Source organism: Bidens hawaiensis, unplaced genomic scaffold, assembly GCF_021521415.1.
Source record: "Bidens hawaiensis isolate Kalapana, Puna unplaced genomic scaffold, B.hawaiensis_p1.1 tig00007412_1, whole genome shotgun sequence".
Classification (NCBI taxonomy): Eukaryota; Viridiplantae; Streptophyta; class Magnoliopsida; order Asterales; family Asteraceae; genus Bidens; species Bidens hawaiensis.
In genome coordinates this window covers 865,202-937,290 of record NW_027491516.1, presented here as the reverse complement: position 1 = coordinate 937,290, position 72,089 = coordinate 865,202, and the positions used below count along the sequence as shown (strand labels likewise).

Here is a 72,089-nt window from a genome sequence, read left to right as displayed (position 1 = left end):
GTCGGATATTTAATTATTTATCATGAAACAATTCAGGCTAATGCAAAATCATAACAACGAAATCGACATCACAACAATTATTATAACCAAGACTCCAAAGCTACTGATTTTGACATCAATTATGTTAATTAAGTGTTGCACAAATCACTCAAAAACATAAATTATTTGCAAACAAACAATAATGTTAACAAAAACTAGCTAAATCAAAACATAAATAAACATAACCCGATACCCTTCTTGGGTGATAGAAAATTTTTGAGGTTATGTATTGGGGTTGATATTTGACACATAAGATAGGTTATAAGAAATTACGTGTTTATTAACCGGTATGGAAAATGTGACACGTAGACAGTTGGGCTTTCATATTTTCAAATAAAAAAACATGTGTAATATGGTTGAAGGTGAGGCGGGGTGGACTGAAATGATTGGTTAACTGTTAATTATTATTATTTTTTAAAACATGCACCACACACTCGCAATTCGCCTCACACCAACGTCCTCGTGCCTCAATTGCTGAGGTGACGGAGCTTTTGCGCCCTTTCTCACAATATGTTACATGAAATTGATGGTTTCCCCTCCATTTATTTTATCTTATTATTCTATTTCCTTCTTTTCTTTTATTTATTAAACTCTGAAACAATGTTGGTGATCATCAAGGTTTGGTATAGTTTTCTCATCTGGGGAATGAAATTAAACGTATGTTTAATCTTTTAGATACACGGTTTAGTATAGTGAAGAAACAGTTATTGAACATAGAATCATTATGGCATTAGTACACTTTATTTTGTTTTAAGAGAGGGAAAAGGATACAACCTCCACTTTCCATTAAATAAATGTAATAAAATATCCAATGAAAAAACCATCATTGAAAATAATCATAACATAAAATGTCAACTACCTGCCCAAACCATGTCAAGTAATAAGAGGCGTATTTATATATTAGATAGATGCAGTAAAAACATTTTCTGTTGTAATTAGGAGTGCAATGGGATATTTATTTGTGAGATTGGTCTTAATTGTGAATTCTTGTTTTTCTAACAGCGGCGTGGAAATAAATATATACAAAGGGTAACAAGAAACTAGCTAAAAAACCTAATACAATTACGAAATAGACCGTCGAAGCACCAATCTGATAGATATTACAAGTTTTTATGCCCTATTAAATAGACAAGCACAATCTCATACGCCAATCTCATAGAAGCACGAACCTCCCCTCAAAGAACTGGAATTCCTAACTTTTCAAGTGTGCCAAATCTACAATCTACAATCTATAATAAAGACAAACTCAATGGGAGAGTTGTCCCCTTCACAATCACCCAAATAATTTTTTTCCCGCCCGTTACTTATTTAGGGTTTATCATTAAAAATATTACTTATCACCAAGACTTCATATCCTCTGAACTATCTACGGGTTTTTCACAAAATAGGGTTTTCGTACTTCATATACAACAAATCTATAATACCAATTCCATTCGATCAGTTAATATCATCGGCAACGATTCCGTCTAATGCAACGACCATAAACAATTCTGGTAACCATCCATCCAATCATGAGTTATCGATTTATACAGTACGTTCTATCTCTATAATATCAATTTGGGGGTTTGATGTCATTATTTTTAGTACTTCTGGGAGTGTTAAATTAAGTAATTTTTACAACTTTATCTGAACACAAGTTGCTAGATGAATTGCCTCAATGAGATTTTAATTTATGTTATGGTTTTCAATTCTAGATATTTTGTAACATCCTCAAAATTTCGATCCAAATTTGACAACTTAGAAAAGTTAAGGGATCAAAAATAATATAAAGACAAGTCATGAGAAAATATTAAATAAGAAAATATAAGAGAAATAAGGAAATAAAAATATTTCCTAAGTTAAATTTTTCCACATAAAGAATAAAATGAAAACTCCATCCCACATGGGAGGATGCAAGAAAGTGGAAGCATTCCACATGGGTATAAATAAGGAATATGGAATCCATCCGACATGAAAAGTGGTAAAGATATGGAAGCTCTTTATAAGAGATAGAATTTCCATAGTTATATTATTTTATGCTTAGCATGCACCAAGTGGTCCTAGCGGAGGATGCGAAGCACCCGACGCGCACGAGCGAGGGCGAGGGCGATGGCGACGGCGAAGGGCGTTGGGCGCAATGTGGCACTTTGATGGCGCACTTTGCACGCTCGCATCGCCGCGAGCCGCCTTTATTTTTGGACGGCGAGAGTTATACCTAGGCATGACAAGCTACTAAAGACAAGGGACCAAAACTGAAAAATAATATCCAGGGACCCATCGCGATACACGATGAGTCCAAGAACACGGCCTCACGAAGGTCCGTGATGACTTAGGGGCACGTGTCACACTCTGGTGACACGTGGCAGCAGGGCAGGACACGTGGCAGACGTGTCAGGCCACGTGGTGACACGTGGCATAATCTCATAAAGGTGGGCGTCGCGATACGCGACGCTGTTGAAGAAGGGATCCATCGCGTATCGCGAAGGGACCCGAAATCAGCTATAAAAGGGGAGGCTCACGGCTCATTCCCCTCACACCTCCCACACTCTCTCTAACTTACTTTCTCTCTACACCGTTTTGCGTGCCACAAACCCGACAATCATCACCTCGTAAACCGTGTCAATACTCGGCGTTTCCTCGAAGTGCGTGCCACCCAAAAGTAACCCAACATTCCGCCTCGAAATACGTGCACAACCCGGCGACACCTACACATCACCTCGATTTGTGTGCCAAGGAAAAGTGGATCAAGAATGCCTCGATAAACGTGCATATAGAGTAGAAGTGCTGTCCGTATAAACTTAGGAATATCTAACTCCGAATACCCGTGCGAGGTAGGGGTTGTGCCTAAGTTATTATATTATTATTATAAATGGCTTAGACCATAGTCGGAAATATAGCCGAACCTTGATTACCATTTAGTATTATATAACTTTTCTTAAGCAAAGGTTATAGACAAAATATTGTTTCTTCTTGATTAAGAAACATAAGCAAGTATATACAAAGGGTATAATTAAAATAATATTTCTTTATTATTAAGAAATATTAATATTCAAAGAATATAATTAAATTAATGTTTATTCTTGAAGAAGCAACTCGGTATAGACGTTTCTTCCTGAAGAAGAAACATAGTATATGATTGGTAAACAAACAAAAGGACTAAAGGTCCAAATGTTTTATATAAACAAATGATTTTGTAAAGGTTAAAGCTATACAAAACGGACTAAAGGTCTGAAGCTAGATCGATGATCTAGTTATTTATACAAAAGTTAGTCTCGTACTATAGGTCCGAGGCAACAAAACAAGAAGAAGAAATCAGAACACAGGAATCAGTATCAGAAACTGATTATAAAATAGAAAAGGTGAATACGCCTCAAACCTTTTACAAAATCTATTAGATTCAGAATGTTTACATAGGATTTACGAATCCTTAAAACTTTGTGTTACAATAATAAGAAACGGACACTCTGATTAAGAGTATACATGTGTCTGGATCCATTCATACATGGTGACTCGGCATTTTCCCGAGGCCATGCAAATCATCAACATGTCTCCGGAAGCTTGATGAGAAATGATTTGTGTATATAATTGATTGTTCAAGGTACTTAGGGTAATTTGATCCCAATGTAGTTGGGTGCCTAATGAGTACTCAGAAAGGTATTATTGTTGGTTTCACAAAGGTATTGAAAAGATTTTTACAAAGAGTTAGCGTCATTCACCAGTTGTATGCTGACGTATTTTCTAACCATTTTACAAGAAAACAAGAAAGGTTAGAATAGACAAGCAAGAAGAAATAGAAGATTAGAGTTATAGTCATTAGATGCTATCTGGTGGCTCAGATATTTTATTTCAAAATATTATAAAAAGTTATGTTCTCTAAAAGAAATGTATTTGAAAATATCAAATGAGTATTTAAACCCGAGTTTTAATTATAATAATATTTAAAGACTTCCGCTGAAAAGAACTTATTTTCTCAAACATTCTTTGAAAGGATATTTTAATCCAACATTTTATAAATGAATATTTTATATTAAAAGACTTCCGCTAAACAAACCCGCAACTCTGATGTATTTACAAAACAGGTACCAACTATTGGTCACACGCCTAGGCCCTAAGTCGGGATGTGACAGGTTGGTAAAGGTAAAGGATTTATGGGAACGTCTTTTCTCCCAATTCCTATATCTAGCGATGAAAGTACATGCCAAACAAAATGGAGGAAGATTCAGATTCATTCGATTCTAACATTCCGCTAGCTCAGATTATTCCAAATCGGAATACGTATGGAGACGTATCAAGTAGATCTAAGAAACCAATGATGTCAAGGGAAAAAGAAGTAATGACTTATCCGGAATAATATCCTCACGGACATGAATATTTTAATTTCCCGGCAACTCAAGATCCTTACTTTGCTCACACTCAAAATAAAGAAACAATGAAGGAAATGGAAGTGGAAGAAAAAGAAATGGAGGCTAGCAAAAACATCAGAGATAGCAAGATTAAGAAATTAGTCATTCGCTGGAAGAAATAAAACCTTAGTAATTGTAGAGAGTATAACTGTAACAAATAATATGCACTCATGTAACTATAATAAGATGAATAAAATATATGTTTTGAATTCTTCGAATATTGGGCTTATCTTTTAAAATTTTATTGTAGTATGTCAAGAGAAGAAAGTGCAAACTCTCACAACAGTCCTCCTAAGAAAACTGTGAATGAAGAAAACGTTAAAAATAAAGATAATGAAATTCCCGCCCAATATATGGAAGGAATTCAAAAGATGATTAAGGAAGCTATCAAAAATATTTCTATAAATCAAAGTCAACCAAAATTCAACAAGCAAAGTAAAAGTAAATATGTACATTCAAAAAAGGAATAGGCTCATGATAGCTCTACATCTGATAATAATTCAAGGAATAAGAAACAAAAGAAACGTAAGATCCAAAAAGGATACAACTTTAAGAACTTTAAAGTTTACAATCCTAAAGAATTTCATGGAGACTCGGATGGTATAGCTGCTATGAAATGGCTAGAATAACAAGAATCAATCATCATCATAAGCAAATGCACCGGTGAGGAAGCTATCCAGTATTCTTCACAAATGTTCAAGTGAGAAGCTCTTGAATGGTGGAACACCCTAATTCAAAACAAGGGTTGAGAAACAATGTATAATTTAGGTTGGGAAACATTCAAAGGTCTTATATTAAAGAAATTTTGCCCAACACATGAAATGGATCGAATTCAAACCAAGTTATGGAATCACAAGGTTATTGGCACAAATCTTAGGGAATATAATACTAAATTCCTAGTAACTCCGGAATATAATAAAGTAACTCGTTACATATATGGACTACCAAGAGATATAAGAGATATTGTACGATCCAATATGCCAGAAACAGTTGATTCGGCTATGGAATTGGCCGGATACTTAATCTACAATATGATAAGGAATCAAGAAGAAGAAAAGAAGAAAGACAAAGAATCCAAGAAACTAAAAGATTCTGAGAAATTAGAGAAAGAAGAAATTACTCCCAAGTTAGCATGTAAGACTTGTGGAAAGAAACATACTGGAAAGTGTCGACTAGAAATACAAACAATTGTGCATACTGCAAGAGAGCAGGATACACAATAGAAGAATGTCGTAAAAAGTTAGGAGTATGTTTTACATGTGGAGAAATGGGTCACTTTAAGACTGAATGCCCAAAAAGAAAAGTTAATCAAGATTAAGGAATGACAAGATCATAACAAAGAAATGTCAGATAGATTAGTTAATTTTTGTATATTAAATGTAACTCGTTTTCATACGAGAAGTTTTGTAATCAAAGAAGTGTATTTAATTCCCTAAGTTATAAAGGAAATATTATTATACAGATCGTGTTAATACACAAGAATGTTTATAGTCATTACCTCGAGAGGACAATAAGAGGAAAGTTTTATCCGAAACTTAGAATGAAAATGTTTGAATATATCATCTAGGAAGATGATCATCGAAAGTTAGAAAACATCTAAATATACAAGGACAGTATATTATCGAAAGGAAACATTCAAGAAATAGAATATTATACTACCTACCCATTGGGGTTGACCAAAAGGTCAAAAAAAAAGAACTCGAAGATATTCAAGAAAATACAATCGCTAAGTATAGCAAAAGTGATTAAGTTAAAGTACAAGGGTACTGTTGGAATATAGAAAATAATTGATCAAGATCAAGGATAGAATGGATTCGTTAGACTGAATCTAAACAACAAATTAGTGGAATAGATTCGATAGACTGAATCAAAACAGTAATTTAGTTAACATCGGTAAATGTTTAGAATACAAACGGTAAGGTAAATAGTTAAACACAACTGATCACTGTGTTTATCAATTTATATTTACTAATGATATTCTGAACTACTAACTAATTACATCATTTAAAGATGCAAGTTAGCAACAAAATAAATACTTTAGCTATTCTGCACACAAATTGTAACAGCAAGAATCAGATTAGATAGAAACTAATCAACAATTGAAAAGTAAGAACCATTCACACTTAAGACAACGAATCTCGAGGACAAGATTCATTTCAAGGTAGGGAGGATGTAACATCCCCAAAATTTTGATCCAAATTTGACAACTTAGGAAAGTTAAGGGATCAAAAATAATATATAGACAAGTCATGAGAAAATATTAAATAAGGAAATATAAGAGAAATAAGGAAATAAAAATATTTCCTAAGTTAAATTTTTCCACATAAAGAATAAAAGGAAAACTCCATCCCACATGGAAGGATGCAAGAAAGTGGAAGCATTCCACCCGAGTATAAATAAGGAATATGGAATCCATCCCACATGGAAAGTGGTAAAGATATGGAAGCTCTTTATAAGAGATAGAATTTCCATAGTTATATTCTTTTATGCTTAGCATGCACCAAGTGGTCCTAGCGGAGGGTGCGAAGCACCCGACGCGCACACGCACGGGCTCGGGCGAGGACGAGGATGAGGACGATGGCGATGGCGAAGGCGACGGTGACGGTGACGGCGAAGGGCGTTGGGCGCAATGTGGCGCTTTAATGACGCACTTTGCACTTCGCACGCTCGCATCGCCGCGAGCCGCATTAGTATTTTTGGACGACAAGAGTTATACCTAGGCATGACAAGCTACTAAAGACAAGGGACCAAAACTGAAAAATAATATCCAGGGACCCATCGCGATACACGATGAGTCCAAGAACACGGCCATCGCGTATCGCGAATGTCCGTGATGACTCAGGGACACGTGTCACACTCTAGTGACACGTGGCAGCAGGGCAGGACACATGGCATAATCTCAGAAAGGTGGGCGTCGCGATACGCGACGCTGTTGAAGAAGGGACCCATCGCGTATCGCGAAGGGACCCGGAATTAGCTATAAAAGGGAGGCTCACGGCCCATTCCCCTCACACCTCCCACACTCTCTCTAACTTACTTTCTCTCTCCACACCGTTTTGCGTGCCACCAACCCGACAATAATCACCTCGTAAACCGTGTCAATACACGATGATTGTGTGCCACCCAAAAGTAACCCAACATTCTACCTTGAAATACGTGCACAACCCGGCAACACCTACACATCACCTCGATTTGTGTGCCAAGGAAAAATGGATCAAGAACGCCTCGATAAACGTGCATATAGAGTAGAAGTGCTGCCCGTATAAACTTAGGAATATCTAACTCCGAATACCCGTGCGAGGTAGGGGTTCTGCCTAAGTTATTATTTTATTATTATAAATGGCTTAGACCATAGTCGGAGATATAGCCGAACCTTGATTACCTTTTAGTATTATATAACTTTTCTTAAGCAAAGGTTATAGACAAAATATTGTTTCTTCTTGATTAAGAAACGTAAGCAAGTATATACAAAGGGTATAATTAAAATAGTATTTCTTTATTATTAAGAAATATAAATATTCAAAGAATTTAATTAAATTAATGTTTCTTCTTGAAGAAGAAACTCGGTATAGACGTTTCTTCCTGAAGAAGAAACATAGTATATGATTGGTAAACAAACAAGAGGACTAGAGGTCCAAATGTTTTATATAATCAAATGATTTTATCAAGGTTAAAGCTATACAAAACGGACTAAAGGTCTGAAGCTAGATTGATGATCTAGTTATTTATACAAAAATTATTCTCGTACTATAGGTCCGAGGCAACAAAACAAGAAGAAGAAATCAGAAAACAAGAATCAGTATCAGAAACTGATTATAAAACAGAAAAGGTGAATACGCCCAAGCCTTTTACAAGCTCTTTTAGAGTCAGGATGTTTACATAGGATTTACGAATCCTTAAAACTTTGTGTTACAATAATAAGAAACGGACACTCTGATTAAGAGTATACATGTGTCTAGATCCATTCATACATGGTGACTCGGCATTTTCCCGAGGCCATGCAAATCATCAACATGTCTCTAAAAGAAATGTATTTGAAAATATCAAATGAGTATTTAAACCCGAGTTTTCATTATAATAATATTTAAAGACTTCCGCTGAAAAGAACTTATTTTCTCAAACATGATTTGAAAGGATATTTTAATCCAACATTTTATAAATTAATATTTTATATTAAAAGACTTCCGCTAAACAAACCCGCAACTCTGATGTATTTACAAAACATGTACCAACTATTGGTCACACGCCTAGGCCCTAAGTCGGGGTGTGACACATTCGACCTTCAATTGATTCGTGGGTTACAATTTTTTTGAGTAGATTTTAGGGTTGTCTTTATAATTGATGACATTAAGAACCTTAAATATGATTATATTGTTTCAAATTTTCGGTTTGATGTCATTATTTTTATTACTTTCTGGTATGTTAAATTTAGGGGGTGTTTGTTTTCTCTGAGAATCTTTTCCTAGCCTCTTTTGTCTGCATCACGCAGACCACACGCAGATGTTTGGGTCTACAGATTGTTTGTTTTTCTGAAGACATTTCATTAAAAAAACGTCTGTGCGCCCTCTTCTTCACGCAGACATGGACCAACCACTTTTCACATCGTCTTCCCCTTCTCATCTTTTATTTCATTATCCCCTTCTCAAACCCTAGAAACACAACCATTCTTCCTCAATCCCTAACCTCCATCAACACCTCCACCTCTAAATCCGTCGGCCACCACACAGCTCCATGCCGCCGCCGGGCACCTACAACGGTCACCGTTGCTCCTCCTCCTCCAAATAAAAGGCCAAAATCCTCCATTTTGTTCCATCCATTTAAGGACGAATTGGATTGGGGAGTGGGTTGAGAAGGGTTTTAGTGATGGTGACTGTGGTGGCATGGTTTGGTTATGGTGTTGAGTATGGGGTTTAGAGGGAAGAAGGTGGAAGAATATAGAGATGAGGAGTGTGTGAGTAATTGTGGAGATGCACTCTCCCGTGGTGGAAAATGGTAGTTCATTATTGTTAGTTTAATTATTATTGTTAGTTTAAAGGATATACTATTTTGTTGTACTTGTTTAATTATTTCTAGTTTTTTTGTTGAAGAAAGTTTATGTATAATTAAATTTTGCAGAAAGTTTATGTATAATGAAAGTTTGTAAAAAGTTTATATATAATGAATGCTGTTATTGCTTGTTTTTTGTTTTTTTGTTTGTTTTGCATTTGTTCAATTATTATTAGTTTTTTGTTGAATATAGTTTGTAGAAAGTTTAGATATAATGAAATTGGTTTGTTTAAATTTGAGTTTATTTTGGCAGTCTGCAGAAGTTAAAAAACAAACAGTCTTCTTCTTGCAGACTGCAGAGGTTTGGTCCAACTCTTCTACTACAGATGTCTGCAGATGTGGTCCGCAGACTGCAGACATTTTACCTCTTAAAAAAACAAACAACACCTTAGTAATTTTTACAACTTTTTCTGCACACAAGTTGCTCGATGAATTGCCTCAATGAGATTTTAATTTATGTTAGTCAATATATAATATGGAGCATCATGCCATGTCGCCAATTACAAAGATAACATATCTTTATTTGACGTAACCCATTGCCTCTTGAAAATGGGCTTGCAACAACATGATGAACCGTTTTAATTTTTGTAATTTGAAGATCTTGTCTCCCGACAACATGGACATGAAGGATGAACCTTTCATTTTCTTCCTTTATTTTTACTATGTACTAATTTATTTACATATCCATGTTTCTCTTTCTGGTGATGGCTAATGCAACCATATATTGTAGGCAATGGGAATTGATTTTGAATAAACATATGCATTTTCATTATTCGGGAGGATAGAAAATTTATACATAACGATAACTAGGTACTAATCTTTACAGTCTTTTATTTATGTTCACACATTCTTTCTTTCAATAGCTTTAGACAAATGATAATGTTGATTATTCAAGGCAAAAGGATTGGCGGCTATAAAATCTTATTTTAATTATATGGTTAAGAAGTAGTACTTTGAGCAATGTTTTTTTTCCCTTTTTTTATATATATATTGAAACCAGTATTGCATATGACTTAGTGATCGATCTTCTATTTTACTAGTTTCAAATTCTCATGTCGGGTAACGTGTCAATATTTTATAGTTTACGTAAGGTGTGTGACTAATAATTTTTTGTAGATAATTGACACTGTTGAGAAAAAGTTCAATCTAAAGCAGGTCACATTCATTCTCATATAACTAAGTTATATTAATATTTTTTGTTTTTTTTATTAAAATTAAGCATTACTGCTTTCTCAACAGAATGACTTGTCCGACTCTATGCATGTGACAACCGAAGACAATATTTCTCAAGATATCGTCAATATGAAGCTGCCCTTTCATTTTTTTTCACATTATATTTAGATATTTATTCCTTACAATATCCTTTACTTTTTTTTATTCAAGGATTCTATGTCGTTCACTGGTGATAATGCAACATCGTAACTCTGCTTTTGTGTCCTCAAGTACTCTAAAGCATAATTTGGTTGATGTGTACGCTGATGATGAGATAGAGCCAAGTAATTCTGCAACAAAAGCTGTGCCAAAACCTTTGAAATGCAATAAAGAACAAATAAAGAACATGAGAAGTTTGGAAACTTATTCCAAAAAAAGAAAAATAATCAGTGGGCTAAGTTTTAAGAAAATTGTCATTTTGATTTGGATGTTTTTTTTAATATGTTTTGAAAAATTTGTTTGTTTTTCGGGATTTGTCGTTAAGACTTTTGAATTTGATATGATGTTATTTTCAAGTTGGTGAATTAATTTCTATAATGTTTTAATTGTTACATTATTATAATAGTGTTGATGAGTAATTTCTAAATCCAGGTATTCCTTGTCACACCCGGCCTCAGGGGCCTAGCCATGTGACCCATAGTTGGTACCATTTCTGTTAATTTGTCAAAGTTTGGTTACGCAGTGGAAAATCTTTAGTAAAATATGTACTTTCATAAAATAAGGAATTAAATATCCTTTTTTTTCCTTTTACAAAATTACTTGCTTTAAATCAGGTTTTATAAATGCTTCGTTTACAAAATTTAGCTGAGCCATTAGCTGTATTCTATGCATCGTGATCTTCTATCTTTCACCAGGCATATCCACTTCTATACCTTACTCTTGTTTACCTGAAAACACTTTTAAAATTACGTCACCTACATGCTGGTGAATAACGCTGACTTGATAAAAGGATTTCATAATTTGTTATGACACAATCACCAATAATGTTCAACAACTCAGTGGGTCTCAATCCCATCTCATCAGAACTAAACATACGCACAGACCACTTAGTGGACGGTTACGCGCCCTAGAGACAGTTACTTGTCTCATGGGTCTCATGGCCAGTATGTCTGTAATGTGCCCACTATAGTTCATATATGTATGGATCCAGGTACATGTGCATTTTAGTCTTAGTGTCTAATACTACCTTGTATGAACACATTTTAGAGGATTTGAACCAACTCTCATGTAAATACTTTTCTTACTCTTTACATATGGATAACCCTCCATAATCTAAAAGAGTAGATATTTCATAAATATAGAGGATTCGTACCAACCCTCGTATAAAATCTTTTCTAACTCTTTACGTATGGATAAATATCGTTAACTTTAAAATATATATACTTTGTAAAAAGGTATAAGTACTGAGCGTATTCACGCCATTAAAAAGGTTGGGCGTATTCACCTTTTGATAAGTTGTTCACCTTACAGTTTCTCTGTGTTTGACGAATGATTACCTCGGACCTATAGTTCGAGAATAATAGTTTAATAATTTATTTAAAGCGAATGATCTAGCTTCAGACCTTTAGTCCAATTTATAGCTTTAAACCTTGATAAGACATTTCTTTTAATATGAAAGTCATTTTTATTCAAAATGATTACTTTAGTTCGTATGACGTTTGGTGTGGCATGATTTGGCCTAATAGGTTCGAACACTCTCATCAAGCTCTACAGGAAAGTAAACGGCTCCCGCGGTTGATTAGGATTTATACGAATTACTTTCCTTAGGCAAGAAACTCAACTACCGGTATTGTCACCCTTCCAGTTACTGAACGTAAATCGATCTTAGAAACGTAACTCGCTCCTTATAGTTGATCAAACAAATCATCGATCCTTGGAAGCAGATATCCATTCTTGATCGTTACCTTATTTAGTTCACGATAATTAATGCACGTCCTTATCGAACCGTCTTTCTTTTTAATAAGCCGGATCGGGTCTCCCCATGGTGAAAAACTTGGTCTTATGAATCCTTTTTCTAAAAGTTCGTCTAAATATTTCTTCAATTCTTCCATCTCTGTTGGAGCTAGTCTATATGGGTATCGAGCAACAGGCATTGTTCCCGGTACTAGATCTATTCTGAATTTAACTTCACATTCCGGTGGTATTCCAAGTAATTCTTCTATGAAAACGTCCGGAAATTCTGAGTCGATTGATACGTCTTATAGTTTCTTCTCTTTGGATTTCTTTTGTCACGTATGCCATGAATTCTAAGCATCCTTTACATAAACATTTATTAGCTTTAAACATCGCGATTATGCTAACGTGACCAGCGTCCTTGTCTCCAGTAATTTAGATGGTCTTTCCATTTTCTTTCTTATCACATAAGATACGAGCTTGGCTATCAGATAACCAGTTCATACCTAGGACGATGACAAAACCAGCCAATGTCATGGGTAACAATTGAATAGGTATGTCGTGTCCTACTAACAAGATTCTACCATTTTCTAAGATTTCGAATTTTGATCATTTTCTTATATTTTAATATGCGTTTGGTAGTTAAATAACCAAGTCTACACCGAAATCAAAGGCATGTAAGTGCTTTTAGTACCAACGGTATGATGCTATGTCGGGTAGTTATAATACCTATTGGTATATGAAGGATCTCGATGAATGATGATAGAAAATCTATATAAAAACAATGAATACCTAACTTAGATGTATGTCATGCCAAGTAGTAATTTAGAACATAGTGAATAACGTAATTAATTAATTACAGTGGCCAGTTGTAATAAATAAATTTACTTACTTTATGTGTTCTAAATATTTACCATCATGATAACCAATATGTTATAAAAATGTTTATCAAGATAATTAACCATTGATGCAGGTTAATTATCAAAACTTATTGGCGTATAGTCCCTGTGATAAAAAAATCGTTTTTTTTTTCAATAGATTCATTTCTTCTGACAGACTTGTTGCTTTCATCTAAGCGTAAGTAGCTATTTGATTTTCGTCAGTTGGTAACTCCATAAATTTCTATAGAACTCATACTTGTGTCCTCGACTTCCTAGATAGGCCAGGTCAAACCTTGGTAGCAACTCTATTGGGTTCAGTGTGGGTATGTGGTAGTGTGTAAAATTGTCAATTATCTAAATATGTGCATGTATTAGGTACATATGTATTTGTCTCTTATCCATTACAAAAAGGCTCTCTTCCTTGACCTCTTAAAAAGGATGATATTGGGTAGTACCATTGGATTCATTCACTTAACATTACTATCGAAAATTTTTTTTAATCTAAGCATATGCCACAATTGACTTTTTCTCTTTTTTACTGGATGATCTGAAGTTGGAGAAGTAACAAGTAGAGTCGGATATTTACATATGAACATTAGATACGAAACTTAGTACTATCCTATCTTATCCGTACATATCAAATCTTAGTCTGGTTAAAGCCTGGATACTTGGTAAAGTACCGAATTCGCTAAAACCGATGGCTTTGATACCAACCTGTCAAACCCGGCCTCAGGGGCCAAGCCGTATGACCCATAGTTGGTATCATTTCTGTTAATTTGTCAAAGTTTGATTACGCAGCGAAAAATCTGTAGTAAAAAATGTACTTTCATAAGATAAGGAATTAAATATCCTTTTTCCTTTTACAAAATTACTTGCTTTAAATCAGGTTTTATATATGCTTCGTTTACAAAATTTAGCTGAGCCATCAGCTGTATTCTATGCATAGTGATCTTCTATCTTCACCAGGCATATCCACTTCTATACCTTACTCTTGTTTACCTAAAAACACTTTTAAAAATACGTCAGCTACATGCCGGTGAATAACGCTGAATCGATAAAAGGTTTTCATAATTCGTTATGACACAATCACCAATAGTGTTCAATAACTCAGTGGCTCTCAATCCTATCTCATTAGAACTAAACATACGCACAGACCACTTTGTGGACGGTTACGCATCCTAGAGACAGTTACTTGTCTCTGGTCAGTATGTCTGTAGTGTGCCCACTACAGTTCATATATGTAAGGATCCAAGCACATGTGTATTTTAGCCTGAGTGTCTAATACTACCTTGTACCAATACGTTTTAGAGGATTTGAACCAACCCTCATGTAAATACTTTTCTAACTCTTTACTATGGATAACCCTCCATAATCTAAAAGAGTAGATATTTCATAAATATAGAGGATTCGTACCAACCCTCGTATAAATTCTTTTCTGACTCTTTACGTATGGATAAATATCCTTAACTTTAAAATATATATACTTTGTAAAAAGGTATAAGTATTGAGCGTATTCACGCTATTAAAAAGGCTGGGTGTATTCACCTTTTGATAAGTTGTTCAACTAACAGTTTCTCAGTGTTTGATGAATGATTACCTCGGACATATAGTTCGAGAATAATAGTTTAATAATTTATCTAAATCGAATGATCTAGCTTCAGACCTTTAGTCCAATTTATAGCTTTAAACCTTGATAAGACATTTCTTTTAATATGAAAGTCATTTTTATTCTAAATGATTACTTTAGTTCGTATGACGTTTGGTGTGGCATGCTTTGGCCTAATAGGTCCGAACACTCTCATCAAGCTCTCCAGGAATGTAAACGGCTTCGGCGGTTGATTGGGATTTATACGAATTACTTTCCTTAGGCAAGAAACTCGACTACCGGTATTGTCACACTTCCAGTTACTATATGTCCTTCACGCTCTTCTGATTTAATTATTAATAAATACCTTTATATAAATATTAATGTTTCTTCGTTTAGAAGAAAATCAATTAACAATAATCTTTTCATGTAAAACTTTATATTTCTTAATAATAAAGAAACGTTTATTTTTGTAAGCCTTTATATATATAAAAAGCTTAAATATATCTATAAACTTTTCAAGGTTTATGCTATACACTCGACTAGGATCTAAGCTATGAGTGAAATATCATAAGCGTAAGTCTTACCTTAAAATGGGCATAACGCTTAAGGACGAACAGGGAGTACTTCGACTATGCGTAGGGTGTCGGGGTATGAAACTTCGAAACTCTAGAGTGGCGTTGGGACTCCCACTTGGTGGCACAAACTTCGAGGAAGTGATAGTGGTTTGGTGTTCGGGATGCCACTAATGAGCAACCCATGACCGCTATTTATAGTTGTTTCTTATACCGTCGTTCGGACCATTTCTTTCCACTATTCATTCTTGTGATGACACATGTCATTTCATGTGACATGTGGTGACACATGTCAATCTATTTGATTAGTCATTGGACATGTGTCAATTTCACTAGATTAGTCGTCAGACATAGGGGTGAGCATTTGACAAAACCCGACCCGACCCGCCTATTACCCGACCCAAGACCGATGACCGAAAATACTAGATCTGAAAACCGATGACTGGCCCGCAAATAACATATAGGTTAACCGATGAAGTCGGTTCGGTTGCCGGGTATGAAGAGATGAACCGATTAACCGATACACATCATTGTTATTCAGCATCCAATCTTCATCTTCTCAACCCCTTGTGTTGTTCTTCACCATTTTTGCAGGTAATTTGCTTATTAATTTATAGGTTTGTGTATAAATGAATTGATCGGAGCTAATTAACTTTGACGGAACACATGACGAAATAGACGTACTGATTTGGTTGATTGTATTGTAGAACAAAAGCAACATGTATTGATCGATTTGATTTTTTCTTGTCGCCTGATATGATATTAGGTCGTGTGAATTATGGAACGGTTAAGGCCTTAGGCTTCATATATTCAATGGGCTGGGCTTAATATATATCTATTTCGTTATTATATATCGGGTTTCGGTTATCACTTGTTTTTCAAACAAGATAACCCGAGACCGACCCGATAACCGAATTTGGAAAAAATGCAGGACCGATCATATCTACTGTATGTTAGGGTCGGGTCGGTTTAGTCGTTTTTCGGTCCGGTTTTACGGGTAATTTTGGGTCGGACCGAAATCTGCACACCCCTAGTCAGACACATGTCGATGTCATTCTATTAGTCATCGGACATGTGTCGCTTCAAGAGAGTTTTATATTTTTATTTTAGCTAAATGACTAATCGGTCCCTCAACTACCTAAATTGTCAAAAACTGGTATGAAAATTTTTTGGGATGTTACATTCCTTTACTAGGTGTACCACCTAAAGGCTTAAGTTGATGGTTAATGATTTGGCTGTTTAATTTTATTAGTTTCAAGACAAATCCCGAAAAACAAACAAATTCTTTTACTAGGTGTACCACCTAAACGTTCATTATATCCTTTACAAATATTATCTCTAATCGATTCTACAAATTAATCAACCATACGATCGTTTTAAGGCAATTAACCAATCGATTATGTTCAATGTATCACACAGGATCTGAGTTGTCCATATCAACTTATTTTTGCTACATCTCGATCAGTGGTGACTAACATAGCAATTATCTAAATTAAAGTCACCTAATAGGCATGTTGGTCGATTATAAGTTTTGAGGTTTTTGATTCATCATTGTGCGGACTTAGTACTATTGATTTAAAACATTCTTATGTGTTTTTTATTTAGATATCAACATGACTAAACTATTGTAAAGAAAGAAGAAAATGAAGAAGACTAATTTTGAATTACAAAAGGAAGAGGGGCAATCTAACAGAAAGTTTCTCTCATGCAGCTATGCATAGAACACAACAAACAAGAATATGTAAGTTTTTTTTATAATACTTCATATTTTGTCAGTTTTTAGTCAATTGATTTAAATTTCAAACAAATGCCTTATAATATATAATGTTGTCTATTTGTGCTTATATTTCAGCTGATACAACACATTAGTCTAGTTTAATATCATCAAATTCAAATAGGCATGTTTCCTTTGATAAAGAAAATGTCAACTCACATGAATTTTTAACACATCCTCAAAAAAACAAGACTTCATCCTCTCCAATTATAAACATTTCAAGTCCACTAATTAACATCACCAATGGTAAGATTCAATAAATTCCTCTTCATATTTTAAATAATACACAAAATTTATCAGATTGATATACTATAATGTAATGATTAGCTTCCTAAATCAGCTAATATTATTACTTGTAGTTATTTACAATTATTCCAATACTCCAGCAACTGCAACACCAATAATCTCAACATTCTCATTGTTGCCTAATGTGGGGACATCATCAAATACATCAACACTCACTACAAAGGGCTCTTTTACGAAAATACCTTCAGGAAAACGAAAGCTAAAACGGAATAGACTATGCACAAGTGGCATACCTAGATTTGATTTGACATAAGAAAATTTGTTGATCAAGAATTTGTTACAGACATTTTCAGAGAAATCTCAAAAGGTTATATATGAATTGAAATATACTGTTTATTTATAAACTAGCTTACTCATTAATTGTTACTACCTATTTAAAATATTTTAAATAACTTATTATGATTTAAACAGATTACTCGGATCATGGTGACCAAACTGTTATTTGTGAGATATGAAATGCAAAATTATGGAAAGACGCCAAATGGGGACAAAGAACAAATGGTGACAATATCAGTTATTTCATGTGTTGTTGCTATGGTAAGGTCCAGCTTCCAAAATTAAAGGAACCGCCGGCAGATTATATCAGTCTTTTTTACTTCATCTGATGCTAAGAGTAAATTCTTCTTGAAGAATATCCGTCGTTGCAATTCAATGTTTAGTTTTACATCAATGGGTGGTAAGATTGATAAGTCAATTAATAAAGGTAATGCTCCGTTTACTTTCAGACTAAGCGGCCAAAATTATCAAAGCATTGGAAGTCTTCTACCAGCAACAGGTTCCATACCAAAGTTCGCTCAACTTTACATATATGATACTAATAATTAAGTCTCTAATCGACAAAGCAATTTTGAGTATGTATTCATACAAGACTTTTGATTTTTATAGAATTTTATAACATGTGATTTAACATATACTAATAATTATTTTTCTTAATTTTTCCAGCCACCTCGATAATGGCAACTCATCAACTTCAAATGTGATTGATCTTCAAATTATACAGCAATTAGAGCACATGTTAGATTCGCATAATCAGTTGGTTAAATGCTATCGAATTGCAAGAGATTGTTTTTCTGAAAATCCAGTTGTCGACTTAAAGCTACGACTTATTGGTAAAAGGCAAAACGATGCAAGGACTTATAACTTACCAATTGCCTCAGAAGTTCCCGTTTAATTGTTGAAGACATTGGTGATTGTAAATATAACCGTGACATAATTGTGAAAACTCAAGAAGGTGGTCTACAAACTGTAAATGAACATCAGCCTTCTTACCTTGCCCTTCAATATCCATTGATATATCCATATGGTGAAGATAATTACACAGTCGACATTCTTCATCGAGGTGTTCTCTGCCGTTTTCAAGACAATAAATATATTTTCTACTACTCTTAATTCAAGGAGGTTATTTCAATAAAAACTAGTTGAAGTTTATACGATGATCAAATGTGAGCGGCTCTATTTCATTCAAAGAGAGCAAAAGGTTCTTAGATGTGAGACTTTTGAGAATCTAAGAAATATTAAAAACAAAGGAAACAAAGATTCTTCAAAAGTTGGACAGCGTGTTATATTACCGTCGTCTTTTACTGGTGGTGCTCGATACATGATGCAGAACTATTTGGATGCCATGTCTCTATATAAGTGGTTTGGATATCCTGATTTTTTCATAACTTTTACATGTAATCCAAATTGGCCAGAAGTTAAAAGGTTTCTTAAAGATACGACGCTTAAAGCCGAAGACAGGCCTGATATATTATGCAGATTGTTTATAATCAAGTTAGATGCATTGATTAAAGACTTGAAAGAAAAGACATTACTTGTAAAAGTTCAAGCAGGTCTGATACAATTTTTTATTAAAATATTTTCACTGTTATTAATATATATATGTGTGTGTGTATGTATTTGTTATGTTATATTGTGTTTATTTAACAGTAAGCATAACTAATTTTTCCTAAATTATATGTAGTTGTTTTGTAAGGCCCCGTTCCCGGTGCCTCACTTTGGACGTTAGATTTACTCATAAACACAGTTCTAAATATCAGAGTTAATTAAAACTTTTCGCGGAATAATAAATTTCAAACATATATTACAAAATCATTGATATCTTGTCTTAACATCCTTCAAATTTGTTTTTCAAAATAAAACATAGTTAAATAACCTCATAACATTGCTCTTGAGATGCCAGTATATTCGTTCTGATGCCATGTGTCCATATTAAGCGCGCTGCCTCAACCTATTCACCTGCGTGCATACTAAAAGTCAGCTACGCTGAGTGAGTTCTAGTTAATCAGGCAACATACATTACATTCACATGCTGAGAGAAGCTTTGGGTTTTGTGAGAGAGATCGGAAAAGTTAATTGTTGTCGGAAGTCAGAGGTGTCACCGGAGAAGATGATCGGAGGTTAGGTAGTGAGACTATGAATTAATTGACTGATGAAGGTGAGGATAATGGTGATTTTATATATGTATATAATAATTTAAAGGAAAAATTACATTGAAAAAAAAAAACAGCCTGTCAACTTTTGAGTATATCACTTATTTTAAATTTCAAATATCAATTCACATCATCAATGAAAAAAATTAAAATATAAAAATTGACATGTCAGCATGTAACCTATTGAATAGGTAAAAAAAATATATGATTAGAACATTAAACTAGACTTAAATGACCTAATTGAGACGAAGAAAAGAATGAGTGACTTAATTAGAACAGTGAGGAAACTTGGTTACTATTGTATGAGATATTTCCCTTAAACAAAAATGATGTTTTGACATGTGTCATATGACTAAGTACTCATGTGTTAAAATTTTAGGGCATTTATAATAGAACGTTACATGTATCATTTATTTGCCATCATTAATTATAGCCTTACATGTGCACCTTTTATTTTGCAATAAGTTATATATTTCTTTATATTCATGATATATAAAAACATATATTTTTTACCCATCTAAAATGTTTAGATGATGACTTAATTTAATTGCTCTGTTATATATCCCATAACTCCGAACATTTAGTTTCCTTCTAAACGATTGTTTAAACAAAATATTTTATTTTTATATCCCGGAACGACCATATTTTATGTTTACACTTTGGCCCTCAACTTTTAGAAGTTGGCATTTCGGCAAGAAATTTTGACGGGTGTTACAACCAACTAAGAAAAACGATCACCAATGGGGATGGTATAAGGTGAGACAACCCCTATTGATATAGTGAATAGTCAGGCCCAAACTATGAGTCCACTCTATGGTTGATAAGTTAGGGTTTCAAAGAAGCATTTTTTTAATAACTTTACATGATTTGAGATTTTACTTGGTGCTTAGTTAGGACTTATGCATGACTTATTTGGATTTGATTTACATTTTAGTAATGCTAGGACTTCTATACATGATGTGACATTCGTCAATTTCGGATCTTAATTGTATTCGTTTTTGTATTTGTTTATTATGTAAACCGACCCGTTTTGTAAAACGAAACCTTTGATATAATTAAATAATGGATTTTATGCTACAATATTTTTTTACACTTGTTGAGTCTCAAAAACATCCTTTTTGATCCTTAAAATGCCTTAAAAACGCTTAAAACCAACTCCGGGGGCCAAATCTGCCATATTTGAAAAGTTGAAGAAGTTGGCACCCACCCCATAGCGTGGCGCGATAGGGGTGGCCAAACCCCATCGCGTGGCGTGATGTCCATCAGACCAGCAGTCTGTTTTTTTTGTTGTTTTGTGTCTTGTCTTGATCCCTTTTGCATGCAAACTCTTGTTATTATCACACATACTTGACCCTCATCATTTCCCTATATAAACACCATCAACACCTTCATTTTTCCCTGCTACAACTCCAAAATCTCTCTCAAATTCAAAGGTCTAAAGGTTATTTTTAGTTGTTCTTGAAGGTTTGACTTCCAAAAGTCAAACTGAGTAAAGTCTTTCATTAGAATTAGTTTATATAGTCTTATTAATACTTGAATATGGTTATACAATATATATATAATATACACCCCTTGTTACCTTTGGTGGTCACTTCCCCGGTCTCGGTCGGTGGAGTGTCGGGCCTCGTAAGTCAAGGCTTCATGGAGGACTTTCGTAGTCCTTGATATATATATACTTATATAACTTGTTTATACATATTATCCATGCTTAACTTCTGCTCATTTTAGTTTGTTTATCATATTTATGAAGTTCTATGGTTATGGGTTTGAAGAGACTAGCCTCGGTTTAACCGTAAATAACTCTAAATCGTAAACCAAACTTGTTTACTAGTTTTGTTAAATAATTGTTTAAACATGCTTATTGTTAGATTTAAGTTTCTAAAATCATTTTATAGGTTCTATGGTTATGGGTTTGTAGAATCTTACCTCGGTATTAACCCGAAACAAGATCCAAATCGAAAACCGAATTTCGTTTAAAGACGCTATTGTTAACTTTTTGGTTGTAAAACTTAAGTATCATCATATATAAATTATTATACAAGATCTTTGATATTTGGGCATGTGGCAACCATCCATGAACTTATTGTGAGATGGAAACCGAACCAAACCAAACTAAACCTATTTTCACTCGCTTAAGACACACAAGTGTGTTTTTAGCTATCAAGACTTGTATAAATCTTCAAAAATACTTTATAAACTGATTTTAATTATTTTCCTAAGTACTTGGAAATGTTGGATCCAACTTGATCTCATAACAAAGTTTGGACCGACAAAACCGAACACTCGCTTAACGGACGTTGTTAGTTCTAAAACAATAGAACTATATACTTGGTTAAGTCTTATTAAATTTTATTGAGTTATCTCATAACACTCATTATTTGGAAAGTGGACCTTGGGTTTAACCAATTATCAAGATCCGAACCAACAACCCGAACACTCGTTAAAGACCCGTTTTAGTATCTATATTATAAAGGGACTTGCATTCTTGCATTTTATCCACCTTATTACTTACATAGGTTGAGTAAATATTAAGTCTAGATACTTTAACTCGGTTTCGAGCAAACTTATATTTTTAAAGGACTATTGTTATAAATCCTTAATTATTTACATTTTAAATCTTAGCCTTTAATTCTTTACATTTTTCAACATTTATTTTATTTTAAAGACTTCCAAGACAAATTTTTTAATGTAAGACTTCTTTTCTTTTAGGCTTCGTTCGTTAAACCCGTCGTTCCGGTTAAACTCTAAATCACCAATCATTCAAGTTTATTACTTGAGCGTGAGTACTTTCATACCCCATTTTCCATCTTTCGTTTTAGGGGTGATATTGCATACTTATTCAAACTGAATGTTTTATACTTGAGTCTTAAACCACAAACTTGATTGTATACGTTACTTAAATAAATGCTCGATTTGGTGTTCTATGCTTACATGCTTATATGCTAACGTGTTTACCGCTTTTTAAGGGTTGATTCATTAATCCTTAGCTATTTGGTATTCTCTTATATCAAGGTGTCGTTAAGGTATTCTTATTAACGGTTTCATATAAAATCCTAGACTATTTGGTATTCTCTTATAGCAATGTGTCGATAATGTATTCTTATTAGCGATTTCATTTATCCAAATTGTTGCTATTATTTATCGTTTTGTATACAAGATTGTGGTATTTCTTATTATATACATATTTATTCAAAATTATAAATTGCTCATCAACCTTTGTGTTGATAAATTTTACTTTATGCAATGTTACAAGTTTGACTTTTGGTTGACTCGAGATCTTGGAGAAATGTTATCAAGACCTTTAGGATACTAGCAAGATGAACAATATATTATTTGCTATATTTTGTTACGATTATCTTGTGAACAAGTATGTTATGTGACTTTATAATGTTATGAAATTAAATGAGTTGTTTAAATATTGTCACTTTAAATAGTGTCATGTGTTCATGGACAATCGTTGCACCCCGACATGTCCCACAACAAGTGATAGGTGAGGTTCATACTAATCTGTTTGCTGATAATCATGTGAAGGTATATTTGTTTAGAGATTAATTGATTATGAATTTAGGAAAGTAATTAATTAATGTTGTTTGTTTTGCGGACGGACAGGTTGGGAACAACAATCAGATGTTTTGTTGGGCGTGCGTGTCTAGGGCGCTACTGTTACTTATGTAGAAAGGTGGTTAAGTGTGACGCACGACATATTGGTCCAAAGGGTTGCAAACAACACTCGACGGGATTATAAGGTATCTATTTTGAGTAAATTATTTGAATGAATGGTGTCTATATGTTATCGACAATGATTTCTATATGTTAATTGGTTGGTAAAAGCAAATGATACACAAACCTATTTTACTCTTAACAACATTGTCAATTGTCGATATATATTGATTTGGTTTAATAATTAATGGTAGGAGACGATGGGTGGGGTGGCTAATTACGAGCATTCACAATGCAAAAGCAAAGTGGATGACTCAGTCACCTTTTCTGTGTCCTCTCTCTACTTTTCATCAACTCCTCACTCACAAACTTATCCAAACTCATCCAAAACATCATACACTCTCTTTCATCCATTTCTCTCTCATCCAAACCTAGACTAGATAACAAACTAAATATACGACTGGAGATGCTCTAACATTGAAATTAGGGGTGGCTAATGTTGGCTGTATTAATTTGTTTTAAAATATATTAAAATATAAACTAAAGAATTAAAAAGAAAAAAAATGAAAAAGGAAAAATTGTCAGTTTAATCATTTTGCTTAAACATGAGAGTATGGATAAGAAAACAAACAATAAAAACAGGAATGACACATGTACATGTATAGTCTGCTGGAATGATGATAAAAATGAATAATTTTGATCAAACCATAGAAATATTTATTTTATATTCAATTTATTGGTACTTATTATAGATCTGTAAATAAACGCATGTAAAAAAAAGGTGGCGTCGACATGAACTGCTACCCATATATGACACATGTGCAAGCAATCTTATGCAGTGTTGGGACCCGTATGATACGAGGGAATGAAATGAAGCATTACTATTTATTTGTTTTTTTGGTTAACCTATGAAATGAAATGAATCATTACATATTTACATAAAGAAGTAGAAATGAAATTCGAATGGTAAAAATACTCATACCTTAAAATAAAGAAAAATTAACAAAATAAAAAAAAATGGCAATGGTAGCGGTGGTGGTGGGGGCAGTCAAGTGGGGTCGGTGGTGGTGATGGTCAGGTGGTGGCGGCAGCAGTGGCAATGATGGTCAAGTGGTGGCGACAAAAATAGTGGTGACGGCGGCAGCGGTGGTGGTAAAGTGGTGGCGGCAGAAATGGTGGCGGCGGTGGTGGTCAAGTAGTGGTGTCAAGAAAATATGGTAAAAGAGAAATGATAAAAGAACGTGTGAATAAATGGTTTTGATGGAATATGATTTCTTGTGTAATCGCCGATTTCATTTACATCATCCAATTAATTAGTTCTCAATTTAAACAATTTAAATTAGTTAGATTATTCTGGAAGTTTATATTTTGTCGAAGTTGTTTAGAGTTTTCATGTTTCATCCTTTCATTCTTCCTGTAATTACGTAGGTCACTATATTTATACCTCTCTTGTAGTTTGTAAAAAAATATATTCAATCAGTACAATTACACTTGTTATGGGGCACATTGGCAGTAGCAATAAGAGGAGTACTAGATATACAACTTATTTCAAAGATGTTTCAAAATCCACAATCTTATGGAAGAGTTCTAGGTAAGTGACTGGTTGTTCTCGATCCTTAAGCGCAACGGTGATGGGGCTGTATTCTTCACCGAGCTGGTTGACAATATGAACTGGAAGTTCTTCTTCATCAAATGGACTTTGAACAAGAGCCAGTTCATCCGCAAATGGACCGTGTCTCATTTAAGAATTTGGAGATGGGTCGCTTCCATTTAAGGTTCTTGGTGAGTTTGGACTTCAAGGATATGATTCTGGAGAGCGATTTGCTTGCAAAACTGGAGGTTAGTTGTTCCTAGGCTTTTTTGGCAGTCGAGCCAGAGGCAATGGGTGATTGGATGTCATCAGAACAGGTACTGAGAATAGCATTGTATATAATTTGGCCTTGACTGTGTATGCAGAGTTGGGTTTGACAATATCCTTCTCACTAATTGTTTTTCGCGAAGTAATGGTTGCACCAATGATAAAGTCGTCAATCCCAAGCCGTGGACTGCACATGTCGTCTCCAAACCGTAAAATTCATAGAGGGTAGTTTTATATTTAAGTGGGCACATGCAGTGACGGGAATTAAGGTTGTAGAAGAATCAAAGTGGTAAACAGTGCTCACACCACTTTTTCCATCTCAAGTTCTCATCCATGAAGATGGCACACCAAAGGTTGACCCAACACCCTATCACAAACTTGTGAGTTCCCTCCAATATCTTTCCATCACGAGACTGGATATTTCTTTGCTGTCAACAAACTCTCGCAGTTCATGCATCAACCATCTCAAACACAGTGGTAAGCTCTCGAACGATTTTGTTATCTCAAAGGTATTGTTTATCACAGGTGTTCTTGAACAAGAAATCCCCCAGAGCTTACCACGTTCTCTAATTCCGAAGGGGGATGTCTCCACTGGGTCATTTTACCATGACTTACATCCTCTATCTTGGTGCTAACATCATCTCTTGAAAATCTGCTAGACAAAATTATGTTTCCCGGTCACTGAAGCAGAGTATAGAACACTTGCAGATACGGTAGTCGAGTTAGCCTGGATGGAAAATTTACTCAAAGAACTAGGTCTTAATCTAGATGTAGCCCCTCAACTTTACCGTGTAACACCGGAGCAACATAATTGTGTGCTATTCCCGTTTATCATTCATGTATGACACATGCGGCTTTGGATTATCACGTCGTTCGAAAGAAAGCCACAGTCGGAACTCTATGAATTCACCATATCAATTTGAAGAATAAATTAACGGATGCTCTCACAAAATCGTTGCCTCTTTCTCCATATCTAAAACTAAGATTCAAGATTGTAATTTTAGATGGATCCTCCATCTTGCAAGGGCGTATCAAAACCATTGTATTCAGACCCGGCCCGAACGTCGACCCAGACGCCTTACCGGGTCAAAGGTCGGACCGACCTGGGAGGGTGGACTGGTGTACGACCCGGATGACGCCATAAATAATTTAAATATATATATACACAAACACACAAATATAAATATATATATATATATATATATTTGAAATAGGTCAGGACTCTTGACTTCCAGTTTTCTTTCAAAAAGTTTACCTGCTTAAACTTCGTTTTTCTCGAAGAAACCAAGCAGTATATAATTGTTCTCTCTTTTATAACGTGAATCATCTCCTCGTCATAATCAACTGTTCAACTTTTTGAGCCGACCCCCAAACAGATTTCCACCACCACCACCGTTGCTACACCTTCGCCTAAAGAACAACCTGTCATCACACATCAGTAACCAGCATCATCTCCTCGTCATATCATCGTCATCTCCTCACCACCACCCCTACTGCTATTTCAATTTTGCCTTTAATCCTCGGTTTTGGGTCTGCCCGCCAGGTGTTCGATAAAATGTCTCAATGAGTTAATCGGTTTTTTTGGGTTTACGGAGGGGAGAGCAACTGGCGGTTGCTCTCTTTTCTCCTCTTAGTTCGGGTTTTTACTCCCAAAACTCAGCTCGAGTTTGTTTGTTGGCCTTTTTGTCGTGAGGGGTTATGACAAGGGCTCGGATTGTCAAAGGAGCCCCATCGGGGGAGGTGGGCACGGGAGGTGGACATGGTTGTCGGTTCGACATCATTTCTCGTGGTGGATTAATTGATGAGGGTGCTATGTCTAAGACCCTAAAAAATAGTGTGGGTTCGGTGGGTGTTTGGCCATGTCCTTTTAGGGGGTTCCATTGTTTCCCGGATGGACGGGCGGGGTCAAGGGGAATCTCTCGGTTAATGGCGCATATCAAACGACTTCATTTGTCGTCGGATGAGCGGAAAGGGACCCTACGGGACGCCATTTCCAAGGATTGTGATTTATTTATTTCGGTTGGGGAGGCTTTTAAGGCCTCGGACCAGTGGCTATGTGGGGTGTGTATGCGTCCAAATGCTCTTAAACGGACGTGTCATCATGCTGATGGAGTCACCAAGTACAACGAGGGTGTGGGAGCTGTGGAGGAGTTTATTGTGGGGATTGATAAACCACATGTTATGAGGGATGTTGCTCCCTTGGGAGGGATAGTGGTGGATGAGGTTCTCCTTGACCGCGTCTTCTCTCTTCCTATCACAACTGTTAAGAGCATCCCTCATAGTTTTCATATGGCATTTTCTCAAGCGTTAACTGCGGCTCTGGGTAAGGTGGTTGCTATGCCAGACTCTGTTTAGGCATGGGTGAAACTTTTCTTGTTACCGCGGTGCACGCTGCGTGTTTTCAGACCTTCTAAACGTCAGGAGCGCAGGTCCGGTAATAGAAAGTCTTTGCAATGTCAGAGTATTCAACAAGCACTATCAAGTTGGGGTGCTAAGGATGGTTTTGATGCGCTTATTTTATCCCTTTTTGCCACACCTATAGGGGTGAACTCGAGTCATGGGGAGCCTCTCGCTAAGCACGATGATGTTGTGGTATGTGCCAATGTGAAACAATGTTTACGAAAAGTGGCGGACGGGCATTTTACTGCCGCCATTAAAGTATTATGCTCTTCAGGGGTTGCACCTTTCGGCAATGAAACTTTGAAAGCGTTAGTGGCTAAGCATCCCAATTTGCCCCCGCCGATTATGCCTGCTTCATTGCTTTATGAACCTCCTCTTGTTGTTGATGAGGATTGTGTGCTTGGATGCATTAAATCCTTCCCTAAAGGGACGTCATGCGGACGAGATGGATTGAGGGCACAACATATTTTGGATGCATTTTGTGGAGAGGGGTCGCCGATCGCTGTTGGGTTACGGACAATGGGATTAGACCCATTGCCGTAGGTGCCATTTAGAGAAGATTGATCTCTAAGGTGGCTATGAGGGGTGTTGGGAAAGACATTACTAAATACCTGTGCGACTTTCAGTTTGGGGTGGGTGTCCCTAGTGGTGCAGAGGCCGTTCTTCATAGCGCGAACAGGTTTTTAAGTTCCATTCTGATGGGTCATTGGCTATGCTTACTATTGATTTTTGTAATGCCTTCAACTTGGTGGATAGGACTGCCCTTCTGAATGAGGTTCGGGCCCGATGTCCATCTATTTCCTTATGGGTGAACTTTTTATATGGGCAACAGGCCAGGCTATATGTGGGGGATGACCACATTTGGTCCACCACTGGGGTTCAGCAGGGGGACCCTTTGGGACCTCTTCTTTTCGCCTTAGTTCTGCACCCACTTATTCATCTAGTCCAGAGTTCCTGTAAGCTTCTCTTTCATGCTTGGTACCTAGATGATGGTACAATTATTGGGGACTCTAAAGAGGTTGCCAAAGCTTTAGATATTATCAGGTCGGAAGGTCCCCACCTGGGCCTTGAACTTAATATTAAGAAAACCGAAGTATTTTGGCCGTCGTGCAATGGGGTTAAGGTGCAGGAGGGGGTGTTTCCCTGTGAGATTGGAAGATCGGTGCTAGGTGTGAAACTCCTCGGGGGAGCCGTTAGCCGGGATGCCGGGTTCATCAGTGAACTTGCTATGAAAAGGGCTTCGCGAGCCATGGATTTGATGAGCTATCTCCCGCATTTGCGGGACCCTCAATCCAAGCTCCTTTTGCTCCGCTTATGTATGGGAGTTGGAAAGTTGTTGTTTGGTCTCAGAACATGCCAACCTGTGTATGTAGGGGAAGCAGTTTCTGTGTTTGACAATGGCCTTCGGGGGGCGATTGAGGACATCGTGGTTTGTGGTGGTCCCTTCTTTGGAGATTTTCAATGGAGGTTGGCATCACTTCCGACTCGTTTTGGAGGTTTGGGTTTATGTTCAGCTTCAGACGTTTCTACTTATGCGTTTGTGGCCTCGAGGACGCAATCTTGGGAATTACAAGACCACATTCTTCGAGGTTGTGGTATTGATGGGTTTGACTCCGATTATGGGAGTACGATAGATCGGTTGCACATTTCACTTCCCGATTTTGACATTAGCGGTTTCTCTAATAAAGACACCCCCCCCCTAAAGCCCAACATGCTTTGGCGAGTGCCCTTTATAGTGGAATCATCAAGAGTTTGGAAATGAAGTTTGATTTATCCCCTCGTCAGAAAGCGGTGTTTGAGTGTCTTCGGGCTCCTCGGGCTCAATATTTCTTAAGTGTTCTCCCTATTGAAGGATTGGGCCAACATATGTCGGCTTTGGAGTACCGGGCCATCCTGAAGTATCGGTTAATGATCCTTTTGTTTCCGGTAGATGAGCCGTGCCAGGTTTGCTGTAAGGTTTGTTTGGATTCTTTTGGCGAGCATGTGGTTCACTGCAAAGAGTTGCCTGGGTTTAAGTACAGGCATGATTTGGTGAGGGATGTTCTATGCGATGTTCTTAAACGAGCCGGAATTTCGGCTAAAAAGGAAGCCCCCGTAAACTTTCTTACGGATCCTCAAGAAGGAAGATCTATATTATGACCGGCCGATACACTTGTTTTTGGGTGGGTAGGGGAAAACATGCTTGTGTCGACCTCACAGGAGTGAAGGCGGCATTGGGCAAGGTTGCTAAACACGAGAGAGCTTGTTTGGAGAATCAACACGTGTTTATCCCCTTCGCCTTTGACACTTTTGGTTTCTTAGCTCCGGATGCCGTGGACCTTTTAAATAGGGTTCAGAAAGTTGTGTATAGTAACGTATCAGCCCATAAGAATCAAAACTTTATTTTTAGTCGGATTGGGTTTGCTATCCAAAAGGGGGTTGCGGCGCAGCTTGTTGCCCGCTTACCTGCCACTTCATTGTAAATCGTTTGGATGTTTCTATGAAATATAAAAGGAGCCAATAAGAAAATTGGGTTATATATATATATATATAATTCATATACATATAAAAAATAGTAATAACCAAAAATAATAATAATAACAAACTTTATGTTTTATACATTGCTTTCTAAATATATATGATTTAGGTTTGATCAATAGAGACATCAATGAAGCTTGGTTGGTTGGCTCCTAGGGTAATTATTAAAGCTTTTATCTTCAAAATGACCCAATTTCGAATCCCATCATGCACATTTCATTTTGGATTTAATGAAAAATGGATTTTACCGAGCCGACCACCACCTGCAATACCCGGCCATTGACCCGAACCAGTATAGGGTCCGGGTGGTCCGACCGGCTGGGCCGGGATGGGTTTCAAAACATTGATCAAAACCATGGCATCATCCAATTAATTAGTTTTTCAATTTAAACAAAATTTTAATATTATTTAGATTGTTCTTGAAGTTTATATTTAGCCAAAGTTGTTAGAGTTTCCATGTTTACTTCCTTTAATTCCTCTTGTAATTACGTAGACCACTGTATTTATACTGATAGTTTGCAATATTCATAATATTATTTTGATTGCGTTGCTAATAATACAATGGCCCTATATGTAGAGAAATAACCATAACTAGAATCCACAAAATAAGTAAAGTGAATCAATGATTAACATAAATAATCTCATCCAAAATATAAAGATATAATTCCCTTTAATATTCCCCCTCAGTTTGAATGTGAATATGTAGAGATGTTCATGTTGTTCCAAAACATGTCGAATTGATGACGTGGAAGACCTTTAGTAACGATATAAAAATATTGTAACGAAGATGGAACATGCATCACCCTTATATGACCGGTATTCACTTTCTCACGAACAAAGTGAATATCCATATCAAATGTTAGTACATTGGTGTTGAGCGAGATTGCCTGAAATATAAACGGCAGACACATTGTCACAATAAACGATTGTTGCTTTACGAATGGGAACCCGTAGCTCAAGAAGTAAATTGTGAATCCATGTTGCCTCGGCGACGGAATTAGCTACCCTCTATACTTCACTTCAGCGCTTGAATGAGAAATAGTAGGTTGCCTTTTAAATGACCATGAGATGAGATTGTCGCCAAGATAAATGCAGTATCTAGAAAACCTTCCCAGTCTGCATTAGAGTATGCAACAGTGGACTGCCCGGGACACACTAAAATCAGATTCTCGAGATCAATAGTACCATGGATGTAGCGTAACACACATTTCATAAACGTGAAGTGTGAGTACCGTGGAGCATGCATAAAAAATCAAATCTGGTGAACCCATGGGAGATATCCGCCCGAGTGAATGTGAGATAGTGAAGAGCCTCGGCGAGACTCCGATATAAGGTGCCATCGGGTAAAAGTTCCTTCTCAGTTACATTGAGCTTAGAGTTGGTGTCGACCGACGTGTTACAGGGTTTACATGCAGTCATGGACACCTGATGGAGTATATCTCGAGCATATTGAGTTTGAGAAAAAATGTATCACATTTGTATCTTGTTACGTAACATCCCGACATTTCCTACAATAATATTAATATATTAATTTCGTTGGAGGAATTAATTTGAGTTAGTAGAGATAGTAATAAAACAATAAGATAAAAGCGATGGTGGGCTTTAATTAAATATGGACTAAAAATGAAATATGGGTCTAAGGTCCAGGGCTTAAGGAGTATAAATACCCCTTAAACCTTAATCCTTTCCATTTTCATCCATCTTACAACATAGCCTTACCTTCAAAAACACACACTTAAGCCAAACACTCTATACTCTACTATATTCAATGATTCGAGACCAACCGAAGGTAAGAAATCATTTATCTCAGCTGACCCAACCTATTAGAACCCGACACCGCAGCCCCATGATGCCGTATGAGCCGTTTGGATCCAGATCTAGCTTTATTCGGGTGATTAATCAACCAAAAACGAGCTTAAGGAACACCTTAGCCCAGATCTGGACACCCCGAAGCTACCTAGGCCATAAACGATCAAACCCCGACCAACCATGTGGTTAACGGTGGCTAACGGCACCGTGAAAAGGGGGCTTACCTGCATTTATACGCCGTAAGTGCAGCGTGTAAGAAGGTAGCGTATAATTATGGACAACATGTAGCACATAAGTTGCAGTAGCGTATATGTATGCAACATGTAAGTGTGACCACGCATAAGTATAAGTTGCAGCTTATAGGCATGAGCAGCGTGTAAGTATAAGCAAGCCGTATAAGTATGCCTAGTCGTATATGTATGTGAACTTATATGTCTGCAAGTAACGTGTATGTATAACTTATACGTTGGAACCACTTATATGTTAGGTCGACTTATACGCTGAACGACTTATACGTTGGATAAGTGAACTTATATGCCTAAGGAACTTATACACCTAACCTGAATTACACGCTAGAAGTTATATTCAAAATAAATGATACACAACGTATACGTACGTAAACGATAGACATGGACTTATATGATGTACGAACTAAAGATAAGTAATTAATAATGAAAGGTAACATTTAAAATGAAGATTTGATTTGATTAAATAATTAAACTTCAATTTTCTGATGAGGTTTTTAGTAAAGACTTATTAATGAAAATAAAAATTTTCCAAGCTGACCTAACAGCTTAACCACCAATGAAGGGCTCTGCCCCTTGGACCCTGCTAGAACCCCGCTGCCCTCGGACCCCCGTAGCTAGGGGTTACAATAACTTAAAAGTATGGTGTAGTTAGAAGTAGTGAAATCATACTATGATTCATACAAAGTTAGTCGCGCACAACTCAAGAAGGGCATAGCCATAAATTCAGAAAGGAATCGCTTGCAGGTGAGTTTCTAGCCCCATTTCCTTATTATGTTTTTCGGGTTGTGTGCATACTCGATATGATTGGTTAATACACTTACCTTAAGTGGTAAGCGTATGATATACGAATGTTTTATGAATAATGTATGAATGTTATATGAATATCGTATGAATGATCTATGAATGATTTAGGAAATGTTAAGAGTATGTAAATATGAAAGTAATGAATGAATGTAGGAAGGTATGGTTGCATGGAAAGAAGGGTGTCGGACCCTAATAATATCTGAGGATGGTGCCGGACCCTAATAATATCCGAGGTATGTAGGGCGAAATGCTCTTTATAATGTAAGAATAGTTATGAACGTACTGTGTATGTTAAAGAAAGAAAGTATGAAAGAATGAACATATGTATATATGGAAGCAGCTAGATGAATTTTAGTATGCACGCATGTATATAGACTGAAGCAGCTAGCTTGAGGGAGACACATGGCAGCAACTGGGGAAGCTAGCACCTGAAGATTTTTCATGATGTTTAAATAAGATATTTTTGTGTTATGCTCTTAAAGACAAGTTTGAATGTTTTGTAACGAAGGGTTGAAGTTTTATTTATTCCGCGAAAGTTTAATTTAACTCTGATATTTAGAACTGTGTTTATGAGTAAATTTAGTGCCAATGTAGGGCATCAGGAATGGGGCCTTACAAGTTGGTATCAGAGCATAAGTTCGAGAGAATTAAGCATCTTACATTCTTAGACTCGAACAGAGAATGAGACTTAAGTAAGAAAAGAAAGAAGATGCTAGTGCAAGAAAGCCTCGTGTCACTCAAGCAAGCTCAGTAAAGGTAAAGTATATGATTAATTTCATGTATAATGTAAGAATGTGTAAGGAAGTTAGCTTAATTACTAGGATAGGAGTATATGATTGCATGAACTGTTTGGTTGTTTAATTGTTTAAAGTAGAACTAGCACAAATAGACTCACAAAGGGAAGTGTATAGGACACGGAGAGTAACGTGATTAGCTAAACACAGCTGGCCAATGTTATTACCTGTTAGCCTTACTATCTTTGTACTAAATAGTTTATTAAGTGGTGACGTTTGTGTTTCCTTATAGAATACGAATGACTGGAGCAAAAAAGGTTGTTGGTCAAGGATGTCGTACTGGGCATCGTGGTAGGCCACGTATTGTCCGGGAACCTTCTATAGAACCAGTTACTAACACAAGGGAGGAGAGGAGTGAAACTTTGTGAGGACCAAGCAGCAATGAAGGTTATCAACTGGATCCTGCTGTTCAAGCCGCCATACTCAAGCTGTAGCTGCTGCTATGAAGAATCCGCATCCCAACAAGTCTGCTGAAATCCATGCAAGGACCGCTGAGAGGTCAGGGAAAAATGGTAAGAATGATGAGTAGAGAGACAAGGGTGACTCGAGTGAGGTTAGCTCTGTGAAGGTTGATGAACGAAAGAGAGGTCGAGGTGGGTGTAACTACAAGTCGTTCAAGGGTTGCGACCCACCAAAGCTGACTGGTTTAGGGGATGCAATCGCTACTCTCCAGTGGATAACCGCAATGGGCATGGTTATCCGAATCAGTGAGTGCTATCCCGACCAAGCAGTGGGTTATGTCACTCAGTCGTTTGGTGATGAGGCTATGTACTGGTGGGAAACTGTGGAACAGATGACAACTCGATATGAGATTAAGGCAATGAGGTGGGATAACCTGAACGAGTTAGTGATTAAGCGATTTTGTGCCGATGCTGAGGTTAAGAGGGCTGAGATGAAGTTTCTGAATCTGAAGGCGGGTAAGATGACACATAGCAAGTACACTACTAAATTCAACCGCATGTCTAAGTTGGTGCTTGACATGGTGAACACTGAAGCCAAGCGAATCAAGTGTTACATAAGGAGGATACCACAGAATGTTCGCGTCTTGGTCAAGGCTAATAAACATGCTACTTTTGATTCGGTTGTGGGACTCGCAGAGATAGTTTACGATGACCTGGCAGTGGACAAAGTGGCAGTGGAAGAGAAAAAAGATAAGAAATGGGTCGCTCCTGTCAAACGACCTGGTACTCAGTTGTGGAACCCTAGGTATAAGAAGCAGAAAGTGTGGGAGAGAAAGACATGCAAGACTTGTAGGAAGGTGCACGGTGGCGAGTGTAAGTGAGGTATTGGTTCTGATGTGTGCCACAAATGTGGGAAAGCTCATGGTGGAGAATGTAGGCTTGGGACAAATGTCTGTTATAAGTGTGGAAAGGTGGGGCACTATGCTCATGAATGCAATGCAAAGCCCGCGTGTTACAAATATGGTAAGACGTGCCATATGGCAAGGGAGTGCACGGATGGTGAAGCTGGAGGAAGCGGAAAGAAGGATGTCGACCAGACAAGGCCAAGGACCACGACCTACATGCTGACGCAGGAGCAGGCCAAACAAATCCTTGATGTTATGACAGGTTCGTTTTTAGTAAACGATATTTCTACTTCTATGTTGTTTGATTCAAGTGCAAATAGGAGTTTTGTAGCTACGACATTTAGTAAGTTAGCCAAAATGAAATATTGTCGTGTTCCTGAAACTTTTAAAGTAGAAACCGCTAGTGAGACCTCGGTTGGAATAATGAACGGTTAAGGACTGTAAGAAAGTTAGAGGGACACGAGTTCCATGTAACCATGTATGTATGACCTTAGGAGGGTTCGATGTAGTATTGGGAATGGACTGGCTATCTAAGTTTGAAGCTCATATAGTGTGTAAGAGTAAGCTAATAAGGTTAAAATCCTTGGATGGTAGCACAGTGACAGTTTATGGTGATAAATATAGTTCTGGCTTTAATGTCATTTCGATGATAAAAGCCGAAGGATTGTTAAGGCGAGGGTGAGGTGCCTAGCTGGTGTATGTTGTCAAAGCTACGGCCGAGACGAAAGAAGTGAAAGATGTTCCTGTTGTGAGTGACTACCCAGAAGTGTTCCCTGAGGATCTTCCGGGGTTGCCACCGGAGCGAGAGATAGAATTTCAGATAGACTTAATACCAGGAGCCCAGCATGTCACGAAAGCACCTTACTGCCTAGCGTCGTCAGAGATGAAAGAATTGATGTCCCAACTACAATAACTCCTCGAAAAAGGTTTCATTAGGCCGAGTGTTTCCCCATGGGGTGCACCGGTGTTGTTTGTTAAGAAGAAAGATGGAAGTATGAGAATGTGTATAGACTATCGTGAGTTGAATAAGCTTACAGTGAATAACAAATATTCGTTGCCACGGATTGATTATTTGTTTGACCAACTACAAGGTTCGAGTTGATTCTCGCGAATAGATCTTAGGTCAGGCTATCATCAGCTGAAGGTGAAAGAGGCAGACATCCCTAAGACAGCATTTCGGACGTGGTATGGACACTACGAGTTCCTCGTAAAGTTGTTCGGTCAAACGAATGCTCCCGCAACATTTATGGACATGATGAACAGGGTATGTCGCCCGGTGTTGGATAAGTCAGTTATCATCTTCATTGATGATATATTTATTTGTTCGAAGAGCGAGTCTGACCATGCTGAGCATCTATAGAAAATATTGAAGATTTTGAAGGAAGAGAAACTTCTTGTTGTGCGAGGTACATTTTCTAGGTCACCTAATCAATCCTGAAGGGATTACTGTGGACCCAGCCAAGACTGAGGCGATAATGAATTGGAAGACTCCGCAGAACCCGACTGATATACGCAGCTTCTTAGGGTTGGCTGGCTATTATAGTAGATTCATCGAATGCTTCTCCAAGATAGCCGCACCGTTGACCAGTATGACCCAAAAGTCTGTAGTATTCAACTGGGGTAAGTTTTAGGAGGAGGATTTTGATGAATTGAATAAAATACTCACGTAAGCTCCAATCCTTGCTCTACCCGATGGTGACAAGGATTTGGTTGTTTGTACTAATGCTTCGCATCGTGGGTTAGGTTGTGTGTTAATGCAACGAGGAAAAGTGATAGCTTATGCGTCCAGACAGTTGAAAGTTCATGAAAATACTTACCCGACGCATGACTTAGAGTTAGCAGCAGTAGTGCATGCTCTCAAGATATGGAGGTATTATTTGTATGGTACTAGGTGTACTATTTATACAAATCATAAGAGTTTAAAGTACTTCTTCAAGCAAAAGGAGTTGAACATGCTACAGAGCCATGGAGGAGATGGTTAGAGTTGATAAAGGACTACGACTATGATATCAAATACTATCCTGAAAAGGCTAATGTGGTTGCTAATGCGCTAATCCATAAGAATGAGGAAGTCATTGCAACAGTAAAGTCTTATAAGTTAATCATTAACTCATATCTCTTTGAAGAGATCATCAATGTGCGGTTTGAGGTGCTTTCAAATGAAGGGTTAGTGATGAAAGAGAGAATTTTCGAACAGAAAGACGAGTTGATAGACAACACTCATGGTGTGAAGACCAGGTTTGACCGTATGAGGATTCCACGCCATGGAAATCTTAGGGGTCGAATCTTATATGAAGCTCATAAGTCGAGATACTCGATTCATCCGGGATCCACCAAGATGTATCAAGATCTTAAGAGAGACTACTGGTGGCCGAGTATGAAGAATGATGTAGTAAATTATGTCAGTAAGTGCTTAACTTGCTTGCAAGTTAAAGCAGAACACCAGAAACCTTATGGGAAGATGCTGTAGTTAGAGATACCAGAATGGAAATGGGAACACATCACAATGGATTTCATAACTAAGCTACCGCGTACAGTTAAACATCATACCATTTGGGTGATAGTAGACCGTTTAACAAAAAGTGCTCACTTTTTGCCTATACGGGAGGCAGTCTCGTCAGAAACATTAGCAAATGTGTTCATAAAAGAGGTTGTGGCTAAGCATGGAGTACCGTTGTCGATCGTGTGGGATAGAGATACTCGCTTTACTTCAAGGTTCTAGAAAAAGTTCCATGAAGCTATGGGAACAAGGCTGAACATCAGTATCATCCTCAAACAGATGGGCAGTCTGAAAGGACTATCCAAACCCTTGAGGATATGCTACGTGCTTGTGTTTTGGACTTTGGAGGAAGTTGGGATGATCATCTACATCTGGTAGAGTACTCTTATAGCAACAGCTACCACTCGAGTATTGGTATTCCACTGTTTGAAATGTTGTATGGTAGACGTTGTAGAACCCTAGTATGTTGTGGAGATACCGGTCAGAAAGATATTAGAAGCCTAGAAGTTGTGCAATAAACCTCTTCAAGGTACGATCATATTAAGGAAAGAATGAAAGCTGCTCAAGACCGTCAGAACTCTTATGCTGATAAGCGGAGACTACCGCTTGAGTTTAGTGTTGGTGACAATGTAATGCTCAAGGTCTCGCCTTGAAAGGGAATTATTAGTTTCAGAAAGAGAGGAAAGTTGATTCTGAGGTACATTGGAATGTTTAAGATCGTAGAACGTGTTGGTGAAGTGGCTTATAAACTGGATCTGTCGGAAGAGTTAGAAGGGATTCACTCTACCTTTCATGTTTCTCACCTGAGGAAGTGTCTAGCCGATGACACGTCCCACGTGCCGTTATTGACATCGAGGTTGATTAACAGTTGAACTAGATCGAACAACCTATTGAGATAGTGGAACGAAAGGAAAAGCAACTTCGTCATAAAGTGATTCCTTTAGTAAAAGTGATGGAAGCATCGCAAAGGTTCGGATGCTACTTGGAAAGTTGAGGATGAGATGCGCAAGTTTTACCCAGGCTTGTTTAAGTAAAAGTTAGGTTTCGAGGACGAAACCTCTTTAAGGAAGGAAGATTTGTAACATCCCGAAATTTCCTAAAATAATATTAATATATTAATTTCGTTGGGAGAATTAATTTAAGTTAGTAGAGATAGTAATAAAATAATAAGATAAAAGCGATGGTGGGCTTTAATTAAATATGGACTAAAAAGGAAAGATGGGCCTAAGGTCCATAGGCTTAAGGAGTATAAACACCCGTTAAACTCTAATCCTTTCCATTTTCATATATCTCTACACCATAGTCTACACCTTCAAATACACACACTTAAGCCAAACACCATCTACTCTACTATATTCAACGATCCGAGACCAACCGAAGGTAAGAAATCATTTATCTCAGCTGACCCAACCTATTAGAACCCGACACCATAGCCCCGTGATGCCGTATGAGCCGTTTGGATCTAGATATAGCTTTATTCAAGTGACTAATCAACCAAAAACGAGCTTAAGGAACACCTTAGCTTATATCTGGACACCTCGAAGCTACCTAGGCCATAAACGATCAAACCCCGACCAACCATAGTGGTTAACGATAGCTGACGGCACAGGAATCGAAGAAAAACCTTAAAAACACGTGAAAAGGGGGCTGACCTGCACTTATACGTCATATAAGTATATACGCTGTATAAGTGTAGCGTGTACGCAAGTAGCGTATAAGTATGGACAACATGTAGCGCATAAGTCGCAGCAGTGTATATGTATGCAACGTGTAAGTGTGATCGCGCATAAGTATAAGTTGCAGGGTATAGGCATGAGCAGGGTGTAAGTATAAGTAAGGCGTATAAGTGGTGCCTAGTATGTAAACATATATGTCTACAAGTAACGTGTATGTATAACTTATACGTTGGAACCACTTATACGTTGGAACGACTTATACGCTGAACGACTTATACGTTGGACAAGAGAACTTATACGCCCAAGGAACTTATACGCCTAACCTGACTTATACGCTAGAAGTGATATTCAAAATAAACGATAAACAGGGTATACGTACGTAAACGATAGACATGGACTTATATGATATATGAAATAAAGATAAGTAATTAATTAATAATGAAAGGTAACGTTTAAAATGAATATTTGATTTGATTAAATAATTGAACTTCAGTTTTCTGTTGAGGTTTTTAGTAAAGACTTATTAATGAAAATAAAATATTTCCAAGTTGACCTGGCAGCTTAACCCCAGCCAGGGGCTCTGCTAGGGGTTGCCGCACCTAGAACTCCGCTGCTAGAGGCGCTGCCCTCGGACCCCCGTAGAAAGGGGTTACAATAACTTAGATGTATGGTATAGCTAGAAGAAGTGAATTGATACTATGATTAATACACAGTTAGCCGCGCACAACTCAATAAGGGAATAATCGTAAATTCATAAAGGAATCGCTTGCGGGTGAGTTTCTAGCCCCATTTCCTTGTTATGTTTTTGGGGTTGTGTGCATACTCGATATGATTAGTTAATACACTTACCTTAAGTGGTAAGTGTATGATAAAGGAATGTGTTATGAATAATGTATGAATGCTATATGAATGTGGTATGAATGATCAATGAATGATTTAGGTAATGTTAAGAGTACGTAAATCTGAAAGTAATATATAAATGTAGGATGGTATGGTTGCATGGAAAGAAGGGTACTGGGCCCTAATAATATCCGAGGATGGAGGGTACCGGACCCTAATAATATCCTAGGTATGTAGGGCGAAATGCTCTTTATAATGTAAGAATATTTATGAACGTATTGTGTATGTTAAAGTAAGAAAGTATGAAAGAATGAACGTATGTATATATGGAAGAATGATAAACAGGTTAAGTATGTAATACGTAACTTCGGGAACGTGTATGTGTATGTAAGTATGTTATCTGATTAACTAGAACTCACTCAGCGTAGCAGACTTTTAGGATATGCACGCAGGTAAATATACTGAAGCAGCTAGCTTGAGGGAGATAGATGGCAGGAACTGAGGAACCTGGCATCTGAAGATTTGTCATGATGTTTAAAGAAGATATTTTTATGTTATGTTCTTAAAGACAAGTTTGAATCAGTGAGTTGACACCCGACCCGGCCCGACCGGTAGGACTGTTCGAACCCGGGCCCGCTAGGCTTACCGGCCCGGTCTGCAATGTTAACCCGATTTCTAAAAACCGGGCCAGTTTTGACTGGTCATTGTCAATCCAGACCCGGTAAATAGCCGGGTTAACCGGTAAAAAGTATTTTCTTAATTTTTTTCTATTTTTAATTAAAAAATAATCAACATCCATAAAGAATCGCTGCCTACCGTCAGCCATAGCCTCCGTCCGGCAAAGTTTCTGCTTTGATAATGGCATGTGTCGCAGGTATTTTTTGTATCTTGACCCAGTTAGAGTAGGTTATAGAAGAAAAGACAGTTTATAAGAACTTGATTAGTTAATCGAAAAAGAAATTATGGTAATCGGTGGATGCTGGCTGCTGTTGTGCGGCTGCTATTGTGCATATGATGTAAAGAAAGAAGACTTAGGGTTAAAAATAAGAAGGTTAATAGACATTCAATTATTTAAGTATGCCTTTTACAAAAAAGCCCAAATAACTTAGTGATACATTTGCCAGCTTGTTATTAAATGGACCATTTCATTGTTATATATTTAACACATGTCGTTCAATTGTAAATTATATAACATAAATTCTTAACTTTAATTCCCTTTACAACCTATATAAAATAAAATTATATATATATTTAAATTATTTATGACGTCATCCGGGTCAAACACCGGTCCGCTCTCCCGGATCAGTCCGACCTTTGACCCGGTAAGGCGTCCGGGTCAACGTCCGAGCCGGGTCTGAAAACATTAGTTTGAATGTTTTGTAACGAAGGATTGAAGTTTTATTTATTCCGTGAAAGTTTAATTTAACTCTGATATTTAGAACTGTGTTTATGAGTAAATCCAATGCCAATGTAGGGCACCGGGAATGGGGACTTACATGCTACGGTGATTCCCAGAAAGCGATGAAGAGGGTCAATCTCTGGCATCGCAAATTCTGCAGATAAGCAGGCGATAATACGACAGAGAAGTTGTTGATTTGAAGTTATAAGAATGATGTCACTGCATAAATTAGTAAGTAAGCAAGATGTTCCCCTTGTTGATATATAAATAGAGACATGTCACATAAGCTATTCCGAAAACCCATGGATAGAGACATGTCACTGGTTATATTACGCCCGAGGCACCTGTTTTAACCAATAGAGAGATTTCTTTAAGCGACAAACATGAGCTGAACGTGTCGGGTCAACAATCCAGGCGGTTGTTGGATAAAGACTGTTTCTTGAAGATTGCCATGAAGGAAGCATTTTTGACATCTAAATGATGTATCGACCAAGTTCATGATACGGCCAATGCTAGACCGTTCATATTGTAGTTTAACCACGGGGATAAAAGTTTACATACAATTCATTCTGATAGTCTGCGATCTACCATTAAACACGAGCTTATGTCTAAATAATCACATTAAGCATATAACCGGCTGATTTATTGGTCAGGAACTACTACCATGTGTCATTTCCCTTAGGGGTGTTCAAAAATATCCGAATCCGTATCCGAATTATCCGAAAATTCGAATCCGAACTATCCGAAATTTCGGATATCCGAATATTCGGATATCCGAATCCTGGATATCTGAAATTTCGGATTCGGATTCGGATAGTAATTTTGGGATTTTTCGGTTATTCGAATTATTCGAATTATCCGAACTATCCGAACGGGTATCCGAAACTCCGGATATCCGGTTTTGAACACCCCTAATTTCCCTACAAAGCACTAAATACATTGTTCATGACATGTAGCTACTTAGGATCCGACATGGCTTTTATATATGATGTGAGAACCAGTGAGACGGAAGAGGTGGCGTTAAGATTGTACCGAGGATTGGGTTTAATTATTTAAGAAAAATTATCTTTGAATTTGAGGCATAGCCTCGGAATTGTGTGTGTGTGCATGACAATATAATAAACAATAATTAAATAATTATCTAAGAAAGTTGTAAACAAATAAGGCAATCAGATAAGCACGTATGGGGCTCCTAGGCATGTTACTAGGGCACCACTAACGATCTATCTTAAACCTTCGGCTCTGATACCAATCTGCCACACCCCAACTTAAGGCGGAAATGCTGGGGCGTGAGCTAATTGCTCACAACTCTCAAGGTACTATCATGCAAAAATTTGAAAATGACAATATCTATTAATTTCAATTAAATATTCAAACAATACAAACAATTCCACAAGAAAAATACAAATCATCAAAATAAAATAAATAAGTTCAAAATTTAAGTCTTGATGAGTTGTCTTGATAATATTCCTTTAACTTAATGCATTAGTTATTTCTCTTCCAAAGCTTTCAATCAATTAAAGCTAAACATGCATATGCTTAGAAAATAAAATAGATTTTTGTCAACACGAGGTTGAGTGAGTAAAACACCAGTAAAGTGAGATATAATATATAAAGAAAATTCAAACCATTCCTGTGAGATAACAAATAAGCCATAACATGTACACAACTCAAACAAGTAATAAAGAAAAGGCTGCCATGCGAATCGGGCATTAGTTACCAAAGTGAGTTGTCGATGAAACCATTGTCATGCGATTGGACGCCGGCCACTACGATGGTCGTATGATCATATCAAAATATGTTGGACCTCTCCGAATGCGTTCAAATAAATCAAGTAAGCAAAAAAGCAAGTTATGCATAAATTGATATACGCACAAGGATAACAGTTGCTAATGTGGATAGTAATTATAAGAAAGTAATGTAAATACACATATGTTCCCAAAAGGTTAAAATGAGTAAACTAGGGGAGTGAGATACTCACCTTATCAAGTAAGTAATAAGATAAAGATTGAAAAGAATGAAAACGGTAGATCAAGCTCTACGAGATAGCCTAATAAAGAATAAGTGCAAAAAAAAATTGACTGGTTGAAAGAGATTTGATAATTTTGATGATCGGGTATAATATTATGAAAATTAAATATTACTTAGATTTATTATCAATTTTATTATTTTTTTTCTTTATCTATTAAGCTCTTAGCATATACTATCTTTTAATGGAAATATATTCATAATTGTAAATAAAATCCTTATAAAAATATTGTTTTATCCATTTAATTTAAATAAAATAGCATATTTATAATTATTTTCATTTATTAAAAACCTTTAATATTTAGATTTTAAACCAATTATATGCATACATACATATATATATATACACATACATATACATATATATACATACATAAGCTTTTAGTAAAGATTCGAAAAACGACACGTTAAACTTGTTGGTTTTTATAAAATAAAGTTTATTTATCATTTATTATTATCATTATTCATTAAAAAATGATTAAAATATAAAAATAACAAAAATATGCTAAAAAGGCGGGTTGGGGGTTCAAACCCGCGTCCATCCATCCCTCATAACTTAACCAGGGGTGCACAGCCAATCTGGGCCGGTGGCTAACATGGTTATAATCCATAAATGTTTAACTATATACCAACAAAAACAAAGCCTCAATTCACATAAACCCTAGAATTATGAATTGATTAAATCGGTTATCGTTTATCCGATTAAAGTTAGGGGCTTATGTTAATTGATCAGAGACAAACTCAAAACAATACTCAATTACCTCAAATAATGTTATATGACGGGTTCAATTACAAGAACAATAGCCGGCCACGATGAACTCAAGAACACAATCCAATAAGCGATGTTAATATAATTAAGTATGGGGGTTATGACATAAAGGGTTTGAGGATAGTATCTGCAAGATTAATTGAATTATAAACTTCGTTAACATGAATAATAAGAGAGGGTTTTCGCCGGCCAAGCATAATAGGAATTAAGAATCACTAATGATCGATATAACATAATTAGAACGTCAGTGAGGTCGTTTATGGTATGAATAATATATCTTTTTATTCGATTTCCAAGTTAAGGACGAGAATATTTGTGGTCCAAGGTGCAATACGGGTCTCAGATGTATGAACTTGATATGGGAACGGGTTTATGGAAAACGGTTTATTGGATATAATATATTATTAATACAAATTTTGCAAATACGCCCCTCTATTATGAAGATGAAAACAAATTGGGTTAAGGTAAAATTTGTATAAAGTTGAAAGTTATATATATATATATATATATATTAACTAAATAAAATAACAATTAATAATAAAATAATAATAACTCGATCGACACGATATTTTATTGATAAAATTTTCCCGAACATATAAATGGATCGGGTAATGGATAAAATATTAAATGAAAAGATCCGAGTTGTTACAGATAGGTTAGGGTACCTCGGACAAACGAAGATATTCGCATGGGGGTTGACGGTGGTAATGTGTGAAAGCAGGTGTTTGAAAGTGGTGTGCTTTTGTAGGTAGAATGTTATGTAAATATGAGTCAGTGTGGAAAGCGTACGCCCAAAACGTGGAAGGAAGTTGGGCATGAAAAAGGAGGGCACGAATGATGTCGTTTAGGTGACGAATCATTTATTCGGCTTTCCCATTTTGTTGTGAGGTTTGAGGACACAAGAAACGGAATACAAGTCCACTATTATGGGCAAAGGTTTTAAAATGTTTATTGTCAAATCCCCCCAATGTCACATTGAAAGGCATTAATTAGGAAATTAAATTGGTTATAGATAAGTTTTTGAAATTTAATGAATGTTGGAAAAGCCTCGGACTTGTATTTTAAAGCATAAACCCATATATATTGAGTATAGTTATCGATTAAGACAATATAGTATTTGTATCCCGAATTACTTAAATGGGAAAAGTCCATAAGTCACAATGGATAATGTCAAAGGGTTTAAATGTAGTAGAATGAGAATCATGCAAAGGTAAAAAAATGATGCAATAGTTTTACATGAATGATAAAAAAAATGATGCAATAGTTTTATTACAATTAATAATAAGATAACGACTGAGATAATCAAGCACATTCGCTCCGGGTGTCTAAGACAATTGTGTAATGGAATATTTGGTGAAGAAGACGATAGGGTGAAATCAGGTTGTGTGAACGGATAGAGATTCTCGATGCTATTGTGATGAGAAAGGTGGCGTCCATCCTTGAGGTCCTTCAAAATAAAACCAAAGGGGTCAAATTCGACAGATACAAGATTATCAATGGTAAATTTATGAACAGAAAGTAAGTCTTTGATAACTTAGGGTGTGTGTAATATTGGTTTAAATGATAAGTTTTATTTGGGAGTTTATAAAAGTCGTTTCCGGGCCCGTTTATAGGCAAAACCATTACCAACAAAAATAGTATTTGAAGATAAATACAAAGGGGAATTATTTTACCGATATCCGAGGTAATATGAGATGAGGCTCCCGTATCCATATACCATCTTGGATCATTGTAGTTGATGTTCATATTTTGGAGGGGGTTCCAATGTCACTATGGTTCAATGCGTTAAAGGCATGTGGGGCGAAACCCGGTGGGGCATAAACGGTAATAGGATTAGTGATAGGGGCTGAGAAATGGGCCTGGTGAGGTGATACTAGAGTGTCGTTATCTAGTCAAAAAACAATACTAATCAAGTGTTCCTAATCACCTTAAGCTAGTTAGGGAAATTAGGGTGTCAAACCACGAGTATGTGGTTAGTGTAACATGTAATTAATTCCTAAAATTATGAAGTAGCTATTAAGAGTGCTGATCACACTAGCAATGAATTGGTTTTTATACTAAGCAAGCAAATAGTTCAAATTTCAAACAGTTCATAAAAGCAAATCACACCCTATGTTCAAGCATGCAACAAAATAATAATCTCATGTCATTTAACATACTAATTGTTAATAATCAAATTAGGTTGGTTAACTAGTTATACCTTAGGCATCCACAATCACTAACACACGGCACTGGTAGTTAAAGAGTCCCTGCCGGTGTAACTCAACTATGGGCAATTGTATGTTTCATCATATTCAAACTAATCAAACAACCTTATGAACAAGTATCATAACTGCTAGACTAATCGTTCTGATCGAAATAAACCTAAATCGACTGAATGCACAATAATACCAAACATCAATACTCATAGATTAATAACTAACAAATACAATTAGTTGTTCATAAACAAATGAGAAAAACTGTCAATTGTACAATACTCTACATCTCGGGTATGATTCGAGAAGAATTAGCCTCTCATGGTAGCCATTAGATCTTCAATTGATGATTGGAACTCGTTATACATAGATCGGATGATGATTAGTGGTGTTTCCTAGCTCCAAAAAACGTCCTAAGATGTCCAAACAGCTAAGAGAAGTTAAAAACGAGTTAGGGTTTTTATTGCCTTTTATACCTTAAAAAACTCGTAAGTTCGCGTCACATATCTGTGCCCAGCGTATGCTACTCCCTACCTGGCGTAAACTACGCCGGGCCTTATTTTCCTACACCAAAACAAACTATTTTAAAATGATTACCTCCTTTATTTCAGGTTCTGGCGTAAGCTACGCTGGACCTGAAGTTTCATGTTTTCATCTCGTTTCCAATCCAACTCTTGTATAACTTGTTTAAGCTCAATTTTTCACTTTGGTTAGATTTCGTTTACTCCCCTATTTTCCCGAGCCTTCATCCCATGTCCGTACAAGTCACAGTTTAGCATCTTTAACGTTCAAAGACCTGCAACATATAAACACGTATGAAGTATCTTTGTTCGCGTACTAAACTAACTAAAACTAATAAAATAATACAAATAAATACATGATTTATACCTGACCATCATGAGGTAGTGTGGGTTGTGTAACATGTTAGGTTTGATAAGGGTATTGGGCTGTGGGGTGTGATGTTGGTGAGTGGGCTGTAATAGGTTGGGCATAGGGGTAAGGAGAAGGTGGGGAAGCCCAATTTAGACCGTGGTGGGCTGGGGGTGCAGGGTGGTGGTCGTATTGGGCATGTGAGTCGGATTGTTGCCCTGGAGCATGTAAGCCATGAGAATTGTTCATAGTGGAACTACTTCTGGGATTTGAACGTTCTCTTCTACCACGATAGCGACCACCTCGACCACCGTTTTAATGTAGTTTTGATCATAATTGTATCCACGATAATTACTACCGGGATATGTTGGTGCGGAAGAGTGTTCAGTGCAGGGGCGGATCTACGATGTTAACGGGTGGTTCCTTGGAACCACCCGAGTTTTGAAATAATAGTGTAGTTATATATATATAACATAATAAAGGAACCACCTTATAAATTAGAAATGAACCACTCTATAAACATTTGAAGCGCTTGTCTAGATGGTAACATGTTGGTTTTGTAACCCAGAGGTTGCAGGTTCGATTCTGGTTTTGAAACTTTTTTTTTCTTTTTTTTTTAATAACTTACCCAAACATCAGTTAGGGTTTCAAACATAACCAGCCCACAATTAGAGCCCCTCTCCAGCCTCCACAGTCCGCCCCAGTCCCTGAACCTCTTCAACTCCTGACCGCCGGCAGCCTCACTCCGTCAGGTCAGCCACTTGTCCCCGTCACTCCGACCATCGCGGAACGCCGTCAACCTCGTCTCTGTCTGCCACTCAGCCGTCCCCGTCCTCCTGCCATTGCCTACTCTTACTCGAATCCTCTTATCCTCCCACTTTGAAGGTAAGTTTACATTCATGATTCATTGTTAAATGTTAACTGTTCTTAATTGTTAAGTGTTAACTACTTAATTGTTAAGTTATTTGCTAAATTTAGTTTTAGTTTGTTAGATTGTTGGTTTTAATTTGTTAGTTTGTTAGTTTTTGTTAGTTTCTTTTATTATTTTATCGTATTTTTGTTATGTAATGAACTTTTTCTCGAACCATCGAACCGACCCGAACCTCAAACCGACCCGGAAATTTTTTACCCGACTTTATGAAATTGAAACATCTAAAGTAGTGCACCACCCGAAAAAAATTCTTGGATCCGCCACTGGTTCAGTGTTTCGACCGTTGGGGGGGGACCCCGACTGAGGTCGAGAGTTGTAAAGAACCATGACTTGGGTGGAGCCAGCCCTAGCCGTTTGTCTTTTAAGTTCAAGATTTATTTCTCCTCTAGCCTCGTCCCATATCGGGCAGCCTTGGTTAATGATGGTGCCAAGTGTGTCGAGTTCATTTGGGAGACCATTTATTAGTTGTATAAGAGGCTAGATTCATCTACGGATGGTCAAGATCAAATTGTTGATCAGCGAGGTCTTTAACTTTTGGCAATATGCATACATAGATGCACAATCATTGAGTGTGGTATTCGTGAACTCGCGTTGAATAGTCGTTTCCCGGGCCTTTTTGTTGCTCATAAAACATTTTTCGAGGTTGGTCCATGCTTCATAGGCTGAGATATCGATGTCGAGTACGCGAGCGAGTATGTCTCTCGAGAGGGTACCGAAGATCCATTGAAGAACAAGAGCTTCTACTTCGGTCTTTGCGGATTCTTCAGGGGGTTTTGTGCCGTTAATGTGGTTTAGAACTTTGAATGCTTTAGCATGGAGTTTGAAAAGTTTAACTAAAGATGAATATGTAGTTTGTGTGCCATCTAATGGACTGATTTTTTTTTGTATATTTGTGACGGTATAGGCGGGGTGAAGGGTTTTTTGGGTGAGTTATCATTGGTTTTGGAACCGGGAGAACCGTCGTTGGTCATGCCGGAAAAATACACAGAAGAAGAGAAAAAAAAAAGTGGTTGGCGGCTAGGTTTTTGCAATGGCTATTATACCATGATAGTTTGCAATAATCGTAATATCATTTTGATTGTTTTGCTACAGTGGTCCTATATGTAGAGAATTAACTGTAACCAGACTTCACAAAATAAGCAAAGTGGATCAATGATAAACATAAATAATCACCTTTTTTTTCTCCGAACAACTAATATTTTCATCATGTCTCAAATGAGAATAAAGACTCACAACCTTTTAGACGAAAGCCATATATCTTTGTCACTACATCAAATTAATGGTTGTATAAATAATCTCATCTAAATATAAAGATATAATTCTCTTTAATATTAATATATACCTCTCTTCTATTTTGTAAAAATATAGTGAATGTATCAATACGATTAAACTTGTTATCAAGCAACGGTCTTTTTATTCTCTTATAATAATCTATTTCATTTCACTTGTTAATTCTACATACCAAACACTACCATAATTCCTTTTAGTTACTTTGGAAACTTTAATTAAAGAGGCCTATTATAATATATTTTTAAATCAAGTCAATTTTTGATGGCTTGAGAAAGTCAAGTCAATCTTAATTTACAACTCAATTTTCAATTTTTAGATTATATAATTTTCAATTTTTAGTAAACGGTCTTATATGTCATTTAAAAAATATTATTTTCACGATCACAAAACACCTTTGACTTAAATTGCTTGTTTAACACTTAAGAAGATTCGTACATAACAATTCGGGTATTTTCAGGTGTTTGGAACCGAATACTTTTAGAAATCGAAACTGAGTATAGTTAACAAAAGTTAAAATTAGGTTGGATAGGAACCGATTCCGGGTATAATAGAGTATTTGATCAGGTTTTCCGGGTTCTTTTTTAGGTTTCAGATAAGGTAGGGTCTGGTTTTGACTGGGTATTTTCAGTTCCGATACGACTCTGGAGAGAAATCTTATACTAGGTCATACCCACTAGTCAGATATAGCATGTCAGGTCCGGATCCAGGTATTTTGTAATATGATAAAAGGCCAAACATAGAGACACTAAGCCCAACAACAAACTCAACTAAACCATAGGCCGGTGGTTTATGAATTATAATCTATTTATAAATAAATATCAACAACCTGCGACGGCACCAACAACCGGTCGGACGATGAGAAGAGGCGGCAGAAGAGATGGAAAACAGCATAACAACGTTGAAGAAAACTGGGTTTTAAAACCTCATCATCATCAACAAATTCAAATTCAGTCTCATCATCCCACATCTTCTTCTTCTTCAGCTGAACCTTCCACATCTAAATCTTCACCTCGAAATCTCAGGTGGGTGTCAAGAAATCAAGCCTCTGGACCCAATATTAATATTATTCACCCCAAACAAGATAATAATAATAATTATAATAAAGATGGAAATAAAGGAGAAGCAAAATCTGTACTTGTTGAAGAAGAAGAAGAAGAAGAAGAAGAAGAAGAAGAAGATAAGGAGAAGAAGGAATTGAGTGATGCAAATGATGATGATTATGATGTTGTGATGAGGCTAGAAAAGCTGGTGTTGTCCGGTGAAGAACCGGATTTGTCCGAGGAAGTGATTAAACAGAATGATCAATTGCAAGAGGATGAGGTAAATTTGTATGACTTCTTTATTAATCAATTAGTTGGATTTTTGTTTGTGTTTGTGTTTGTGTTTGTGTTTGTGTTTGTATTAGTGTTAGTGTTAGACTTGGCGAAACGGGCAGGTTAAAAAGGTTATTTTGGTTCGGGTCAGAACGGGCGATATCATGTTAATAGAAAAAGAATGGTGGTTTCCCCATTACTTTGTGTTTGGTGTTCTCTTTGGCATTTTCAGTTGAAACATCTTACTTATGTACGGTTCCCTTAGGTTGGGGTTTCAAGTTGAATAATTGTAAATTGGATTGGTTTTGGTCTCAAATTGAACCAATAATTGAGATATTTGTTTTTGACTTTTAAAAGCCATTTGGTTTAGGTGAAAGTGAGGGAAGGGAAAGATATTATTTAAAGGTGTGTTAAGTGAGGGAAGGGAAAGATATTATTTAACGGTGTGTTCCCGAATTCGGAAGGAAAGAAAATAAATTAGAGAAATTTGAAGGAGATTAGGAATAGATTTTACTTTCTCTCCAAATCCGTCCGTGTTGGAAGATTTGGAAGGAAAGTTAGGAGGGAAAACTATTAAAAGTTTTCATTTCCTTTCTTTTTATTTCCTTCCGTTAAAAAACTTGGTAGGGAACATAGCATTAATCTTGCATTTTGTTTTGTGATTATAGTTGTTTTTCAGTTTATAACTTAAAGATTATTAATTGATTATAGGTATTGGCTATGGAATCTATTTATGGAGAAAACATGTTTATTCTTGACAACCAGAATGGACTGCGGTCTTTTCAGGTACCTTAAAGACTTTAGTATGATGTAGATTTAATTTAGCAACAAATATTATGATCCTAGCAATATATATTCAAAGAATTCAATTGCAGATTCATATCTACATTGATACTCCAGAAGAACTAACCATCTCCACAAAGCTAAATTCCTCCCAAAATTTGGACACAAATACCGATAGTTCAGAAGGTTTTTCATCCTCTTTTGAAGTTAAGTATATCCCACCGATAGTTTTGACTTGCATATTGCCCAAATCATACCCGACACATCGCCCTACATATTTTACAATTTCGGTACAATGGTTGGATTCTTCAAGAATTTCAAGTTTGTGTTCAATGTTGGATTCAATATGGGATGAACAACAAGGGCAAGAAGTTATTTACTCGTGGGCCGAGTGGTTGCATAGTTCGGCTATTTCTTTTCTTGGATTTGATAAAGAAATTGTTCTTGGCCCGTATGGTGTGAAACATCAAGGGGACCCGCGTGCACTTTCGGGATGTGTCTCACCTGATGTTGACGTTCCTTCGTTAAAAAGTTATAATGAAGAACAACGGCTTGAAAACTTTCTTAAAACCTTGCAAGAATGTTGCATTTGCTTCAGTGAATTTGCAGGTAATTTTCAATCTTTCATATGACACTAAAAAGGTAATTTAAAGTTAATTAATTTATATGTTGAGTTGCTTTTGTTCATAGGTGCTGAATTTATAAGATTGCCATGTCAGCATTTCTTCTGTGAGAAATGTATTAAAACTTACGCGGATGTTCATATACAAGACGGTACTGTGAATAAGCTTTCTTGCCCCACTGCAAAATGTGGGGGCATGATTCCGCCCGGTCTTTTGAAACGATTACTTGGTGATGAAGAATTTGGAAAATGGGAATCGCTTACATTACAAAAGACACTCGAGTCAATGACTGACGTGGTCTATTGTCCAAGATGTCAAACACCATGCATAGAAGATGATGACCAAGATGCTCAATGCTCCAAATGCTTCTTTAGTTTTTGCACACTTTGTAGGGAAAAACGCCATGTTGGCATCACTTGTATGCCACCAGAATTGAAGCTCCGTATATTGCAGGTGACTTTTGCAATAATATAATTTTTGTAAGCATAGTCGACACTGATAAAGTATAAATGTGATAATAAGTTTTGGTTGGTGTAGGAGAGACAATCGTCAACTCGAATGTCTGATGTACAATTGCAACGTGAACGTAAAAAGATAGAAGAGCTTCTTAGTGTGACGGAGATACTTCGTGATGCAAAACAATGCCCATCTTGTAAAATGGCAATTTCAAAAACCGAAGGTTGTAACAAAATGGTCTGTGAAAACTGTGGCGTTTTTTTCTGCTATCGTTGTAACAAGGTCATAAGCGGATATGATCACTACAAGTTAGCTCTCTATCTCTGCTTAATATAGCCTTTTTCATTTTCACATTTTACGGTCATTATAGGTTAACTAATCAATTTATTTATCAATGTTGAAGGGATGGAGCTTGTGAACTTTTTCCACAGGAAGAACTTCGAAACTGGGAGCAACAGATGAATAGGAACATGAACATGAACATGAACCTGAACCGGAACAATAACATGCAGCAAGTGGTGTTCGAAGTTGATATGGTTGGTCAACCTTGCCCTCAATGTCGTCAATTCAATCTAAAGGTGAGTCAACATTCTGTTATTTGTTTACTTTTACTGATTATAATTCTGGTAAAATTAATGATGTTGGTGGTCACTGGTCAGGTTGGGAACAACAATCACATGTTTTGTTGGTCATGCCAAGGCCACTACTGTTACTTGTGTGGTAAGATCGTAAGGCGTGGCTCGCAACATTATGGTCCAAAGGGTTGCAAACAACACACAGTCGGATAGTATTAGCATTATGGTTACCAATAAATTATACCGATTCATTCTTATTTTCTTTTTAAAAATTTCATATTATTTGTTAATCTCACAGTTATACTCCCGAGGTGAAAGTAATAAACAAGAGTCGAGTGAATGTTTGTAACATTATTTATATACTATACTATTTCATCACATCATTTGTTGGTAATATTTTTGACAAAAAATTCTGTTGGTTAATAACTTAAGAATAGTTTTGACCATGTTTTGAAATATAAATTACCACTTTTGTTCTGTAAACAAACTCAATATCCTAGGAATCATACGCATTTTCTTCATCTACCTGCGGTTTCACAAAGAACTCTATAAAAGCAATGCGGCTAGGTGGCTGATAACCAACAGAATCAACATGCGCATGAGAACTAGAAGGCTTTGCAACCGACACCAAGTGTTGAACTTTTAACATCCCGCCTTGCCCAATTGTCAGTTTGCTTCCTCTGTTATCTTTGATAACACTGCTTGGTATGTTGGAAGTTGTTGCACGAAGAAACTTGTACTTGTACCTACAACGTCAGACGACACAGATACCTGATAATTAATAGTTATGAAAGAAAGGTTAAAAGAATGTAGATAAAATAGCATTACCTGTGTGAAACAATTTGATCACAGTTAAATGCAGACAGAAGATCCATGTTTGCATAATACATGAAATCTATCTTCAAGTCTCCATGGCCTTCTCCTGTAAAAGTAACTGATGGAGGAGTTGGTTGCATGGTTATTTGGATGTTTGATCCTGGCCATTCCAAATCATCAATGGCTTCTTTTAAAGCCGATGACTTCAGAATTTAAGAAAAAAACAGCATAAGTCGGCATTGTATTTAACTTTATAGCTGAAAAAAAAATGACGTACCTTAACAGTAAAGCTGATGGGAGTGATCCCTGTAGGCTGAAAATTGTAGTCCCATGAGATTGTATTGGGGATCCTAGTTCTGATCTCCGCGTAAGTACAACTATTTAACGAATCAGCAGATCTAACAAAACAAGAAATGGTAAAATATTATCCTCAGATGCATGAAAGTTGAAACTTAAAAAGTAACAACATTTTGAGACCAGTTTTCTAACTATTTCTCACAGGTTTCTTTTTTGCCACATGTATATATAACCATAATATCGATAGTCTATTGTGTTATTAACTCATAATAATAAGGTTTATAATCTCCTGAAATCGTAGAGAAACATGGCTCGTTTTGTAGCAATAAACTTCCAGGCTTGTTTTTTGGTTAGGAGTCTTAAGCGGGTACCATTTGCGGTAAGGTCAGGAATGAATAAGCTTCTAAAAAATGAGATTACTACACATTTGGTCCCGGTTAACGAGTTCTATAATAGTGACCCAAATCGACAAGCTGTATAACTTGAGTAGACCCAAACTGACCCGTTGGATAATTTACTAGACCCAAACGAACCTAATCAAGTCATTTCTTAATGAATGTGTGGCTGCTAAATGTCAATCCACCTAACACTATAAACAATGCTACTAGATAGATATGAATCAATTCAAAGAGAGACGTAAAAACATACTTGAGAAGAAGCTGCATATCAGGCCCGGGATAGCGAAACTCGAGTGTGCTGGAATGCCTTCCAGGAATACAGAACGTGTTGAGGCAATCCACAAACAGTCCCAAGCTTACTCCAAACCTAGGTCGGGCGTGAGCACTATATTCGTAACGAACAAACAGCTACAACAAACAGCGAGGTCGAAGTCGTATTTTTTTACGAATAGTTGAATACTCAAGAAGCTAAAGGTAAAATTGATTATAGATACCTCTTTTTGCAGATAAACCTTAGCTTGAAGACAACCGGTGTCCTCGACGATTAAAACGATTCCGTGCTCACTTAATTCCAAAACGGCATCCTAATTCATCAATCAATTAACACAAACCCCAGGTTATCTATCAGTTTCAGTAGACTATTAGTTGAAAAGAACCTGATGGCGTTTCCATCGGACAGAAGTGAGAGCATCCACCATGCCTTGAACGTTATCGACCTCGCATACCAGATCCGTCTCTACCGCCGATGAACTCATTGCTGCTGCTGCCGCCGCCCTTTCCCGCCAAAATCCACTTTACTTCCCGAATACAAGCTCAATTTTTATGTTATGCCAGTAGCAAGTATCGCAATATTTCACTTGTAAGTAGTGATTTCTATTTTCAAGCGTGGGTGAGCGATAATCAAACCGTTATTCATTGTAACTAAATGAAAATAAACCGAAAATCGGTTATTTTTGTACTATAGGTTAACCACCTAACAATACATATTTTCATATAATTCTAACTTTTATATCTTTATATCTTGTATTTCATGTTTATACAAGGCCGGCTTTAAGAAAGGGCAGGGTGGTCGACGGCCATCTGGGCAGTTTTTTTTTTAAAATTTAAATATATTTTTATGAAAAAAATTATATGTTTTTAATGTTTAAACTCATTATTCAACTCATTTAAATATATTTTTGTAGAATGTAAAAAAAAATTTGCACTAACCTAAGTTGTAACTAAAAAATCTCATTGAAAATTTTAATTCCTTAAACCAACAAAAAACCTTTTTACTTAAGGTCCAAATTTTTTATTTTTTTGCCTTCGGCCAAAGATTCTCGAAAACTGGCCTTAGTTTTATACCACCAATCGATATATTTATATCGTCATTTCATGTATTTATACACAAATTTCTTGTTTTTATGCATTCATTTAGTGTATTTCTAAGTAAGATTATTAGTCCAAATTTAATTCCAAACAGAAAGATTAACCGAATAAACCGAATCGATTAACCAAAAACCATTTGTTTAACTAGTCGAGGCTAATTACTTAACAGTGTGTGCCCCTATTTCTAAGCATGTGTGTGTGACTAAAAACCCATGAGTCAGTATTCAAGCTTTCAAATGATGGTAATTAGATGGAATTGAGTTATACTCAAGACCAAGTTGAATGTAATAACCATAACCAAGGACTACATCGATGAGTGCGTTCCGAGTGTTGGTTTGAGTGTTTTGGATAGTAGTATAAACTGAGATCTACCAGATAATTATTTTGTGGTTGAAATTCACCATTAGTTGCACTTCAAGTTTCTGCAAGTTTTACAGTTTTATTTGTGTTTTTAATTTTTATAATGGGAGGTCATGAACCCAAGTTCGATGTGTAAATTAGAAACATATGAGGGTAATATATATATTAGTTTACCTGAACCATAGGTCCACACCTGTAAACACTTTATATTTGTTTTTATTTTCTTTTGACGTTGGTTAATAAAGTATTAACTCGTTAAACATTTTTTATACTTCTAATAGTTTTTTGTTTATAAAAGTATACAAAGTTTTGATAAGTACAAAATGTAAAACATGGAGCTTCTAAACAAATTAGATGTATACCCGGTATATACGAGGCACTGACAATCAATATGTATCGAAGAAGGTTTTATAAACATATATAAATAAATAAAGACTAAGATTATCAATATTTGTTTCAAATCCGGTCTATATATAGGGATGGTAATGGGTCGGGTTTTGGTATTCCTAAACCCATACCCGGTTATGAAAGTCCGTCCCAAACCCGTCGGGTTTCAGGTTTTCCCATCGGGTTTCGGGTTTCTTATCTGGTTTTGATAAAATACCCGCCCGGTATACCCGGCTCAAAAACCGATAGATTTCCACCGGGTTTTGACAAAATATAAATAATCGATTACAAAGATAGTTACCATAAAGATAAAATGACTCAAATAATTGACATAAAAAGTTCCAACAAATAATATATTTGGAATATAATATATATAATATAATAAGCTATATCGGGTACATCGGGTATATAATCGGGTAAATGAGTTTATGTTATCGAGTAATCGGTATATTTGAAATCTCAACCCCGTCTCAAACCCGCGAAAAATTTTAAAACTAATCTCAAACCCTAATGGGTCGGGTATTACCCGTTCCAGTTATATCGGGTTTCGGGTTTTCCAATCGGGTTCGGGTTTCATTTTCATCCCTATCTATATATATACTTAGAGCATTCTCAGTCTACTGTCTAAAGTTGTCAACCCTATATAAGAGCATCTACAACAGGCTTCGGTTCCTTAGGTTTGGATCTAGGTGGCAATATACAATTTGGAGGACACAAACTTCCTTGTTGTGGAGTAAAGTCCATAAAGACAAGTTTCTCTCTACAAACTTGTAAAGGACTATGTGAGGTGGCATCTCTCTCACATACACATATATACTATATACACACACACACATTTTAATTTTTTAATGGGTTTGTGGAAGTTTGTTGTTGTGAAAGAAAGTAAGATTTTTGAGAAAAATTTGAAATATGATGTGACGGTTTGTATGAGTTTGTTGTTGTTGATGCTCAAATTTAAGGTATATTTTGATAAAAGCATCAAAATCACATCTCCAATTCATTCCATATTATATGGATTATGACAACTAAAGTAAAAAACCTAAATATAGGCTCTCACTTTTAATCTATACCGTATAATATATCAACTATCTCTCAATCACCATATACTATATAATAAAACAAGAGTTAAAATAATAAAAAAAAAGAATTTATGGAGACAAATAGGGAATAAAATGTGAAAGATGTTCGAAAAATGATAGATAAATTTATGAAATGGTTTTTTATAACTAAATTATAGAAAAAAAATATATTAAATGAGCTGAGAATGCTCTTAGAGCATCCATAATAGACTTCAAATCTCTAGGTTTGAATCTACGCGACATTCATGGATAAGCCCCATCACAAACTTCACAATTGTTGAGGAAGTTTGCCAAGTTGTAATCATTGGATGCAAACTTATAACAACCAAAATGGGTCCCAACGTCCCATCTCTCTTTCACATCCACACACATATATATACATACATTATATGCGTATATAATTTTAATAGGTTTGTTGGTATAGAAAAAAATTAAGTTTAAAAAAAAATTGAAATATAATGTGACAATGATACGTCGGTTTGTATGAGTTTGTGAAGTTGACGGTAACGTTAGACGTGTATAGACAATGTTACAAATGCAATATGTCAGAAAATTATGGGTATAATAAAGATACACAACTACTTTTTTAGACCCATAGACTGCCACGAGAATAAAACTTTATAAGAAAAAAGGTTATAAATTTCTTTAAAAAAATAAATAATAATAATAATTGTTGTCAGTGTTCCTCTTTCATCATCTAAATAACTCGACCTATCCAATCACCGCTTTACTTTGCTTTCTTCTTCTTCTTCTCAACACTTCCATTCAATTTTTCTCAAATTAGGGTTTCAAACTCCATCAATCAATGTCACTCTCAAACCTCTAAATCAACAACCAATTCCATCACTATGGAAGCTCATACTAACAGCAACGGTTCCGACGCCGCCGTTCCACCGTCTCCGATGACCAACGTCAACGCTCCGCCACCGTTCTTGGTTAAGACTTACGATATGGTTGATGATCCCGCTACCGATAAGGTTGTCTCCTGGAGTGCTACCAATAACAGCTTCATTGTATGGGATCCACCCGAGTTCGCTAGGGATCTTTTGCCCAAGTATTTCAAGCATAATAACTTCTCAAGCTTTGTTCGACAACTCAATACTTATGTATGTTTATTATTTTATTCTCTTTCCTTTGCTTACTGTATTTTAAGTATATGATTGGTTTCTAATTCATTAGGGTTTCATTTTTAGGGAAAGTGTTTCTGTCTTTATTTAAACTAAGATGTTTATTTTTCATGGGATTGGGGATATTATGAACCTCTGTATCCAGAACTTATTGATTAGTTTTTTAGGCTCATGTTCTTCTGCTGAATGTGGATTTTATGATTAGAAGCGCTCCATGAAGCTATGCGGAAGAATATCATACATCGCAGTGGGATATTAGGAATTTTTAATATCATGTAGAATTTAATATAGCAATTTAACAATTCAGCATACTCTCCTACACTTAACAGATTAACCTTTTGCAACTTACAAAACACTAACAATTTTAGCAAGTAGGAACTGATTAAGACTTAAAACACTAACTTTGAACACTAAAAGCTGACAATTAAGACTTAAAAAGCTGATATCGGTCAAATCGCTGATAATATCGGGACCGCTATTTTACTAAGGGACTAATAACTGATATATCGGCGATACCGACTGCATAGCCATGAAATTAGGATGAGAGGTACTGAAATAAGTAGCAGTTTATGTTGTTTGGGAAAAAATTAGCAGAGACTGGTTTCGAACATATGATGGTAGCAGAAATAACGGAAACAATTGAGAAACCAGTGGTTTGGTTATGATTTTTTCATAAGGCGAGCACACTGGTTTCAAATATATGATAGTAAGTTAGTAACAGAGATAACTGAAACAATTGAGAAACCGGTGGTTCAGTTATGGTTTTTTCATGTCTAGTTTTATGGTTTGGTTACGACTTGTGGTTATATCTGTGTTAATAAATGAAATAAATAAATCAAACCACTAGTTAAAGCTTAAACCAATCTATATATATATTTTTTTATAATAAGATAGTATATGTCAGAGAAGTTTTGTTATAAATAATTTAGTACTTGCCACTCTTTCTGTATAAAACAATATAAGCTTGTTGCCTTTTATTTTGCCCAAAACATGATTGGATGTATCAACTAATTAGGGCTTTAATTGACCCATGTGTGGAACAGGTTAACCAAATCAACTGAGCCACTTGGCACCTTTCCCAATAACCTAACCGATAGGTTATGAAAATCTGAAAACCGAGTGATCAACTAATGCTCACCCGTAGTTTTGTGAGTATAGTTATTAGAAAAGATTATTTCTGTCTTTCTAACTGTTGACTCACTTTTGTTTCCCTTCTCAAAATGTAAGTTAATTGAACATGGTTTAGAGTTAATTGGGAGCTTGAACTACAGTTCCACAGCATATATATTTCTTTGTTTGTCTGCAATCTGAATTTTCTCATCCTTCTTTTTATGTTCCTATCTGTTAGTTGGATATCTTCTTTTGTATGCCTATTTATCTGTTTCTAACCTTAGCAGGACGTGTAGTCTTAGTTATTTGCTTCTAAAAACTTTTATGCATTTAAATCTTACTATCTGTTATTCAAGTTGTGAACTGTAAGACGTTAACATTGACTCTATAAATGCCCTGTATACGTGTTCTGGATCTTTTGCTCATTCAAAAATTAATTTATGCACTCTGAGCTTTAATAACTATGTTTATTCAGTTTACCGCGTCTTCTTATGTCTTGTTTTATCATGCACGTGCTAATTCATTCCTCGTCTATTATTGTTTCTTTTGAGGTGTTAAAAAACAGGGATTTAGAAAAGTTGATCCCGATCGCTGGGAATTCGCAAACGAGGGATTTCTGCGTGGTCAAAAACACTTACTAAAAACTATTGTCCGGCGAAAATCAGCTTCAGGACACCCCCAACCGCCTCAACAACCTCATCAACAAACATCCTCAGTGGGCGCGTGCGTGGAAGTTGGAAAATTTGGTCTGGAAGAAGAAGTTGAAAGACTAAAACGAGACAAAAACGTTCTAATGCAAGAACTCGTGAGGTTAAGACAACAACAACAAGCAACAGATGGTCAAATGCAGTCAATGGTGCAACGTCTTCAAGGAATGGAACAAAGACAACAACAAATGATGTCGTTTTTAGCAAAAGCAGTTAACAGTCCTGGGTTTTTGGCTCAATTTGTTCAACAGCAAAACGAAAGCACCCGTTTAATTACCGAAGGGAATAAAAAACGAAGGTATAAAGAAGAAGTCATTTCAAATGAACAGTCTTCTGATGGAAGGATTGTTAAATACCAACCCGTGATGAATGATGCAGCACAAGCAATGCTTAAACAGTTAATGAAATTAAATAGTTCCTCGCCTCGTTTAAATGCGCTTAGCTCAGGGGTTACACTTCAAGATGTCACACCACCGGCTTCGGTTCAGTCTTATTTACCAGCAGTGACAGGTGTACTTTCCGCGCCTCTAGAAGCAAACTCTGAAGTGGTTGCAGCAGATCCTTTCCCAGATATAAGCCCGATAATAGACGCTCAAGATTTGTCTGATGTGTCTGAGCTGTCACAGTTGCAAGACATGATGACAGATGTCAACATTTCCAATGACGGTTACATGCACCCTGAAGCACAGAATCAGCCACTTTTGGATGAGAAACTTGAGTTGGAAATTGGTAGTTTTTCTCCTGATGTTGACGCAGAATGGGATAATAATATGTATACTGAAATGGAGAAATTATTGACTGCGTATGACCCGTCATGGGAGCAATTTCTTGAACAGAGACCTGAGGGAGATGGGAATGATGAAATGGAGGCGGGGCCCGTAGATGAGAATGTGATGGAGGGAAGTGAAAACAAGCCGTCTGAAACCGAGTTTGTTTCTTCAAATAGCAAAACAACTTGATTATAATTCAAATATGATTTGAGGTAAAGGCCCAAAAGTATTATAATGGAGGTTCTACTCTTGGTCTGTTGTGTTTTTGTCTTGACCTTGATTTAGCATTTCCCTGTCCCCCCTGCAAGTCTGCTTTATTTTTTGCACAAGGTACTTCTATAGTTCTATACTAATCACTTTAGACATGCGTCTTGTTTTTCATTAAAAAAACAGCTATGAATTTCCTCACTTCATTTTTGTTTGACGAATGGTTTGAAGAATTGGGCGTGACAAAATTCTTCACAAATAGCTCCTTTTGAAGAATCGGCTCTGTGATGCACCGGCACCATAGCGGCTGGACCTGTTCTGACATTTTTTTTTTCTAAAACGACATTTTCAGCCCGGCCTATCTTTGGTGATGGTTATTGTGATCTGAACTAAATTGCTACTTGTTTCAGCCCAGCCTATCCTTGGTAATTCTTATTGATCTTAACTTAACGTCTGCTTGTTTTGACCCGTGCTTATATTGGTTAGAAGCTGTTTTTTGACTAATTAGCTACACAGTACCTACACAACTGCACTTTGCCATGCTTACTTGCTTAGCAGCAAAAATGTCAATAGTAATCTTCATTTTATCGAAGATACCTGCCTACTAAATGCGAATAGCGACGGTGTCAGTTACTCTATCAGTGTGTGGCAAAACCCAAGAAAAAAAACCCGAGAGCTTTTACATTAATCTAGTCTTCGACCTAATTTTTCTTTACCGCTAGACTTTGGGTGAAGGAGTCATCACTCTCATCAATCTCATATTTTTCTACCTCTTGTTTTCACATTAATGGCATATCAGCTTTTTAACTCCTCTATTCCATCCTAAATCCTAAACCATCTTTCAATCATCAAAATATCCATTTTACAACCGGCTGGGATGTCAAAACATGGTGGAACAGTTCTCCGGAGTCCAAAATTAGAAACAAGTTGAAGAATGTTTTCGCTTTTTCCAGCATGTGAATGAACCAGAAAGATAGGAACGGCTTGATTTTTTGCTAGACTTTCCAAGACAATTGCTGAGGTGCTTTATGAAGTATTAACCTCATCCATCAACAAGAACATATCTTTCTTAAAATGTCTTCTGTGGTGTTTTATGAAGTATTAACCTCATCCACCAAGAAGATTTCTTCCTTTAAGCGTAAAACTTTGGCAACTCGAGAAATCGAGAAAGTTATTCTGTTTGTGTGTCCGCCTATTAAAGTCCAGCTGGTGGCCCAGGCAGCGACAGGCGCGGGAGTAATAAAGCTAAGAGAAGATGTTCTTTGGTGGAGAAGTCGTGATTTACCTCATGGCTAGAGATAGTGGGGGCGAAGCAAACTTAAAAATTTTGTTGGTCTTTCAAAACAACACGTTATTTTCTTTTCTTAACGGCAATCTAAGCTACCCTAAAAACATTTTTTTAAGTTAACTTTATGCCCAAGAATTTTATCTGGGACTTCGCACAAATAGACATAAGCCTCTACCATTTGGCCAATCACTCAAGTGACACAACACATGACATTTATGTTTTAGTTGTTTAATTCATAAATGATAAGACTGAATTCATGTAATCTTTCTTGGTTGGAGTGACGATAATAATTTGTGTAACTTGTTATTTTTTTTATCTCGTTTAGTCATTTAATGTTATTTACGTCATATTAAAAAATACCCTTCTTTCTCATCCCTCTAACATTTTTTAATTAAACATTTAAAAAAAACTATAGAGATCAATAAAATAACATTTTATTAATAAAACAAAACAACAAAAAAAACCTAGAGAACTATTGACAGTAAAATAGAACTAAATAGTAAAAGTTAGTCGTAGAGGTTGGTTACATAGACTAATGAGATCCGCTCGTGGGTTGTCATGTGTTTCTTGGTGGTGCAATTCACTAGATGAATTTTGATTTTTATCTATACATTCTTATACGGTTGGAAGCTTGTTTTCATTAGAATGGCATGACGCACATCGTTTGCTTTTAAAATCATATTGCCGTAAAATAACCAAAGTCTGCTTTATTTTTCCATATTTTCTTAGGTGCATTGTCCTTCCCTGGTTTCGAACTATATCCCAACTACTTTTGAGGACACCAAAAATTCATTCCATGTCCTTGTTGATTCTTGTGCTACCATAAACTTTTTTTGTTTGGCATCGTCTGGTTTACTTGAACTTGTATCATCACCAAAGACAAGGAGCACAACTTGAGTCATTGTTGCTAAAATATGAGTCTTGGAAAGAAGAACCTAATCTAAAAGAGAGATTTAGGCCTAACTTTTGCGTAGTGGTTTCATTAACAGATCAACCGTTCAATTTAACCGAACCAACTTAGAGGTGAAAAAAGAACCGGAATCAGGCCCAAAAAAAAAACTAGAAGTGGGTTTTTTTATACCCGGTTTTTAATACCCGACCCTAACCGTAGGGTACGGATAGGATATCCATTTCAGTACCAAAACCCGTACCTGAAACTAGATCCGATTTGTACCCGGTAATACCCGAAAACCGGAACCGGATTTTTCAAATACCTGATCTATACTCGAAAAATACCCCAAAAAAGTGCAACCCTTTAAAAACCCAATATATACCCATACCCGAAAAATGCCTGGAAACAAACCCCAAAATAAGGTTTTTTACAATACAGGAAAATATGGTATTCAAATAAAAACCCAAAATTAGGGTTTCTTCAATACCCGTAACTATACCCGATCCGAACCCGATGCATATGTTATGGTTTTAGAGACAATACCCGATTTTCCAATACTCGGTCATACCCGGAACCGAGTATTTGAAAAAAAAAACCCGATTTGTGCACCATTAAACCAGCTAATTTGGAAGAGTTAGTAGATGTTTGCATTTTTAATCCTGCTAATTCTATATAACTCATCAATGACCCTTTAGCCCTTCTAAACGTATCAAGCTACATGTACTAGTTGAAGACTTGTTTGTGTTCGATGATGAAAATTAAATTTTGAACTTGATGATGAATCCATTTTTACAATTAGTATAAATTAGAAGAAAAATATTGCGAGATAAAATGGTGTGATAAATAAGAAATTTAGGTGTTTAGTTATTAGTATTATTTAGTGTTTCATAAAATAAGCAATAAGTTATAAGTTAGTGGAAAAAAGCAATCCCAAACACCTCCTAAACAGAGCTTACTCATCACCAATCTACTACTAGTAGTGGCCGTTGTGCTATTGTTAACGTAAATTTGTATTGTTATTTTTCACTTTTTTTTATCAAAAAACTCGAAAAAAATCCAAGATACATTTATATTTGATTATTTGCAACTTTAAATTCCCAAATAATCCACTATTCTCACCATTCATAAGCACGGGAACATCCATCATTTGACTTGAATCATGGATGCTTTATTGTTTTCATACACCCTCAAGAAGAAAAAGACAAATAAAATATGTTTTTATCAGTTTGTATGATTTTTAAAAGAGGGTATATGAAATCACAATACCTACCTAAATAGGTTTGATGATGAGTTTGATCATTTATTTCCTATCAACTTCGACATCATTTAGTTGTACATGTTTAGAATCTTTAATGTCAATGCTTGTTTTAGTGTATTATGTACTACGCTAAATAATTATAAAAAAACGGAATCCCGACTAAAAAAATGTAAATATAATTGTGACTATTTATGTTATTGTTACCACTACCACTAATAATAATAATAATAATAATAATAATAATAATAGTAGTAGTAGTAGTTGAATGTTTTGAGTATACTTCGGTTTTCGGAGGAATAATTCCGATGACAATCCAAACTCAAACGTACACGCATCATGATGCCATTACAATGATTATTTGTTTTAAGATAAATGTTTCTAAATCTTCATTAATACTATTATAAATATAGTATATACTTGTTTCTTAATCTATTATAACTTATTGGGTTTGGATCAAATACAAATAAAATTAACGTGCTAAACGTGAGAATCAAGTAGATTAATTATATATATAAGTAGAGTAATTATGTAATTACTCTATGATTTAATTACATAATTACTCTACTTGATTCTCACGTTTAACACGTTAATTTCATTTGTACGTTAACTTTCCCGATACTTATTATTATTCTAGCTTTATACTTGATAACTTTAAATTCTTGTACGTCATTCCTTCAATATACGCAACATGTATATTATATATTACACCTTAAGATTTCATATTAGTGAAAATCAAACTCCAAAATCTAGTCAAATATATCAAACTCTGTTTGCAACCATAATCATTCAAGCTGTTTGTGAGCTGTTCTTAATCAACTCACTACAAGTTTATATCAAGTCAAGTTGAAACAAGCTCGAGCATAAACTTAATTTTAAAAGAGAGTTCTATCTCAAGTTTGGTTAGGCTCATGAGTCTTTTATTAGAATAACTACAACATTTCTTATTTAATATATAACGATTACATATTTATAAAAAGGTAATTAAAAACAGAATCTTAAAATGTTACATAAACTATGCATTATTATTATTTAATACAAATAAGAGGTGGATCTTTATACACCACCCCGTGATAATTATACAGACCTATACGGCTCGTATATGGATATACGGGTCATATATGCCATTTTATTTTTAAAAAGACCATTTTTATTTTGTAATTTTGTAAAAGACTCGTTTAAAAAAAAACAAGAAATTAATCAAAAAAGCAAATAAACTCTTTGCAACCATTGTCTATCATTCAAGAGTACAAAGAAATGAAGAATATGTGTAGCCATCTAACCACCACCATCAGTACAAAACAATAATACTCCTAATTCACAAACCTTACTTCAAGGAAACTGAAAAGACCCTCCAATTTCATTTGCACCAGCAGGTGGGTTAATAGCAACCCAAAGAAGCGAAATCGTGATCGCAATCAACCCCGACCACACAAAAACAATCGTCGGCGTCCTCCCTCTTCGCCCCATCAACCCCTTCGCAAACGGGTACAAATGAGCCAACACCCAAAAGCTGAAAAACACCCCGCCCAACAACCGACTCCACTGCGGTATCGCACTGTAGATCGTCCGACTCACCCCAACCGCTATTGCAATAAGATTTGTCATCATGATAACAATAGGCGGTATCATCAAAGACGTCCATTTAATTATGTAAAGATCAGCGAACTCGTCATCGTTGTCATCACCGCCCGATTTTGACGTTAATGTAAACGAGATCTCGATTCCAGCCACCACTTTTAGTAGACCTTGAAGAACAGCTGCAAGATGAGCACTCGTACCGCCAATGAGCCAAAACTGCTCGTTCCTCCACCATTCTTCTAACTCGATACCCGACCATTTGATCTCCAAAACCGCAAGCATGCAGAGTGTAATCGTAATGGAAAGAAGGTACACCAGAAATGTGACATCAAGGCTTTGAACAATGAATTGACCCGAGAAAAGTGAAAGAGCAGGGAGAAAGCAGTACACGATTAAAAAGATGGACGTGAACGGGTAAATCCCGACATTAAGATAAGCGATTCTTTGGAGAAACTTCATTCTTGAGCTGGCTAAAAGCGCGTTATTCTTCGAGAAAAATATTTCAACCGACCCAGTGGCCCACCGGAGCACTTGGTGGAGACGGTCAGTCAGGTTAATCGGGGCGGTCCCACGGAACGCGTCTCGTTTGGTCACGCAATAAATCGATCGCCATCCACGGTTATGCATGCGGTAACCCGTGACCACATCTTCTGTTACCGACCCATAAATCCATCCAACCCGGTTTCCCCATTCAGTTTTATCCTCATACCAACACGAAATCACACTAATCGCTTCGGCAACAGTAGACGCGTCTAGAAGCTCTCGAGGGATTGTGAGTGCACCGGGCGGTCGACCATTTTTAACCACGGGGTGATCGGCAAGTGGGCGGCCTTGGAACTCGGCTATCGGGATCGTGTCGATTAGCAAACTCGAGTTACCAAACTTTTTCGGGAATAACGAAAGATTCATTTTATCGTCATCCGAATCTCCCATTCTCAAAGCCCGATTTTCATCAGGAGCAGAAGCAACCGAACCCGAGCTTTTCTTCTGCCGAGGGAAACAACAGCTGCAACAACCCGAGTGGTACTCCTTTGACCGAGGCGGGTCAAACCCGTAAAGCGCAGTCCTGCGAAATAACGTTCCGGTCCCAACATAAACCGGGCCTTGAAGCCCATCGAGAGCTCGCATATTTCCATCAAAGAAAACTGTGTTGTGGTTCGCGTAACGATCAGATGGGTCGATACCTTCGAACCGTTGTGGGAACTGCACATAACAGATGCGGTCCCCGCCTCTGTCCATCATGAAACACATGCCTTCTCTTATAGCTTGAGAGTTGTATATATAATGATCACAGTCAAGATTAAGCATGAACGGGCCATTAGACATAATAGCCGAGGCCCGAACCAGTGCGTTCATGGCTCCAGCCTTCTTGTTATGATCGTAGCCTGGTCGTTTTTCACGAGACACATAGACTAAAAGCGGAAGTCGGATATCAACTTCACTGAAATCAACCGGATTCGCCTCGTCATCTGCACCGTTCAGTGGTTCATCACTCGGTGGCTTCAACATCACCTGGCATTATTTACACATAATCAGTCTAATACATGTACAAACTTAAAAAAATATAATAAAGAGAAAATAGCATAAATGGTCCATGTAGGAGGGTTGAGCGTTTAGCCCCGACCATTAATTTCATTTAGTTTTAACGTAAAAGTGATGTCATGTTCGGACTAAGTTTGCAATTTTAGATTCGAGAACCAAATTTGCAATACGGTAAAAACTAAAAACACATGAACAGTTTTGTCCAACTTTCTATAAAATGAAATTACCAAATTATTACCTGTATAATGCCTGCATGATCACCCTTTGAGTGTTCTGGAGACGGAAACATCCAAGTACCCGGCCAATGAGTTGCATCCGCCATCCATGTTGCTTTTGGGATCTTAACGGGCTGCAAAAGTTCATCACCCGCAGTTTCTTTTTGAAGTTTCATGGCTTTGATTTCTTCTCTAGCATTATAAGCATCGGACCGTCTCCTAATCGAATCAGGAAGCCCGTTAATCCTCACCTTAAACTCATCATACTCCCGTTTAACACGTCTTCGGTCCCTCACAAAGTCCTGTCTCACCTTATTCTTAAACGGATCTTTCTTCAAATTAAAATAAGTCTCGGGATTCCTCGGTTCAATAGCATGCTTCCGACAAAATGGGACCCACAAATTGGCAAAGCTTGCAGCTTCTGCCATGGCTTCAAAGGTTAAAAGAGCACCACCATCATCAGAAACGTAACACGATAACTTATCAACAGGGTAATCAGCAGCAAGAATTGATAATATTGTGTTTGCAGTGACTAAAGGCGGTTCTTTTTCGGGATCTGCGGTTGACACAAACACATCCACCCCGGGAAGATCAGACTTTCCTGACGGGTTTTGCGGGCTTGGGGTTTCAAACTTTTCTTTTAAAACGTTTAAGTCGGTTGCACGGTTAACTGGTGCGAGCTTTGGAAGCTGGTCAAGTAACCAAGAAAATGCAAACCATACTTCACAGATAACCGACATGAACCATAGCCATATTGCATCTTCATTCGGATGAGTGATTCTCCAATGAAGAAACAATCCAAGAACCACCATCCGAATCAAGGCTAGAAGCCTGCATTACATACACAGAATAAAAATTAAATACAAGAAAACAGACATAAAATTAAATGATGTCATCAATAAACATACCGATAAGGACTTATAACAGCAGCAGGTATCTTCAACTTGCGAGTAAGAGGCCGCCATGGTTTGTTAAGCAGTTCCAACTGTTCGGTCCCGCTTACACCCGATCTATCCTCGCTTATTCCTTCATCTTTTGGCCAAAACGCGTTGCCATAACCGTATGTCCCACTGGTCTCAAACAACCATCGGTTATGATCAAATTCACCCGTTTGACTCCTAACCAAAGCTGACTTTGTTGACTTCATCAAAGATAATCTCCTCTCCATCTTTGACGACAACCGTCTCTCCATTTTAGAATTTTGAATATTTGATGGCAGAGATAACGGTTGCCTCGGGTCAACACTGTTTTTATCAAGATCGGTTTGTTTATACGGCTCTTTACACCCGGGGCAGATCCCGTCACCAGTTTTAACCGCGTCAACATAACAATCCCGACATATTTTAAAATCACATTCACACGGAAGGATATCTACACCTCGTTCATCACTCATAACAATCCCGTCACATCCTGGTATTTGACAAGAAGACCCTTTAGCACCCGCCATTTGAGGATGGCTAGTTTCGGAATCGATCACTTTGTCCATCAAGTGAGCCCGTGTTACACTGTTGAACCCGCCCGTAAAAAGTGAATTCGACACGTACTGTTCTTCTACCCGTTGTGAAATCGAAGGATCCATCGGTTGATTGTCTGGTGTAGGCGGTATGTGAACCGTATAGTTCATAAACTCACCACTTCCAATTTCACTATCGAGATCTTCTCGTGAATAGTTTACATATCGGCCCGAAGACGTCCTTCTAGCAAACGTCACCTGCGGCGGAATCGCACCCCGCCCCTGTTGTAGTTCTACCGATTTTGGCGATCTTGAAGACATTTTTCACTAATTTCGTAACCAAAATCTCATAAATCTCCAAAGAAATTAACAGATCACCTGAAAATAATCAAGAAAACAAAGATATAAATAAAAAAGAATCCAAAAAACAAAACAAAAAAACATGCTTTAAACTTGATAAGTTACAAATATATAATGTCACACCATACCCTTCATCCAGAACATGTGAAAAACTACTAGATTGATTAAAAGCACAAAACACATGAAAAAGAAAAAGAAAACCTTTTAATCATACAACAAAACAACACATGAACAGTTGATGAAAAAAAAATCAAAATTATTATTTGATACATATATAATTATAACATACAGATTTAAAAAAAAAAAAAAAAAAAGTAGAATCAAAAAGCACCTAATCAGATATGAAGCATCAATCAATTATCCATGGAAGAAATAATAAACCCCCAAATTATTTTATTTATGTGACTAAAGAGAGCAAGCAGATGAACAAACAGCCACAGATTTCTTCACCCTATATACGACTAGAAAATATATTATATTATTATCATTATTATAATAAAGTTTTATAAAAACAAAGAAGCCGCTTCCCAAAGAGCGTGTGAAGAAATATTCAAACCAAACTACACTTGATATTACAACTGTAATTAACAAAGCATTAATTTTTTAACATAATATTATGTAGTTTAGATTACCTGAGCCAACACTTCAATTAATAATATTTGTTTACAAGGGTTTAAATATTCAACGAAAGTGACTGCAAGTATAAGACATGAACCGGGTCAAACAAACAGTCGCCGGCTCCGGCTCTCCAACTGTAACGAGATATATAAACCCTAGATTAATTTAGCTGCCTTACCTAATTATAAATAAATAAATGTTGTTGACAGATCTTGTTGTCCGGATTCTATTGGGATGGAGTCTAAGGATCTTCGGACAAACCGCCGATAATATATGGTCCAAATGGAAGTATTGCCGGAACAAAACACAGTCCGATAAATAAGTGAGTGTGTGTGTGTGTGTGTGTGTGTGAGAGAGAGAGAGAATTGAATAGAATGAGGTTTTTGTTTGAACTTTAAGTATGAAAATTGAAAAGGAAGAATGTTGGAAGAAACTAATAATAATAATAATAATAATAATAATAATAATAATAATAATAATAATAATACTTTTA

The 72,089-nt window shown here is 36.5% G+C and overlaps 5 protein-coding genes across 6 annotated transcripts; 3 read left to right on the top strand and 2 right to left on the bottom strand.

Moving 5' to 3' along the window:
• Nucleotides 1-19,125: 19,125 nt before the first annotated feature.
• Nucleotides 19,126-19,642, top strand: LOC143635138 (uncharacterized). The gene is made up of 2 exons (XM_077103023.1): nucleotides 19,126-19,522; nucleotides 19,620-19,642. The coding sequence occupies exons 1-2, from the start codon at nucleotides 19,126-19,128 to the stop codon at nucleotides 19,640-19,642; spliced, it is 420 nt and encodes a 139-aa protein (XP_076959138.1).
• Nucleotides 19,643-50,821: 31,179 nt separating this feature from the next.
• Nucleotides 50,822-54,184, top strand: LOC143635165 (uncharacterized). Its single transcript, XM_077103054.1, has 7 exons — nucleotides 50,822-51,336; nucleotides 52,041-52,115; nucleotides 52,205-52,721; nucleotides 52,803-53,188; nucleotides 53,273-53,499; nucleotides 53,595-53,769; nucleotides 53,851-54,184. The coding sequence occupies exons 1-7, from the start codon at nucleotides 50,872-50,874 to the stop codon at nucleotides 53,977-53,979; spliced, it is 1,974 nt and encodes a 657-aa protein (XP_076959169.1). The 5' UTR covers nucleotides 50,822-50,871; the 3' UTR covers nucleotides 53,980-54,184.
• A 2-nt stretch (nucleotides 54,185-54,186) lies between these two features.
• On the bottom strand, nucleotides 54,187-56,032 carry LOC143635166 (uncharacterized). The gene is made up of 6 exons (XM_077103055.1): nucleotides 55,934-56,032; nucleotides 55,772-55,861; nucleotides 55,528-55,685; nucleotides 54,860-54,980; nucleotides 54,595-54,785; nucleotides 54,187-54,512 (listed from the first exon to the last, which is right to left on the bottom strand). The coding sequence occupies exons 1-6, from the start codon at nucleotides 56,030-56,032 to the stop codon at nucleotides 54,263-54,265; spliced, it is 909 nt and encodes a 302-aa protein (XP_076959170.1). The 3' UTR covers nucleotides 54,187-54,262.
• Nucleotides 56,033-59,220: 3,188 nt separating this feature from the next.
• Nucleotides 59,221-62,479, top strand: LOC143635164 (heat shock factor protein HSF8-like). Its single transcript, XM_077103053.1, has 2 exons — nucleotides 59,221-59,577; nucleotides 61,274-62,479. Exons 1-2 carry the CDS (start codon nucleotides 59,320-59,322, stop codon nucleotides 62,372-62,374), a joined length of 1,359 nt encoding a protein of 452 aa, XP_076959168.1. The 5' UTR covers nucleotides 59,221-59,319; the 3' UTR covers nucleotides 62,375-62,479.
• Nucleotides 62,480-67,032: 4,553 nt separating this feature from the next.
• On the bottom strand, nucleotides 67,033-71,499 carry LOC143635163 (cellulose synthase-like protein D3). Of its 2 annotated transcripts, XM_077103051.1 has the most exons (4): nucleotides 71,310-71,499; nucleotides 70,074-70,996; nucleotides 69,189-69,996; nucleotides 67,033-68,920 (listed from the first exon to the last, which is right to left on the bottom strand). In XM_077103051.1, exons 2-4 carry the CDS (start codon nucleotides 70,937-70,939, stop codon nucleotides 67,160-67,162), a joined length of 3,435 nt encoding a protein of 1,144 aa, XP_076959166.1. In that variant the 5' UTR covers nucleotides 70,940-70,996; nucleotides 71,310-71,499; the 3' UTR covers nucleotides 67,033-67,159. The 2 variants fall into 2 exon arrangements, with proteins under 2 accessions (XP_076959166.1, XP_076959167.1); XM_077103052.1 differs by lacking the exon at nucleotides 71,310-71,499 and having other exon boundaries at nucleotides 70,074-71,037.
• Between the last annotated feature and the right edge of the window lie 590 nt (nucleotides 71,500-72,089).

What these genes read in the sequence shown, in the direction of transcription:
- LOC143635163 (XM_077103051.1), bottom strand. Translation starts at nt 70,939, where the DNA reads ATGTCTTCAAGATCGCCAAAATCGGTAGAACTACAACAGGGGCGGGGT. An exon ending in GCTGTTATAAGTCCTTATCG is followed by an intron (nt 69,997 to 70,073) that starts GTATGTTTATTG and finishes TATGTAATGCAG; the next exon opens with GCTTCTAGCCTTGATTCGGA. An exon ending in ATCATGCAGGCATTATACAG is followed by an intron (nt 68,921 to 69,188) that starts GTAATAATTTGG and finishes AAATAATGCCAG; the next exon opens with GTGATGTTGAAGCCACCGAG.
- LOC143635165 (XM_077103054.1), top strand. Translation starts at nt 50,872, where the DNA reads ATGAGAAGAGGCGGCAGAAGAGATGGAAAACAGCATAACAACGTTGAA. An exon ending in AGCGGATATGATCACTACAA is followed by an intron (nt 53,500 to 53,594) that starts GTTAGCTCTCTA and finishes TCAATGTTGAAG; the next exon opens with GGATGGAGCTTGTGAACTTT. An exon ending in GTCGTCAATTCAATCTAAAG is followed by an intron (nt 53,770 to 53,850) that starts GTGAGTCAACAT and finishes GTCACTGGTCAG; the next exon opens with GTTGGGAACAACAATCACAT.
- LOC143635164 (XM_077103053.1), top strand. Translation starts at nt 59,320, where the DNA reads ATGGAAGCTCATACTAACAGCAACGGTTCCGACGCCGCCGTTCCACCG. An exon ending in TTCGACAACTCAATACTTAT is followed by an intron (nt 59,578 to 61,273) that starts GTATGTTTATTA and finishes GTTAAAAAACAG; the next exon opens with GGATTTAGAAAAGTTGATCC.
- LOC143635166 (XM_077103055.1), bottom strand. Translation starts at nt 56,032, where the DNA reads ATGAGTTCATCGGCGGTAGAGACGGATCTGGTATGCGAGGTCGATAAC. An exon ending in TCCGATGGAAACGCCATCAG is followed by an intron (nt 55,862 to 55,933) that starts GTTCTTTTCAAC and finishes TTGATGAATTAG; the next exon opens with GATGCCGTTTTGGAATTAAG. An exon ending in GATCAAATTGTTTCACACAG is followed by an intron (nt 54,513 to 54,594) that starts GTAATGCTATTT and finishes CTGACGTTGTAG; the next exon opens with GTACAAGTACAAGTTTCTTC.
- LOC143635138 (XM_077103023.1), top strand. Translation starts at nt 19,126, where the DNA reads ATGATCAAATGTGAGCGGCTCTATTTCATTCAAAGAGAGCAAAAGGTT. An exon ending in ACTTGTAAAAGTTCAAGCAG is followed by an intron (nt 19,523 to 19,619) that starts GTCTGATACAAT and finishes TTTATTTAACAG; the next exon opens with TAAGCATAACTAATTTTTCC.